Here is a 72,089-nt window from a genome sequence, read left to right as displayed (position 1 = left end):
AAAGATATTTATTATTTAGTTCTTTACAGAAAGAAAATTTGCCAATCTCTGCCATAAGTGTTAATTTTTGGAGTAATGTTTTTTGTTTTTAGTTTTTTTTTTTAAACACAAGTGTAGATATGTAATACAGAGGAATATAGAAGAGATTCCTAAGAGAGATAGACAAAAATAGACATTATCTTCTTTGTATTGATTTTGGCATATCTAGCTATGATCTCTGGAACAGTTACTGCCATCTTGTGATCATGACAGGAGTCAGTTGAAGGATAAAGCCAACACAATGAGAATAGCGGAGCTTAAAGAAGCAAAAACCTGGGTGTGATGTTAATTCTATGTGTCCACTTGACTGGGGTAGGGTGGCTAGATAGCTGGTAAACATTATTTCTGAATGTGTCTGGGAAGGTGTTTCCAGAAGAGATTAGCACTTGAATCTGTAGATTAAGTAAAGATCACCCTCACCAATGAGGGTGGGCATAATCCAATCTTCTGAGATTCTGAATAGAACAAAAAGTTAGAGGAAGGGCAAATTTGCTGTCTTGCTTGAGCTGGGATATGGATCTTCTCCTGCTCTTGGCCACTGGTGCTGTTGGTTCTTGGGCCTTGAGTCTGAGTTCGGAACTTACATCTCTGGCTGTCCTGGATCCCAAACCTTTGGGTTTAGAGTAGAACTACATCACCAGCTCCCATGGGCGTCCAGCGTGTGGATGGCAGATTGTGAGACTTCTTAGCTTCCATAATTACATGAACCAATCTCTTATAATAATTCCTTTCTATATATCTCTGTGAATCTTAGTGGTTCTTTTCCTCTGGAGCATCCTGATTAGTACACTGGGTCTGTGATGAAGTCATCAAGCCGCTGAATTAACGCATACTGGAACTAGCTTACCTCAACTCTGTCTTGTACCCAACAGATTTTCTTACTGTTTTAGTTCTCTGAGTTGGGGTTTTGGTTACTTGCAGCTAAAATCATCTTAATTATGTGACCGCATATTTGTACAAAGTGGCTCTGCAAGCGAAAGGAGCCTAAACCCTCTCAAAAGCATATTAATTTCTCAAGGCAACTGGGGAATGTGTCAGGGGAGCTTGGCTCCTTGTAACAAAACTCCAACTGCTCCCACCTCAAATCACTTCCCACTTTCCATCATTTCCTCCTCCCCTCCAAATCTGCACCAGTCTCAGGGAAGGGAGCCAGGACACATTGGACTGCCCTGGATTCCTGGTGCCTTGAAGGCCACTCACAATAAGTTAAAGATCTGACCCAAAGAAGAATGGGCCCAAAGAACACACTGATTGCCTGTGGCAAGTCCATTGCTTTCATGATGGCCTCATCGCCTGCCCCCAGTCTGACCAGTGAGTGGTCCAGGGAGTGCAGAGTGGGCCTGGTCTGGTGGGATCAAAACTGTGCTGTGGGGACTCACTCCCACCGTTAGCCTGGCATTGACCAAGTGGGGGTGGGCTTTGTATTATGTACTTCCTCTTCTCATTTCTGGGTTCGTTTTTGACACAAAGCAGCTCCTTGATTTCTTCTTTTGCATAGGGCATCTCTTGCTTGCTTTCTTGGTAACTGACTCTGAGTTCTGTGGGTCAGATGAGAAAATCAAGGTAATGAGGCTATTTCTGTATGTTCTTCTTAAGAACTTTTGCCAAATTCCTTTGTATTAAGAACTTATTACTGTGGGGCAAGTTACTTCAAAAGGGCCATTCTATCCTCATCCTTCATGGCTTTGCAGCCCAACGGGCCTACTGTGCTGAGCTCCCTTCAGCACAAACTCCAGCCATGATGCTGTGTATTTACATGTTTTTCTTTCTGACACATGTTTTTTTTTTGCAAATCAGTCTTGTGCAAGGGCTTGTGTCCCCCAAGGACCTGCTACTCAAAGGGTGGTCCTTAGACCAGCAGCATCAGCACTGTGCCAGATGATCCTTTAAAAACAGTACACTATTTTCCCTTGAGGTTCTTTCTGTTCTCCTTCCAGAAACATTCTCCAGGTCTCCTCCTAGCAAAGAGCGATGGTTTATGTTTAAACTCTCATTGTCCCAGCAGAACATACCCCTTTCCACAGTTAAATGTGTTCCCTTCTTCCCTTCCCATTGTGTGTGGTCTGCGTTGGGACTCCCACGGCGGTCATTTTATTTCCAACTGCACAGCGGTCTGAACAATAATCAACTCCTCCACGTGGAGGCGAGCTTTGCTGTTTTCCACTCTGTGCTGACCTGCCTTACCCACATACCGTGAATTTGAGAACCTTCTTTGCTCAAAGGGAAAGCTTGTCTGGATTAGAAAAGTCCTGCGTAGAAACTTGACACTGTCCTGAGCCGGGAGTATTTGGAATCACACACAGGAAAGGGCTGCGTATTTGTTGACCTGCCTAAATGGCAGAATGTGTGTGTGGCCATCTCTAATTACAGCACTCCAGGAAGCATCACCCCGAAAGTACGACTGCTATGAACCACACCATGTCCTCCAGCTAATCCTCATTAACCGAGGTGGAGATTCTCTTTCTGCATGCGGCTTCTCAACCGGTGCTTCCTACAGTCTTCTCATGCCTTGGCGACTCATTGATCAATCTCGTGGTGGCACACCGGCATGTCTCTGCCTCTGACTCAATACACTTAATAGTTATTTGTGAATAACCAGCTCTCCCCAGCCAAACTCTGGGTCCCATGAAGGACCACCCACAGGGGTCTGGAGATTGGACTTCTCACGCTGAGAAGTGCGTGATTCTTGAAGAGAAGGGAAGGAACTCTCATTGGCTTCCTCTTATTGTCTCAGGGGCCGTTTGATTTTTACACAGGTATCTGGTCCTGGCCTCGTGGTGGGACCAAGTTACGGATTAGCCTCTGGGCCAGTCCAGATCTTTTGCTTTCTGTCTCTAGGACTCCAACACGGGAAGTAGAGTTTGTCCTGGGGAATTCTGTGCTTCAAGAAGGCCTTTCTCGCTGATGGTTCTCGGTCTTCCTGGAGGTGTTCATGCCTTCTCTTTCACACACCTGCTGGCCATCGTACGTCTTTGGAAACACGTCTACCTCTTCAGACTGTGCTTCACAAAGTGACAATTAATTGTATCAAATAATGCTCTTCCTTTGTTGAAAATAAAACAATATTTTTCCATATAACTTAAAAAAACCTTCATATACTTATGTATAAATGAATAAATATGATCAAAACTTGCCTCCGTATTTAAGTAAATTTCTTTTTTGGCTTGGCTTTTTCTCTCCCCATCCTTAGATTCCCCACATTCCCCACTGCTCCTGCTACCAACTCATGTTAATAAAAGTGTTCTTTCAAATTTTTCTCCATGCCCACATAATCATATTCAAACACAGCTATGTATAAGCCTACTTAGGAGTATGTATGTTTTACACAAAGAAATTGTATTATACATGCTTTTCTGCATCTTGTTTTTCTAACTCAACAACCTCTGGAATAATCCCTCCAAGCCAGCATCAGTGGCTCTAATTCATCCTTTTTTTTAAAAAAAAAAATTTATTTCTGAGTGAGAGAGTATGGGAGCAGGGGAGGGGTGGACAGAGAACCCCAAATACGCTCCCTGCTGTCAGCGCAGAGCCCTACTCGGGGCTTGACATCACAACCTCCAGATCATGACCTGAGCCAATATCAACAGTAGGCCTCTTAACCAACTAAGCCACGTAGGCATTGCTCTAGCTCATTCTTTTGAATGGTTGTATAACAATCCCTTGTATGACAGTACTGTGATTGAATTAGCTTTCTCTTGCTCATGAGCCCTCACTTTGTTTCCATTTTTGCCATTATGTACCATGCTCCAACAAATAATCTTTTTTTTTTTTAATGTTTATTTATTTCTGAGACAGAGAGACAGAGCTTGAGTGGGGGAGGGGCAGAGAGCGAGGGAGACACAGAATCTGAATGAAACAGGCTCCAGGCTCTGAGCTGTCAGCACAGAGCCCGACACAGGGCTCGAACACACAAACTGTGAGATCATGACCTGAGCCGAAGTCGGCCGCTTAACCGACAGAGCCACCCAGGCGCCCCCCAACAAATAATCTTGTACGTATACTCTCTGTAGTGTTGCTTTCATTTTTTGTAAGGTAGACTTCCAGGGGCGGGACTTCCGGGTGAAAGGGTATACAGAATTTTTAATTTCAGTTGATGTTGTCAGGTTGCTCTCCAAGAAGACATTAATCCAGCAATGCACAGCTGTGTGTTTTTCCTGCACTCCTGCCAATAAGCCATGCTATCTGTTTTTAAGAGGTTTTCAGGACAATGACATATAAAGTGACACGATGTTGTGTATTTGATTTAAATTTCGTTGATTCAATAAATTTGAGCGCACTTTTACTTTTCTTCAAAACTTCTACAACTTGTACTCATTCAGCTTTTTTTCCTTTACTATCTTAAATTATATCCTGGGCCCAGACATTTTACTTTAAACGCAAAATTTATCTTTTTCCTTCATAAAAAACCTCACATCCATTATATGAACATACATTCCTATTTCTCTGCCATTATGTACTTTAATCACCCATGATTAATTAGTTCCAGATCTTAACTAAAGCCATTAACTTTGAAGTACGTTTTCTACTTTTTCCCTTTCTGAAAGTGGGTCTAGTCCTCTAATTTGCTTATCTCTCCCCCTCCCGTGTTCCATTTTCTTTCTCTGTGCCTTTTTTTCTACTTGCCGGTGGGCCCTTAATTTTCTTTTCCACCCTTTCTATCGAGTTTTTCATTTCGACTTTCATGTGCTTAATTTTTTGGTAGGTGAACTATAGATCCCCCATGGGGCTTGAACTCACAACCCCAGACCAAGAGTCACATGCTCTATGCACTGAGCTAGCCAAGCATCTCTCATGTTCTTACTTTCAAAGAACTTCTTTTCCTTCTCTTAATGCTTCTTTAAAAATTTTTTTTTAACATTTATTTATTTTTGAGAGAGAAAGAGACAGAACATGAGCAGAGGTAGAGGCAGAGAGACAGTAGCCGAAGCAGGATCCAGGCTCTGAGCTGTCAGCATGGAGCCCGATGCGGGGCTCAAACTCAAGAACCGTGAGATCGTGACATGAGCTGAAGTCCGGCGCTTAACTGACTCAGCCACCCAGGCGCCCCTCTTATGCTTCTTTTATTTATTTATTTTTTAATTTTTTTTTAACGTTTTTATTTATTTTTGAGACAGAGCATGAAGAGGGGAGATGCAGAGAGAGAAGGAGACACAGAATCGGAAGCAGGCTCCAGGCCCTGAGCCATCAGCCCAGAGCCCGACGCGGGGCACGAACCTGCGGACCGCGAGATCGTGACCTGAGCTGAAGTCGGACGCTCAACCGACTGCGCCACCCAGGCGCCCCTTAATGCTTCTTTTAAAAATGCTCTCCAGGGCGCCTGGGTGGCTCAGTCGGTTAAGCGGTTAAGCGTCTGACCTCAGCTCAGGCCGTGATCTCACGCTCTGTGAGTTCAAGCCCCACGTTGGGCTCTGTGCTGACAGCTCAGGGCCTGGAGTCTGCTTCAGATTCTGTGCCTGCCCCTCCCCTGCTCATGCTCTGTCTCTCTCTGTCTCAAAAAAAAAAAAAAAAAAATGCTATTCTACTTTTGTTTCATGCATGTTTCCTCTTTTAAATCTGAATATAAATAAATATATATATATTCTGAATATGTATATCAAATTTGAACATATATTTATTGATGTATAGTTAACATATTGTGTTATATTAGTTATATTAGGTGCACAATATAATGATTCAACAGTTCTATACATTACTCAGTGCTCATCATAATAAGTGTATTCTTAATTCCCTTTATCTATTCCACCCATCCCCCTGCCCTAGCTACATATATTTTAAGAAGTATGTTTTTCCTTTCTCAGCAGTCTCTGTACCTTCCAAATTGCTTTTTTTTCCTCCTCTTTATTTTCCATGTTAGAGATGTTCTTGAGGTGTCTGCTGGTCTCTGGTGTCTGAAACCAATATTGCACTGTATGCTAACTAACTAAAATTTAAGGAGCACCTGGATGGCTCAGTTGGTTGAGCGACTGACTTTGGCTGGGCTCACGATCTTGCGGTTTCGGGGGTTCGAGCCCCGCCTCCAGCTCTGTGCCCACAGCTCAGAGCCTAGAGCCTGCTTTGGATTCTGTGTCTCCCTCTCTCCCTGCCCCTCCCCTGCTCGTGCTCTGTCTGTCTCTCTTTCCCAAAAATAAATAAACATTGCAAAAAATGTAAACAAGCAAAACATGAAAGAGAAAACAAAACGAAACGAAATAAAAATAAGGAGCTAAACGCTGGCCGGAAGCTGTGAAGGCACAGGGGGACCTGTGTACCCTAGGGTGATCTGGCTTTTGTGTTTGTTGGCAACTCTTCCTCCTCCTGGTATTAGTATCTTTTAGACCTGTCTTCTTGGGCCTGTCACATCTTCCTGAGAAGAATCTTCCAGTCTCCTGCCTGCCTGTACTGTGGAGGGGAGGACAGGAAGACCCATACTTTCACTTAACTCACACCCCCCCAAACCCTGCCCTGCCCCTTTGCTGGTGACCCTGCTCATCCTCTCCTCTCCCTTCTCCGGAGAATAAAACAACTGTCCTCTACTGGCAGCATGGGGTAGAACAGGAAATGTCAGGATCTGACTGCCTCAAACAGATTTCAACCCATCCACCTTATTTTATTCATTTATTTATTTTAAATATTTTCAATGTTTATTTATTTTTAAGGGGCGGGGAAACAGCAGAGAGAGGGAGACACAGAATCTGTCACTCTGACGTCTGGATATTTCCAGACCCAAACTTCGGGTTGCCTCCTCTCCTTCTCTGTCTCCTTAAGGCTCCGCATTTTTTCATTACAAAATCTTTTGCTGTAGTTTTGGAAAGATGGAAATTAAATGCAGTCCGCTGTCCTTATGAAGGCAAATCTTTCTTTATCACTTGTTTTACGTGTCTTCCTTGTAATTATTTCCATACAGTTAGGATTTCTTTGTTAACCCAGTTGGACATTCTCTGCTTTGTAGGTTAAGGATTGATAGGTATTAGATTTTATTCCTTACCTCTGATTTTATATTTGTTACATTTGTTAGATGCTTATTTTCTTCTTTTCTCTTCTTTGGTAGGTCTGATCAAATCGTAATTCATTCTTTTTACTCTAAAAATTACTGTTTTTCCATTCTATTTTCCATTTTTGTTTCTTATAATTGTTTTTTATTTTTCTACCATTGTTAAAAACAAGACACCAATAATTTCCCTTATCAAGACACTCTTTATACTTCACTATATGTCCCTCCCATCTTGATTAGCTGACTCCAGAATATTAAAAAAATTTTTTTTAAAGTTTATTTTTCACAGAGAGAGAGAGAGACAGAGCATGAGCGGGGGAGGGGCAGAGAGAGAGGGAGACACAGAATCCAAAGCAGGCTCCAGGCTCTGAGCTGTCAGCACAGAGCCTGACGTGGGGCTCGAACTCATGTGCTGTGAGATCATGGCCTGAGCCGAAATCAGACGCTCAACTGACTGAGCTACCCAGGGGCCCCTAGAATATTTTTTACTCTTCCTTCTGCCTTTTCTTCTGACAAAGGAGACCTTTGGAACTTTAACATTTTCTTACCCCCCCCCCCCCACCCTAGATATAACTCTCAATGACAATATTTCTTTAATGAAACACTTAACTTTTGATTCTATGGTTTTGTTAGAATTTCTCCTTGCAGTATGTTTCTTCTTCAAAAGTCCCTATTTGAGAACAATTCAGGGTTATTATGTTTAAAAACTTAGAATCTGGGAGCCAGACTGCTGTTTTGTTTTGTTTTTTAATGTTTATTTATTTTTGAGAGAGACATAGAGAGTGAGCAGGGGGTGGGGCAGAGAGAAAGAGAGAGAGAGGAAGACACAGAATCTGAAACAGGCTCCAGACTCTGAGCCGTCAGCCCAGAGCCCGATGCGGGGCTCAAACTCACAAACAGGGAGATCATGACCTGAGCTGAAGTTGGACACTTAACCGCCTGAGCCACCCAGGGGCCTCCAGACTGTCTGGGTTTAATCCTGGTTTTGCCCCTTCCTTGTTTTATGTCTATAGGGTCAGTTACTTAATCACTTTGTGCCTCCTTGGTGAAATGGGGTTAATACCAGTACCATTCTTATGAGGACTCTGTGAGGGTTATGCTAGTTACTGCATGACAAGTGCTTGAAACACTGCCTCTTTCATACTTTAATAAACGTTAACTTCTTAATACATTCATGCACATTCTTAAATATTATATCATTAATTTACATGTATATCATCAAGCCATACATGAATGTATCTATATACATGTGTGTATGTTTGAGTGTATCTATCTGTTTGAATGCGTGTCTATATTCAAGGTTTATTTCTTATTCCCTCCTCTCTTTTCCCTCTGTGCCTTGAAACCTCATTATAATTTGTACTCACAGGGGTTTGGACATAAGATTCTTGGATTCTAACCATTTTCTTTCAAAATTCTGTATTTTCCTTTCGTGATTCTATTTATAGTTTTGCCTTGTGCCTTAAGATATTCATTTCCTTAGATATTTTACACCACTCTTTTGAATATCAACATGGCCTTCCTTTCCTCCAGCTCATCTCATGAAATGTTAGTTGGAAAATTATAATTTTTAGCTTCAACCTGTTTTTGTTTTTTCTTTTCTTTTAGAGAGGGAGAGAGAGCTCAAGCGGGACAGAGGGGCAGAGGCAGAGAGAGACAGAGAGAGAGAGAGAATCTTAAGCAGGCTCCCTGCTCAGCACAGAGCCCAATGCTGGGCTCAGTCCCACGACCCTGGGATCATGACTTGAGCTGAAATCAAGAGTTGGACGCTCAACTGATTGAGCCACCCAGGCACCCCACCAACCTGTTTTTGGACCTGAATTGGGATTTCTTTTTTTTCTCTTGGTATTCTCCTCCACCTCTATTTCTCTTGGCATGTGCTAAATTGGAACGATCTGATTGCTCTTTCCCTCTGAACCTCTTTATATGTGTGTCTGTATTTCTTTGCCCACTCACTGTGGGGTAGTTCTGCCCACTGGGGCCTCCAAATGGTGGCAGCCAAATGTCCTGGGAAGGTAGAATAGACACAGGCAGGTTGCTAACTCATTGCTGAGACACCTGGAGGGAAAGTCTCTCTTCCTTTTCTCTTAGGCGTACCCACCTTCCAGGTTGGGGAGGGCTTACCTCACTGTTTCGAGGGATAAGGAGACCATTCCTTGTGGTTCCATAGATCCCTGCAGTGCTGATTCCCAGGTCCTCTCCCAACCCATGGGAGAGAAAGCCTGTATCAGTTTCTCTCCTCTGCAACTTGCACGGAGCCCAAAGACTTCCTTGTATCCAGTTGTTGATTATGTGGCATTTGTGCCATGATGGGAGACAAATGGGTTGGAGTTGGTCGTGGAGGAGAAGGGAGTATTGGTTACAGACTCCCTGAAAAGAGCCTTCAAATATAAAAATGTTGATAAACAAAGTAGAGTCTGTAGCCTCTTGGCAGTGAGAGGGTAGAGGTGGAATATTTATAGCTTCTGGTTTAAAGTGAGTCTTTCAACATGGCGGGGATTGATGGGATTGGGCAAAGTTTGTTATAGAATAGTTCAGAACTGGTGGACAAACTGAAAATGAAAGTTGTAATAAAGCATAAAGAATCATTTGGTGAGTCTGGATGAGGGCTGTACTGTTCTGAGAGGTAGTTATTTACTCTAATGAGGACCAGTGAATCGTCTAGGTGTTTGGATAAATGAATTTTAGGGAAGTTCCTGAGACACTCAACTTCTTTACACTTCATCTTTCAAGTTTCCTGGAATAGTAATGTGACATTGATGTAGACAATGACCTGTGTGGATGCGGATGGTTTTTGTGTTCAGGGGTCTGGGTCAGGCACCATCTTTCCAAGCTCCCCTGCTGCCAACTATGGCCTTCACAGGTGCATCCTCAACTTTGCTCTTTTAGGGTCAGTGCTTCTGGCTTTTGGTTGCACATGGAACAATGATGTCACTGAAAGGAATTCCAGGAGGGAGGAACAGGTTATCTGATAACAGCCAAATGCAGATTGTATTTGGGGACAGGGAAGCCTCTTTGGGAATCTTGATCTGGCCCTTGGTAGTTCTGAGAAGGGAGACAGAGGTTGGGCGACCTCCTAAGAAGACTGTTGTAGGCCAATTGACTAAATATTACAAGGTGTAGAGACCCTGTTGACCAATCAGAAAATCACAATAGTCAAAGAACTATGGGACCCTGTTGCCCTTACATAATCCAATCATCAAACATGCAGTTTTATCAGAGAACTTGAACATGCTTTAAAACCATTCATATCATGGTTCTGGTCGGCACTGGGCAAGGGCATTTAGCAATAAGAAGTGTGCAGAGTTTCAAACAGCAGTTTCCAGGGTTCTCACAATTTCTGTTCAAATCTGGGTGGCCTTTTTTGTTGACCTATATTTCAAAGTTAGTTTTGCAAATAATAAAACAAGAGTTTTATTCTGATTAAAAAAAATCAAACATAGAATGCAGACAGAAAACTAAATAGCAAATAATCATCATAATAAAAACAATAAGAACTCTCAGAGTTTAGGTGGTATGGACCAGGCCCTAGATTAATGGGGAATGTCTGCAGTCCATACCCTTGAGCTCACAGATTTTAGTCAAAGTGAAACACCCACAGTTACCTTAGATAGAAGACGGGGATAGGAGGGGGTTGGCAGGAAACTCAGCCAAAGGAGGCCAGATGCTTCTCCCCACAGGACACTCGACCTTTGACTCAGAGTCCTCAGGAAATCATGACCCTTTTCTTGAGTATTTGATCCTCAGCTGATGCAAACCTTTTATTTATGTTTGCCCATTGGACAACGGGGCAGTTGGTCTGTCTTCACGTCTATAAAAGGCAGCACAGAGTGCTTCCTTTGATGTGTTCCGCCTCTGTTGTGGCATCGCCATTGCTGGCTAACTTGGTCTTTCCCATGTAGGGCTCTGGATCCCACTCCTAAAAGCTCTAATTTGGGGATCAGAGCCCGAAATAGCCCCAAAGGTATCCTGTTTAGCTTGTCATTTAAATAGCTAAGCCCCTGCCATGACCATTTCAAACCCTCTCGCCTTTCATTTAGCTAAGCAGTTCTTTTTTCAAATTCAGCTTGTTTGTGAATGCAACATCTCTTTTTCTTTTTCCATTGCAATTCTGCATCTATAAAAAGCCTTGATTGAGGGAGGGAAGAGTGAAATCAACATTCCTCTTAGTAAAGGACCTAAGTTAGAATTGTAGAACTAGCTAGGAACTGAGCACAATGGCTTCCAGTGTCTCCCCGGTGAGTTCAGAGGTGTGCAGCGTGTGAATCCCAGCTCCAGTGAGGACTAGCTGTTTCACCTTGGGCAAGTTACTTAACACCTCTTTGCCTCAGTTCCCGCATCTGTAAAATGGGAGTGGTAACCTCATCGACATGACCGGTTACATAATTTGCAGAGTCCCTTGTTCAAATTTCAGTGAAATGACAATGCTGGGCCTCTAGTTCCAATTTCAAGATAGCGACAGCAGAGCATTAAACCAAGCATGGGGTCCTTCTGAGCACGGAACCCTGTGTCACTGCAGGAAGCTGGCCCTGATCTAAGATTGTTGTGAAGATAAAATGAATTATTGTTCTTAAAACTCTTAAAGTAGCATTTGGCATATATACCATCTATGTAAATATTAGATGTGAAAAATGACAGCTGGGTGATCTGGGAACTGAAGAGGTTGTCACCACTTCAGGGAAACAGTGGGTTGGTGGTAAATCGAGGCTCAGGCTCTGTCTGCCCAATTGCTTCCTTCATAGTTTATTTACATAATATGCTCGATGCTTTTTTTCAGCGAAAGTCATTCATTCAATCAGCATTTTCGAATGCTTTAATGTTCCATGCACAGTGGGAGATTGTAGCAGTACGTCATTCATGAGTTTTGTTTTTTACTTACAGTGCATAGCACTCTAGACTAGACCTCAATTATACTAACTGTCATTGGTTGGGCCTTGGGATTCTTACCTTATTAAGCTTTATCAATTTAGAAGAGTCAGCTAAACGACACTGGGATCTTGTCCTCAAAAGATAAACAGAACTTAGAAGTGTAAATTATTTAAGAAATATAAATGTAAATATAAATGGTGGGTCAGTCTCTTCATGGGTTCAACCAGGGGATGATTTAGATGATTTAAAAGAAATCTAGTTCCAGCATTAGTGATGTCATCACATGTGCTCCAGATTTGTTAATGCTCATGTAGACACAACTGCAAAGACCTAGTTAAAATTACTCTGTTTTGCTCTTAATGTGTCCTTAAAGAAAATTATTAAAAACATCTCAGATCAATGGCAGATAACATTTTCTTAAAATCTTGTCTAAAGACCCTAAGTAGAATACAAAATACTGTTCATTCTATATTCTCATGAATCTTCATTTACTCCTTTTCTTGGTAAAGGGAATATAATTCAGATTCATGTGAGTTTCAGAATCTAAATTTGGAAATGGAATCCTAAAAGCATGTTAATAAGGCTTTGCAAAGAGTTCTTTAAAAATTGACTACACCCATCTAGGGAGCACTGAGTAATGTATAGAATCGTTGAATCACTACGTTGTACGCTTGAAACTAATAATTGATATTGTATGTCAACTAGACATCAATAATAAATTAAAAAGTTTGAATATATATATATATATGTAATTTTAACATGCAAAGTATGAAGTAGCTACAGTTAGTTCAGAAGACTTTTTAAAGCAATAAACTTTTTTGGGAGGTGTCTGTGTGGCTCAGAAGGTTAAGCATCCAACTCTTGATTTTGGCTCAGGTCATGTTATCATTATTCGTGAGCTCAAGCCCCATGCCGGGCTCTGCACTGGCAGCAGGGAGCCTGCTTGGGATTCTTTTTCTCTCTCTTTCTCTGCCCCTCCCCTGCTTGCATGCTCTCTCTGTCTCTGTCTCTCTCTCTCAAAATAAATAAACAAACATTAAAAAAATAAAAAAAAGAGCAAGAAGCTTTTTTAACGTTCAGGAATGTTTTCCTGATAAATAACTTCCATTTTCATGGAACTCAGGCCATAAAAGGCTCTGTACTACCGACTTGTCTAATTTGAATTATTTGGACTAATTTGGCAACCTGTGAAATATCACTTTGGTTCTTGTCTTGGTCATGCTCACTTTGAATAAGGCTTTTTGTTCATGATGCAAACTCTTATCACCAAAACAAATGCATTTGTGAACTCTGTCGTAACTACTGGTAGGTTTCTTATATTTAATATATAATCAAATCTCAAAAGGAGATCATCTCCTGTTTTTCATTAGGATTTTTCAGTTCCAGGAACATGTCGGTTTCTATTTGTAGACTCTTCTAGGAAATTTTCTTCATTCTCATGTAGCTGGAACAATGATGAGAAGCTGTCGCTTCTCTGATGGACTTAACAATGCTATTTCTGCATCTCATTGGAGAGGCTAGGCCGCCATTCGTTTGTGGCTAATACTGTAATTCTTAAGACGTATTTTTAAGAAGTGGATGGAGATATCTGAAACTCCATTTTCGTTTGAATGCTATCACTGCTTAAGCACACACAGAAGTGTCAGCAAAGTGCTGTTTGTGTTGGGCGACTTCTATGAATTGAAAGTAGCTAAGCTAAAAAAAGGGAAATTGACAGGTGTCTCATTAGGCTGTAGCTATTAGTCATTTTTGTATCTGCACAAGTAGGTGACACTCCACTTCTAAACAAGGATTGTGCATTTGCATGTTTTCAGGAAGAAGTCCTGCTGGGTGATTCTAGTCCACTATTTTGGGATGTGATGGCTTAATTTGAAAAATGTTTTGATGAACAAAACATGATCTCTTCCTTGTCACTTTCCTCCGGTTTCACAGTATAATCAGGGACTGAATGGATTTTGCTGGGGTATGAAATATCTGATGACTAAATGGGTTTGGCAGTAAAATTGGGGGTGGTGTTGGTAACTGGCTTCAACAGGAAAAAGAAGAGGGATTATCTTCATTCTGTTCTTTTCTTGACAGTTGCTGTAAAATGTATTTTTGGTTTATTACAAACCAGTTGACCCTTTACTACTCAAAACTGGGGAAGGAATCCTGAGGATAATTATTTGTTTCATTTTTGGGGGCTGCTCTCTCTCCTAAAATGAACGGTTTGGAGTTATAAGAACTTTAGAGAGCCTAAAATTTAAATCTCTCCTTTCCGGATGAGGAAAACTGTAGCCCAGGGATGTGCAGTAACCATCTCGATGTGGCTAAGTGAGTGGGAGGCAGAACCAAGATGAAAAGGTTACTGAAACACTCTGTGGACTCCTTTTTCCTTTATTCTTGCCTTGGTGACTTTTTCCACAAAAAGGCAAATTGCTGAGCCGTATCCCACTCTCATCCTTACCTTAATTCCAAGTCATTTTACTTTCCTCCCACCTCTGAAAACATGAATCTACATGAGCCGATAATCAAATGGAAAAGTTTGAGTTGGCAATTTGATTAATTAAATACCACCACCACCATTAACAACATTTTTCCATACCAGCAGCTTCCCCTTTAGATGAATCCTACAGCTTTCCGTTTCATTGGCCTTTGTGATACCACTCAGGAATAGTGTCATCCTCCAAAGCGACCGTACCCATTGGGTAATCTCTGTTGTCTCCTCACAAGCACCTTTCAGTTCGGACTCACTACTTTTTTATTTTATTTTATTTATTTATTTATTTATTTATTTATTTATTTATTCTTTAAATGTTTATTTATTTTTGAGAGAGAGAGAGAGGAAGAGAGAGAGAGAGGAGAGAGAGAGAGAAAGAATCCAAAGCAGGCTCTGTGCTGACAGCAGAGAGCCCGAAGTGGGAACTCATGAAACTGTGAGATCATGACCTGAGCCAAAGTCGGACACCTAACTGACTGAGTCGACCAAGTGCCCCTCACTACTTTTTGACATCCTCAAAATACACACGTCCAGAAATACTGGTTGACAGTAGTGGTGGTATTTAATTAATCAAGAAGTGGATTTTCCTGAATGTTTCCTAGGGAAATAGAATGATTTCATCACATACTGCCCCCCAAAACGTACACTGTCCCTTGGGAATCTCATGTTTCTCTTCTTGGCATCCTGTTTTCGGTCCCTTTCTTCACTTCCTCTTTCTCACACAGCTTTTTCAATTCCCTTTGTTTTCTGGAGCCCCTCAGCTCTGGCCTAAAGAGTGAATGGTAATCCACCTAATCCTTGGAGGGTGCGTTCCAAGACCCTCGGTGGAGGCCTGAAGCCACGGATGGTACCGAATCCTATGTATGCTATGCTTTTTTCCTATACCTATGATAAAGCTAAATTTATAATTTGGCACAGTAAGAGATGAACGACAATAACTAGTAATAAAATAGAACAATTATAATAACATGCTATAATAAAAGTTATGTGAATGCTGTCTCTCTCTCTCACGAAATCTCATCGTACTGCACTTACCCATCTTGTGATGATGACAAAATGCCCATGTGATGAGACGAGGTGAAGTGAATGACACAGGCATTGGGGCGTAGCGTTAGGCTACCATTGACCCGCTGATGATATATGTCAAAAGGAAGATCATCTGCTTCTGGACCATGGTTGCCTGGGGGGTTAACAGAAACCAAAGAAAGCAAAAGTGGTGATAAGTTGGGGAACTACTCTATGCTGCTCAGCAAAACAAAGTCCCCTGGTAAACAATGATCTGGTATGTTCTTTATGCACGACTTTAAGGGCAGGGGTGCCTCAATTCATTTGGTCATAGCTGTGGGTTTTTGGTTACTGATTCTTCACAGCAACAGATCTAAAGTTAAGAGGTTATCTTGGATTCAGGTCTAGCAGTAGACAAAACTGGAGATGCTGGCAGAGTCAACTGATATCTCTTAATTTTTCTCCTAATACCCCTGGCTTCTCTGGGTGCTGTCCCCACTAGACACTTGTAGCCCGGATTCGATTTAGTTCCAGAAATATTTATTGAGCTCCTGCTATGAACCAGGCACCGTGCATGTGCCTTTGCACTAGTGGTTTAATGCGGGAAGGGAACAAAGGTGTAAAGAGAACAAAACCACAAGGTGCTGCTGAGTGCTTTAGCTTAGTCCCTTTAGCTTTAGCAAAGGGACAAATGGCTCTGGGAATAGTGAGCTTGAATGGCTGCACAGAGGAGGTGACAGCAGAAATGGCCTTGATCTGCAAAGGCACAACGTTGGTACCAAGGCTATGCTTTTTTTCCCTTGTTCTCTTAATGTTTATTTATTTTTAACAGAGAGAGAGAGATAGAGAGAGAGAGAGAGAGAGAGAGCGTGAGCAGGGGGAGGGGCAGAGAAAGAGGAAGACACAGAATCCGAAGCAGGTTCCAGGCTCCGAGCTGTCAGCACAGAGCCTGACGCAGGGCTGGAACTCATGAGCTGTGAGATCAAGACCTGAGCCGAAGTCAACCGCCCAAGGGACTGAGCCACCCAGGTGCCCCTGTGGCTATGTTTCAGGACACTAATGTCTCAGTGTGGCCCCCTTGTGGTGGTGGGGAGAGGTACATGAGATGAACACAGGCAAAGAGGCCAAATTGGGAAGGTCTTTGAATGCTGAATGTTATCTTCTAGGCAAGGCTCAGTCCACAAATGGAAACTTAGACATTTTTATCAAAGTTTGACATGCTTGTACACTGAAAAGTCAAGTAGTTCTCCAAGGCTTGTTGCAAACCCCTCCAGCAGCCCTCCTTCCCTTCCTCTCCATTCAGAGGTATCCACTGTCTAGAATGATGTTGGTCTTTACCTCCCCATTCCTATCGTGTTTGCATTACAGTTTCTTGCATTTTTTGGTCTCTGCCATAATCTGCTGGCTTCCCACCATGGAGGATGAGGATTTGGCTCTTTTCTCTCTGCACCCTGATGCCATCATGTGCACAAGCACCCTTCCTATACCGCCTCTTTCCAACAGCAGGATTTTGGTTAAATAAATATTCATTATTTACATTATTAAGGTCATGTAAATGCTAGTCAGAGAAGAGGCAAATAGTCAACTACAGTTACTTTTACTTTGCTACAGACTGCCTCTTGAGCTCATTTTCTTGTTAGTTTGCTTTTTCTTTTCATGTATTGTCACTAACTCAACCCTAAATGTCTTTGCCCTTCCGCCAATGGTATAAATCTCTTCTCATATAGTCCCAATAAAGTCTAACCATTTCCTATTCCTAAGGAGCTATTCCTGTGGGCTTTGGACCTGCCACTGTGGGGACTGGAGACAGCCCTCTGCTTCTTGCACGTAGAAGATCATTTAAATCTTTACTGTCATCCTGAAAGTATTTTACTCTCTCTTGTGTCTCCGGTATCCAAGGCTTCCTCTTTTCTGGTTTACCCCAGTAGCTTTCTGGGAAAAGCGCACGGGATATAAATTATTTTTTTATGATCTTGATCCTCAGTCTTGATTGATGGTTTGGTCAGATATGAAATTCTAGGTTAGAAAGAATTCTTTCTTTAGAATATTTAAGACTAGCTCCATTTCCTTGTGGTTTTCAGTGTTGTTACTGAGAGCTCCAGAAACACTTCTGACCACTGATTCTTTTATTTTTTTTTTCCTCCGCTTACAAGGATTATAATCTATTTCGATTCTCAACTTTCCCTGCTAAAGTTTGATTCAGGCCTCCCCAGGCCTCTTCCACCTACTTTCCAGCCTTGCATAATTTTGTTCCTCTTGTGTCTTTTCCTATTTTCCCCATCCTTGTGGATTTATACCTAAAAGCAAAAACAAAACCAATAAAAAGAAAAACCAATGACAACAACAAAACTTTATATCATTTTCGTAGGGCTTTAGAAATAGAAAATGTTTAAGCTGCCATCTTTACCTAAAGTCCCTTTGGAGGTAGGGGTGTGGATCTTGGTTAGTAGGGCTTGAAGTTCATGGGTGTTGTTGGAGAGATAGTCTAGAAAATCATGCGTGCCCTCGGGGGGCACACTAAAACCATGAGATGACCAGTAGCTCTGTACCATGATGCTGTCGCACTGTGAGTTGGTGGTGGGTAATAATGGAAGACATTCCTACACTGGCTCAGCCAGAAACATCCTCTGTACTGAGACAGGGAATCACATACATATATGGATAATAAATGTATCTCTAACTCAACTTCCCTTTAGCCACATTCCCACCGTAGCTCATTTCCACTCAACCCTAGAGGAAGTGTGACAGAGGGGAAGTCGGATTGGTAAGACGTGGAAATCTCAACCAGCGCAGTTAAACGATCTCACTTCAAAGACGTTATGACTATGTGAACCCATTGTAAGGGCCCCTTCCAGGTTCTTGGAAGGAGTTTATGGGAGTGAGGGTTCCCAAAAGCTGCCTCTGTTCAACGGATGTTTTTCACCAGAGTATGATAGTGATTTACACTTTTCTTTTTCTTTTTTTTAAATTACTTTTTTAATGTTTATTTACTTTTCAGAGAGAGAGACAGAGTGTGAGCGGGGGAGGGGCAGAGAGAGAGGGAGACACAGAATCTGAAGCAGGCTCCAGCTACAGCTGACAGCACAGAGCCTGACACGGTACTCGAACTCATGAACTACGAGATTATGACCTGAGATGAAGCCAGACGCTTAATGGACTGAGCCACCCAGGAGCCTGCCCCCCTCCTCTTTAAAAAAAAATTTTTTTTAATGTTTCTTTATTGTTGACAGACAGAGGGACAGAGCATGAGCGGGGGAGGGGCAGAGAGAGAGGGAGACACAGAATCCAAAGCAGGCTCCAGGCTCTGAGCTGTCAGCACAGAGCCCGACTCAGGGCTGGAACTCACAGACCGCGAGATCATGACCTGAGCCTAAGTTGGATGCTCAACCAACTGAGCCACCCAGGAGCCTCAGGCCCCCCTCCTCTTTTTAAAGGAAGGTGAAAAAAGGTGACTGTATGCAGATGAGCTAGAGGAGAGTCAAGGTAGGAGTTTCAGTGACTGAGTCACCACCTGGATGTTGTGAAACATAGCTGGGAAGAAATCACCCAATTTGGTGATCAGTTCTGCATGCAGAAGTGAGGGAAAGGAAGTCCTGTGTGAGAAGGATCAGTGAGATTAGAAATTTCTCCTGCCTCACCTCTTTCTTTCAAAATTTAAATGTTCTAAATCCCTACCTTATAAGAGTCCTATTCTGCTTTCAAAAGTACTATTTGGTTGGTATATCTGTACTCCCATATGAATTAGAGCTCATAAAGAGGATGATGCTCCTGGAACAGGTGTGAACTTTTAGTGCTTATCTCCTTACTTTTTGTTCTCCCGTTCAAAGGCATACCCTTTTTTTCCTGGGCCTCAGTTTCCCCAGGAAGGAGATAAAGATCCTAGTCTAGTCTAATATTCTGTGTTTCTCTGAATGCTAATGATGGAGGTTTCTTAATGATTCCTTGCAGAAGAAATAACTCATTTAATTCATTGGATGAGGTGAACAGATTTGTATCTGTTGGTACTGTTAATGAGCTAATACTTTGTATATTCCAAGACTTTGCATTTCTCCTTCATAAAGGATTGGCTTTTTGAGACTTCCAGTCTGGTAATGGGAAAAGGCATCTCCTACAAAGGCAAATTTAGCCATATACTTTGAACAGGATTTTGGTTTGTAGATGAAGCGATTTATTTTGGCAAAAAAAAAAAAAAAAAAAAAAAAAAAAAATCTAGTACTTTATTAGCTCCAGAACTTTGAGCAAATTACTAAAACTTTTTGAGTCCCAATTTATTCCTCTGTAGAACAGAAATGACAGTAGGTATCTTAAACAAGTGTTTTGAGCATTAAATGATGTCATGTGTATGAAAAGAAGCTAGCTGAGTGTCTGGAATATAGTTATTGCCCCATCAAGGTCATTTTCACCAACATCTTGAAATCCGAGTGCCTTTTGGGACACTAACACATCCTACTTCCATAAGTATTAGCATAGGATTTTTAAGCAGCCTTTGCTTTCCTTTCCTTTTTTCCCTTCCTCCCTCTTTCTTTCTTTCCTTCCTTTATTTTGCGGTATATCCAACATCAATTTATCAGTTTGGGTAATAATTTCTTCTCTACCCAACTTTCTGGGTGGGCCTGTGATGCAGGCCTCACCTGTCCAAATACTCTACTCCTTGTTGGTCTACAGTGATGGATATAGCCAATGACTTGGCCAATGACTATTGTGCCCAAGTATTCTGAGGAAAAGATACTCTCTTTTGATTGAGTTTTTAAAGCTGATAGGATGTGAGTTTAGAAAGCTGATGCCCCCTCAGGGGCAGACTCCATCTGAAAATGGAATTAACACAAAAGAAAGATGGCCCAGGAGGTGAAGAGAGACAGATTCTTGATGTCTCTGTGCCTTTGGATAAATCCACTTCTTAAATGAGAAGGTCCCTGGTTTTCCTAGTTAGATGAGCCAATAAATACCTTTTGTTATTTGAGCCAATATTAAATTGGATTTTGACTCTTATATCCGAAAGAATCCTGCCTAATTTAAAGTTAAAACTTCTTTTTTCTTTCCCCTTAATAACACAGGAGGTTGGACTGGCATTTGGTCCACTCTCCCAGTTGGAGGCTTTCAAAGTAAAGACATACACCAAGAAGACAGACAACCACAATCATTAATGGACCATACAGCTCAGTGTCAGGGATTTTTAGTAATAGTTCAGTGAGTCTGTTTAATTAGTAATTGTTAATAAATTCAGTAAAGACCTTAAAACAAGCTCGTTTGAGAAATGTCAGAAAGGCATTCAGGATATATTGGTTTAGCCCTTCTAATTTTAACAGGCTGTGTTCACGGGCTAATATGGTACAAAAGAAACAGTAAGTTGTGGTTAGAAACAAAAGGAGACCAATGTTTGCAGACACCAGATGCTCAGCACATTCTTCATCATGTGTACTTATTGCGTGAAGGGCAAGGATGTCATGGGCAACAATCAGGCATGAGTGGTCACAGAGGACCAAAGTCATGGGAAACAATCAGGCAGGTCACACAGGAAGAGTCCATAAGCAACCAGTCATTTGGAGCATTGTGGATGGGAGGAACCCTGATGAATCATACCCCACAGAATGAGTACTATATTCAAGCTGTGTGTACTCTCTTATTTCCAGGAAAGCATTCTGTCACATTAAATTGATGTGGTTAAACTCTATTCTAACTTTGCTTTATTTGTATTTAATTTGTAAACTTGTTTTTATAAGTGCTTCATCAATTTGGTTTTAATAAGAGTTTCATAAGAAGCTTACCCATAGTTTTATGCTTGTACTTACTTAAGTAACATTTTATCAAAATGATCTAAGTCACTATTGGAGAATATTTTTTTCTTTTAAAATAATGGTATTCACATTGAGTTCTGTACTGACTCTGCAGAGCCTGCTTGGGATTCTCTCTCTCTCTCTCTCTCTCTCTCTCTCTCCCTGCACCTCCTCTGTTTGCACTCTCTCTGTCTCTCTAAAAATAAATAAATAAATACTAAAAAAATTAATAAAAAAAGAATAGTATTGACTACCTATGAAGTCCTTCCTCCCCTCTCCCCCACCAAAAAAAAAAAAAGGTAATAATCAATCAATCAATCAATCAATCAAACCTGAATCTGATCAAGTTTCTGGATCCAACTGTCAATTTACAGGGAGTCTAGAGCAAAGGGAATCATGTTTAACAATTGTGGGAGCTCAATGGTTTTCTAAAATAAATAAATTACCAAAAAATGAATTGGAGGTGATATCTATAGATTTAAAAAATGTAAGGAAAAAATAGCATCCACTCATATATTTGGACATTGTTTAGGTCTTGATTAAAAATAAAAAAAATGAGGGGCGCCTGGGTGGTTTAGTTGGTTGAGCCTCTGACTCTTAAAATTGGCTAAGGTTATGATCCCAGGATTGTGGGGTCAAGCCCTGCATCGGGGTTCTCTCTCTCTCTCCCTCTGCCTCTCTCTACTGCTCACGCTTTCTCTCTCTCTCAAAAAATTAAAAAAATATATATTAAAAAATGGACTGAAAAAATAGTTTAAGACACTTGTGAGGAAATTGGGGATTTGAATGCTATCTGGATGTTTAATGATGTCAGGCAATTGTGGGGGCTGTTGTTTGGTATGATAGCACTATTCTATGTGTTAGAGAAGGGAGTATTCTTGTCCTTTGGGGTAGATACTGGGATGTTTATAGCTGACAAGAAGTTCATGTTTTCCTTAGACTACTATTAAAGTGTTGAAATACATCTAACTGTACTGTAGTAACAAGTTTTAAAACTTGGTTTTATTAGCTCTAGATTATTCTTGGGAAAGATGGAAATATTGAAATAGAAGATAAATATAATTTCCCATAGTCAAGAATATTAAAGAAAAGTTCATTCTTCTCCCAGAGACTGATGTCTAAGTTATTACAGAAATGGGGACACATATGTCAAATCTAGTCAACTATAAACATATAGTACAAAACCATTAAAATTCTATATAAGTGAAGTTATAAAGGATACACACACGCGCGCGCGCGCGCGCACACACACACACACACACACACACACATTTTTCCAGTTTGGGAAACTCTGAGTTATCCCATGCTTGACGTTGATTAATTCTGTACACGAAGGGTCTTAAAACTATAAACATCAGGAAAAACTGGCCCCTTATCTGTTTTGGTGTAGCTTATAAGCTAAGAATGGATTTTATATTTTTAAATAGTTGACAAATATCAAAAGGGGACAAACTTCCAGTTTTAAAATAAATAAGTCCTGGGAATGTAATTTACAATATGGTGACTATAGTTAATAATACTGTATTGTATATTTGAAAGTTGCTAAGAGAGTAGATCTTAAAAGCTTTCATCACGAGAGAAAGAATCGGTAACTATGTATGGTGAAGATGTTAACCAGATTTATTATAGTGATCACTTCACAATATGTACAAATAGCAAATCATTTTGATGCACACCTGAAACTAATATGGTGTTAGAGGTCAATTGTATCTCAAAGAACCTTAAGAAATACCAAAAGGAAAATATTATTTGGTGATACATATTGTCACCAAATTGTATGATACACTAATGTCAGCACCTATAAATACAGTTTTACTGGGATACAGCTGTGCTTATTTATTTACAGTTTTGTAAATAAAGTTTTATTGGAGTCCATCCATCAGTTTGCATATTGTCTATTGTCACTTTCGACAACAGAGATGGCAGAGGTGAGTCATTGTTACAGACATGAATGTCCTGCCATGCCTAAAATATTTACTCTCTGGCTCTTTACAGAAAAAGTTTGTCAACCCCTGCTCTGATGACAAAACTGAGGCTGGGGATGTGAAGTGTCTAGTGTAAACTTGCATGGAATCACAATTCAAATCTAGGTCTTCTAACTCTAGATACTCTTTGGGTATGGTTTCCCCTATGTTTTTGCCCCCTCGAAATAATAATTTCTGCTTACACCGTGCTTATTATCTTCCTGGCATTGTTGTAAGTACTTATATTAAGTCTTTAAATAATCAAAACATTCTATGACATATGTACCATATTTGGGGAAACTGAGGCACAGATTAGTTAAGTAACTTTACTGGAGTCCCATATCAGAATGGGACAGAGCCAGGCTAGGGATCCAGGAAGTCTGGCTCTTAAATTCTGTGCACTATTCTGTCTCTCCCAGTGGGGGAACCAAAAGGCCCAGGAAGGACCCATTGAATGGTTTTGTGATTCTAATCTACTCATCCCTCTCTTGAGCTTAGTGATATAAAGTTGATCATTCTGCTATCTTAAGCCTGAATTCTCCTCCCAACCCACAATACAGTTGACCTTGAACAACACAAGTTTGAACTGTGCAAATCCACTTCTGTGCAGATTTTTTTCAATACGGTACTGTAAATGTATTTCTTCTTCCTTATGATTTTGAGAGTTTCTTTTCACTAGCTTACTTTATTGAAAGGATAGAGTATATAATACATACAGCATATGAAGTGTGTGTTACTCAACTGTTTATGTTAACAGTAAGGCTTCACTCAAGAGTAGGCTATTAGTAGTTAAGAATTTTTGGAAATCAAGTTACATGTGTATGGTTGACTGTCAGTGAGGGTGTTGGTGCCCTTAACCCCCACATTGTTCAAGAGTCAACTATTTCATGACAGTGAAATAATCAGTCTTCCCTTACAACAATTCTCTAAACACTGCGCATAGGCATTAGTATTTCTTATTTAAATCTACAAAACCCTGGGCCCATCTCAGCCCTACTGAGTCACTGCCATGACAGAGCCTGGGAGTAGATATTTTTAAAAGGCATAAACCCAGTAATGAGGAAAATTTGGGAAATGCTAGCCTAGAACATATTAAATCTTCCTCAAATGAGGGATGCCTGGCTGGCTCAATTGGAAGACCATGGAATTCAATCTTGGGGTCATGAGTTTGAGCCCCACATTGGGTGTAACGATTACTATCAATCAATCAATCAATCAATCTTCCTCAAATGCTTATTGAATTTTATCAAGAAATTCAGACCACAGTAATTGTGACAAGGTCTACACCATGAGCCTCTGTGCATATTATACACCATAATTCAGAAATAAGTCTAGGTTTCATTATTTGAAAAGCTCCTTGAATGCTGTTAAAAATAACTTCTCATGGGACACCTGGGTGGCTCAGTCAGTTAATCATGGGACTCTTGATTTTTGTTCAGGTCACGATCTCAGGGTTCAGTTAGTGAAATTAAGCCCCCCGTCAGGCTTATGCTGACAGCGCGGAGCCTGCTTGGCTTTCTCTGCCCCTTCCTCTGCTGTTGCGTGTACACTGTCTCAAAAGAAATACACTTAAAGAAATAAATTTTCACATAACAACAAAATACATTTATTGCTGAGAAGAAGAAAATAAAGATTATACATATTGCTTCTATCCAGAGACATAATGTTAATCTGCTAATATTTTGATGTGTACTCACAATCCTTTTTTGATTGAATTAGTACAATTTTATTGAACTCTTAAAATACCATGTAGTTATTTTGGGTTACAGTTGTGGGAAGGGATTTCACTTGGGTTTCAGATTTGTTCTCTCTTGGAAGTGTTTACATAAAGAGCCAAGAAATACACTGTCGCTCCTATGGGAACAGAAGAGCTAGTGAATATTAATTGCTGTTTAAAACCTTGAATTTATATGATGAAACTTGGACAGAGCACATTTAGATTATTTGGATTTATTCTTTCTGTTGCTTTCTTGTTGCTGTGAAATTATCTTTTAATAAAATCCTTTTCTTTACAGCTTTTTGCCAACTGGGTGTCCACCAGACCACTGCTGATACCATCTACGATGTTATGAGGACGGAGCCATCGACACTGAAGCCCACACACTGGGAAGTCCCCAAGATTGCTTTAACTGATGCTGGAGAATTCTCTGCACAAAGGCCTATGCTGCATCCGTCAGGTGCTTCTGAAAATATCATCAAAGATGATAGTTCCAGGACTAAAAAAAAAGATGATGGTTTCATTGTATTTAATGTGTAACTGTCCCTTTCTGTCTCTGGGTGGTTCCAGAGTTTTGATGGCCGAGGCAGAGGAGGCAGGTGCCACCTCATTTGGGGTCTTCCCATTCTGAAGGATCAATTTCACTGGAACCCAGATGATTCCTGTCGCTGATTCCCTTGGAAATGTTGATGTCACCACCAGGTTTTCTCTAGGGACACTTAGCGGTTGATTTGGGATCCAGTGATGATGTGGTACCCCCTTCCCTATCATCACAGATAGAATGAACAACTTGGATTTCCTTGGGGTGTGGTGATAAATATGGCTGGTGTCAGATGAATCTGGATGCCAGACCATTGAAGAAAGTTTCACTTCTGTCTTCTCCAAGCCAGAAGTTGAGAGTCAGACATTGTTAATGAACTAATTCAGTTTGGATATTTCATACGGAGTGCATCTGGTGTAGTGGAAATAGCATGAACCTCCAATTAGAAAACCCAGATCGTATCTGGGTTCTTTATTCCATATATATCATTTATCCCTTAAGCCTGTTACTTAGATTGTCTGAGTCTCAGTTTGCTCACCTATAGGGATGACAATATTGACCATGATTGTGTTACAGGATTACAGGGAAGATAAAGATAAGGTAGTGGATAAGATCTCTTGATAAATTAGAATGCATTATGGAAAGTGATATTACCCATAAAATAACAGCAAAACAGTAATAATTCCTGAAAAGGTTTACAGTTGCGAAATGCAAATAGGTTTACAGGTGAATGCTCTAATCATCTGAATCTGTGCCATTTATTGCTATGAATATCCTAACAAATTAGCCTTTTATTCATGAGATCAAGGGAAACTGCTAAGTCTTAGTTATTTAACCTTCTTTGAGCAGCTTCAGGTTTACAGGAAAGAAAAATTTCAAAGCAGAATTCCCATATGCCCTCCCAATGTTTCTTCCCTGTTTATTTCCCCGAGTATCAGCATCTTGCCTTAGTGTGGTACATTTGTCACAATCAATGAGCCAATATATATATTATTAACTAAAGTCCATAGTTTAGGTTAGGGTTCACTCTGGGTGTTGTACATTTTGTGGATTCTGACAAATGTATACTGACCTGTATTCACCATGATAGTATCATTCAGAACAGTTTCGCTGCCTTAAACATCCCACCTGTTTGACCCTCTCTGCCTCTCTCCTGAATCTCGGGCATCTACAGACCTTTTTTACTGTCTTCCTAATTTTGCCTTTTCCAGAATGTCTCATTGTTGGAATCAGGCAGTCTGTAGCCTTTTCAAATTGGCTTATTTCACTTAATAATATATGCTTAAGAGGCACCTGAGTGGTTTAGTAGTTTGAACATCTGTCTCTTGATTTCAGCTCAGGTCACAATCTCACACTTCGTGAGTTCCAGCCCCGGGTCAGGCTCTGTGCTAACAGCGCAGAGCCTGCTTGGGATTCTCTGTCTCCCTCTCTCTCTGCCCTTTCCTGCTCATGCTTTCTATTTCTTTCAAAAATAAATAAATAGGGGCGCCTGGGTGGCTCAGTCTGTTGAGCGTCCGACTTCGGCTCAGGTCATGATCTCACGGTCCGTGAGTTCGAGCCCTGCATCGGGCTCTGTGCTGACGGCTCAGAGCCTGAAGTCTGCTTCGGATTCTGTGTTTCCCCCTCTCTCTGCCCCTCCCCCGTTCATGCTCTGTCTCTGTCTGTCTCAAAAATAAATAAACATTTAAAAAATAAATAAATAAATAAATAAACATTAAAAAATGTAATGTACACATAAGGTTTTTTTTCCATGTCTTTTTGTTTTAAGTGCTCATTTCTTTTTATCACTGAATAACATTCTACTGTCTGGATGTACCACAGTTTGTACTTTCCAAAGGACGTGTTGTTTCCTCCAAGTTCTGGCAATTATGAATAAAGCTGCCGTAGACACGCGGGTGTTAAGTTTTTGTGTGGATGGAAGTTTTCAGCGACTTTAGGTAAATACCAAGGAGTGTGATTACTGGATCATATGGTAAGAGTTCATTTAGTTTTGTAAGAAACTGCCAAATTGTCTTCCAAAGTGGCTGAGCCATTTTGCATCCTTGTCAGTACTGGGTGTTGTCAGTGTTTTGGTTTTGACCATTCTAATATGTGTGCGGTGGTAACTCATAGTTGTTTTACTTTGTAATTCTCTAATAATATATGGTGTTCAGCAGCTTCTCATATGCTTATTTGCCATCTTTGGTGAGGTGTCTGCTCAGATCTTTTGCCCATTTTTTACATTGGGTTTATTTTCCTATTGTTTAAAGAGGTCTTCTTATATTTTGGATACTAGTTCTTTTTCTGGTACTTATTTTGCAAAGGCTGTTCTTCCCATCTGTGGCTTGTCTTTGCATCCTCTTAATACTTATTTTTCTTTAATTGTTTAACCTCAACATCACCACCCAACTCTCTCAAAGTACCACTGACCTTCAGGTTTATAGCTATTAGAAAGGTTGAACAGTTCTAATGCTCCATTCCTTCTCCCCATTGACTGGTTTGGCGGTCAAGTGCACTTGTAGATGGGATCAAGTCATCAAGCCCATCAGTGGCTCCATCTCAAACCTCACGTTCTTAACCGGGATCGTTGCTGCTATCATCTGAGAGTTAGCTTGCGGTCTGTCCAAGTTGGCTGGGTCTTGCTGAGCTGATTGGAGCTGCCGACATTTTTGCTGACTGGAGTCATGCTATCTTTGCCAGTTTGCTGGAATAGACACAGACACCGATTGGGTCACGCTGAAGACATTCCTGTCTTGTGAAGCAAGTCTGTTTGTATTTTAGGTTTGCCAGGACTAATGAATTAAAACATTTGGACTCTCCACAACTTGCTGTTTATCAATGCCTCTGACAGGAGGAGGGTTTTCTTTTGCACTTGCTTTTTCTAGAAGCATGACAACATCCTGGCTGTTGGAGAGGCAAGGAAAGGAGAGAGGGGTTGTGGAGGGAAGCGGAACAGGAGGCCCGTGGGACGCGGGGGTCTGGGGGAGAGCAGGTAGCAGTGAGCTGCCCTGACAGCTGTCACTGCTCCTCAGATTGTCAGTGGTTGCTATGCAGCAGGTGCAGCCTGCCCTCTTACTAGGTCTTCACTCCACAAAGGCAACGACTGGCCAAGGCAGCGGCTGGCCCTGGATTACACAAGTGCAGACACTCAACTAAGTGAGGTAAGGCAACAGGTGTGAAAAGCGAACTAAATGCTCGGGGCACCGGCCACTGAACCAAAGCTCTGTTACAGCCGAGAGGAGGAATCAGTGGTCCATTTCCCCAGGCGGTGTGATGAAAAGGCAAGTTGCTTTAGGGGCTCTCCTGGCCGACACCGTGGGGAACTCAAAATCTACCCCACTTGGCTGTTGTCATCCTTCCTGAGGCAGACAGATGTTCTTGCTTGTGTGGAGGGGAGGGGCTCTAATGAGCTGTGTTTATCAATTTCATTGCCCGGCGCGAGAAACCTGGAGGCAAATTTTCACCTTTTGTGCTCGGTTTCTTGGTGCAGGAAAGCGTTGGGAAATGTAGCCAAAAGAGGAGGGCTTCTCATCCCTAGATGTTAGGATAAGATGGGTTGGTGATGGTATAGTGCATAACAATAAGGCTTTTTCTTTTAGCTGCAACTTTAAGGGGCTTTTTATTGTTTGTTTTGTCAAATTTGAGACAGTCTGTTCTATTCCCTAGGAACAGGTGGCTAACAAGATGGTTGATTCTAAGCAGAGGAGACTACACAGAAATGTATGTCAGAGCTAAGATAAAACAAATCCTGAGTCAAGTAACAGCAATTTCATATTACCCTTTTCTTACGTTGAATGTTTCACGTTATTACTCTTTTCTAACTTAAGACGACATGACTCGGAGTGCTTTATGGTTCACTGCTATTTGTAGTTTTAAATGAATGGGCCAGATATCATTCTAACTGGGTGATAAACAGCTGTGGGTTTTTCTCCAAAGCTGTACTAGGTGTTTAATATAAGCTTGTTCTCTTTCCATATACGGGGTAGGATGATTCCATATGTATGTATGTCTAAATATACGTGTGTGCGTATATAAATATACATATGCATTCGTGTCTGCTCTATAAATAAGCGTAAAAACAAAATTCACTGTCCTAGACACTATTTTTAGATATAGAAAAGTTATGGGAAAGAGTCAGAAACCTTGCTATGAGAAAATGTCCTGGTAAACATTTCCCAGAAGCTCGCTCAGGATGGCAGAAGAGATGATTTATATTTTGCCATTTTTAGAGACGTTTTCCTTAAAATATCACTCAGTTTTTTCCTTAAAATATCACTCAGTACTCATGTACTGCTTACATGACAAGGAAAGCAGAGAGTTTAGGGAAGCATGATTAAAAATAGAAAAGTTGCACATATGTATTCAAATAATGAAGATATATGTATAACAATATCTTTTCCTTAGTCCCATTGAACAAAAATTATCAAATATCTTGGTTAAAATGTATTTGTGCTAAGTTCTATTATTATAACAAGGAAATATTCATGTATTTTTGCCCATCCTAACTCATCTGTAGGATGTTTTCCCATTCATTCTATCTTTATCAATTAAATGATAATTTAACACGTACATCAATAGAATGTTTTTAAGTTCTGTCTTTTGCTTGTATCATACGTTGTTAAGATGTACAATCTGAGAAGTGTTTCATGTGTTTACATGTAGTTAATTAGATATTCAAAGCCCGTAATGTTCATAATATAACTGTAAGATATTTAAAAATAGTCTTGGTGTTCTTGAAATGGTTCCGTGATACTCATTCTTTACCACTCAATAATTCAGGTCCAATTTAGGCATTTGAGTATGAAAAGCTAATCTAATATGAGGCTGTCTGATGCCCTCTTAGGACTTCTTCATCCCCCTCAATCAAAATAAAACATTATATCAGACCTTGAAGGGCTAGGGTTGGACCGGTCAGTGTGAAGGGGTACTAAAACAGTGAGGTGGGTGGAGATTTTGCTCTATCTTGTACATTTTATTCTAGGTGTGTATTTCCAAAACAATTCTTCTATAAGCCAGAAAAAGAATTTTACATGGGACAGGTGAATACTTTCCATGCAGGGGAGGAAAGCTAGGGACTAGGAGTATCTTCAAAATAAGACAGTAATGCTTACTAACTTTCCAAGGTCCTCTGAATATTTGAAGGACGACTTGGGTAAATGACAATGGCTCTCTTTTGTCCTTACAGCTGGAAGACCCAGGGGAAGGCCAAGGCTCAGGTGCCCACATGATCAGCACAGCCAGGGTACCTGCAGATAAGCCAGTACGCATCGCCTTCAGCCTTGATAATGCCTCAGGTACGCTCTGCCCCCAGGGAAAGGGTCACCTCTTAACCATCATCTTTTCCTGTTCCACAAAGGGTGTTTAAACATGCATGCCTGGCATGACCTAACGATGGGGCGTGTGATTTTTCATCATGTCTTGTTCGAGTGTGGCCTCCAGAAATGCCTCTGGTGATGCTTCCCCCATTTCCAATCCTCTGGTTGTTTTAGCACATTCCTTCTTCCTTTTTGCTTTCCCCACTTTCTTTTATTATCAAATACATGGAGCTATAACCACTTCTAACGATTCCAACGTATGTCATTGTTGAAACTGTGTGAGGAAACATTTATAGAAGTGCTGGCAGTTGGTTAGGTAATACAAAAATATCACTGTCCTGGTTCCAGCAGCATTTCCTGGAGCCCAAGTTCCAAATGCTGGTTTCCCACTGGTGCTCCCACACTTCCGGCTGAATCAACAGATTTCAGCCAGAGGGATGAATGGGACAGGTGAGACAGACCCTCTCGGAACAGTAAGGTCTGAGGTGAGGCTGCCATACGTAGAGCCCTTTGTCATGGCTCCCCTCAGTGGCCTCTTAACACACATACTGAATTACACCACCTATGATGGAGACCTCAGGTGGTGTGAGGTCACAGACGTGAGGAAGGGAATGCTTGGATCTCTTTCACTGGCGTAAGCCTTCTCTCTCAGTCTGTCATCTGTTAAAATCACGTAATCATGTGCTCAAACAACATTAGCATTTATACCTTGAGTCTTTTGAGGGCTGATTCTGTTAATCAGTCAATCAATCAATCATCTATTCTTCTTCCTACAGTGCCACTGTAGGAATAATATTTTAAAACGTAATAATTGGAAAGGACCAAGTTTATCCCTAAAATAATGCAAAGTAAGGATCTGGGCTCTCTGAAGTCTGACATTACACAGCCAGTTACTATATCAAGTAATTACAGTGGTAGGACATGTGGCTCCATTTTCCTGGACTGTGCAGCCCCCCGTGGAGGATATGTTCCAGAGTAAGGAGAAGTGAAGCCTTGACTCTTCATCATCTGTTCTTTCGACCCTCTTCCCACGGTCTGCTGTTGTCCTGTATCTCCACTCAGGGGTTGCCTTCAAGCGCAGGGGTAAAGGGAAATTCTTCCAATAGGCAAACCACTCTATCCCAACAAAGAAATGATAGTTAACATTAATTGCATTCCTCTTTTGTATTAGGCATTCACATGTATTATTTCGAATCTTTAAAATAACCATGCAACAGGGGCGCTTGGGTGGCTCAGTCGGTTGAGCGTCCGACTTCGGCTCGGGTCATGATCTCACAGTTTGTGAGTTTGAGCCCTGCATCGGGCTCTGTGCTGGCAGCTTAGAGCCTGGGGCCTGCTTTGAATTCTGTGTCTCCCTCTCTCTGCTCCTCCCCTGCTGATGCTCTGTCTCTCTCTCCTTCAAAAATAAATAAAAACATTTAAAAAATTATAAAATAACCATGCAACATAGGGGTGGCTGGCTGGCTGAATCAGTAGAGCACAAGACTCTCGATCTGGGGGTTATGAGTTCGAGCCCCACTTTTGGTATAGAGATTTATTTATTTATTCCTCAAATAAATAAATAAATAAATCTTAAAAAAAGTAACCATGCAATGTAGGCCTTAGTATTGCCAATTTACAGAAAGAGAACTTGAGGTCCAGAGACCACACTGTTAGTAGGTAACAGAGTTCTGATTTAAACTCAGGTCTCTAGATTTATGAATCTGAACTCTATTTTATATCACTTCTCTGAAAAGAAAAAGAAAAGTCCCTTCTGCTTTTATGCATTTCATAAGTGCAAGATTTTGAGGAATAGTTCATGCTTGAGTGGCTAGCTCTCAAGACAGGTACGTGTAAGCCCCCAAATGCAGGGAGAAAGAAGTATAATTTTCTTCCCTGTGACTGTGTCCCAGAACAAGTCTTATTATAGTCAACAGCCTTACAAAGACAGTTTTAGCGTATAAACTTGTTTATTCCAAGCAATATTATTGTATCATAATTTTGGACGAGACAAATAAATGTACCATTTCCTCGTCTTTATTTTAACAGAATTTAGTTTATGTACAGAAAAGAGCCATGCAGAGGTGGATCTTGATATTTGGGCCGCGTGAATAGACTCTTCCTTGAAGTACCAGACATACAGCTTGTAATTAATTTGCCACCATCCTTTATTGGCCCCTGACTGGGAGCTCTTGCATGTTTTGTATCAGTCAATTTAGATTGATCTGTTCCAGTCTTTCAAATGTCCCAGGAATGCCCACTTTTGAAATTCATGGTTTTTTTTGAGATGGTAGCTTCAAAAAGGGGTTGTCATTTGTTTCCAGTAGTGCCACAAAAAGATGCTTAGGAAGATTTATAAAGAAATTGCTAAAATTAAAATTTTTTTTCCCTTATGATCTATGTGTCCTTGTGTCCCTAAAAAGGCATCCAACTAGAGAATCCAGGGCAGGAATGGGTTTCTGTGTTTCTCAGCTTTTCTCAAAATAATCATCTGAGAGCCCTCATCAAAAATACATGTTCCCAGGCCCTAGTCCTGTATATTCGCATTTATGCAGTGGGTACAGATGGAGGCCCAGGAATCTGTATTTTTGCATGCACATGAACTTGTGAGTGTACAGAAAGATGCTTTGCAGATATTTGGAGACACTCCCTCTGAATTCTTGAAGAAGGAGCATGTGGAGTGTCACAGTGAGTAACACTTGCCGTCACACACACTGTGCATGCCTTTTGAATTCCAGTGCATTCTAGACCACACATTTAGGGGGAAATAAAGGAAAACATCCTAGACTTCCCTTGTAAATGGGGGAGCTAAGGTGGAATTTTGGGAAGCATCTCCATATTCATGGATTTATTGCTGAGGGGTATGCAGAGTCCATGAGAAAAGAGACATCTTTGCCTGTTAATATTAATTTGTTCATTCTTGGGTGCCTAATACAGTTATATTAAGTTATATTAAACTTCTTGCACGTTTTTGTATATTGTGCACATTTTTCTGAGATGTCTTGGTGTAGAGGTTAAGGGCATAGGCTTTGGAGTCAGGAAGATGTGGTTTCTAGACCCGTCTCCATCACTATTTCTTTGATCTTGGTGAAGTCACTCAATTTTGCTGAACTTCAGTTTCCCACAAGGGGTATATAGTGATAATTCACACATTTATTGTAAGAATTAAATAACACTATATAGGTAAAACATTTAGCATAGTGCTTGATGCAAATTATGTACTCAACTGGTCCTTGTATCTATGATAATTGATTCTGGAGTATTAAGGAAAATATAAACCACTTAAGCAATTTTATGTCCCACCGATACCTCCCACATCTACTTAATATCAAGGTAGGGTTTATAGCATAAATGACCTGAGATTATTTAGGGACTAGTTATCCAATTGGTGGATTGTGGGTATCCCTGCCTCTCCTTTTATCAATGAGCTGAACTTAGTTTCTGTGCTTCCAGCAACCTTCCAAAGGTGGGTGAGATGTGCAAAAGAGGAGTGTTGCATGATCCTTCCTGTGGGTTTCATAAGGCAAAGAGATTTGGGGAAAAATCTGTGTCACCAAGAGCAGATGAGAACAGCTTCTTGGGAGATGTGATAGTCTGCCAGGTCTTGAAGATGGGTAGGGTATTGAAAAGCAGTGTAGCATTTCTGGGTACCAGGTATAAAAAAATGGGGGCGACACAACTTTTAACAATTCTTCTTTTTCCTGCCAAACAGAAAAGCTGAGCAAAACCTAAGAGTCAGGAAGAGCATGATATATTCAAGGAATAGTAAAATTCTCATCAACTGGAGCAGAAGTCTGAATGGAGGGAGAGTAGCATACCATTTAAATGAACCCTGCTTTGAGCCTTACATTGAATATCTATTTACATAGCCATAGATTAAAGTTAACAATATAATCCTGAAAGTGCAACAACACAGTTTGCATTTGATCAGAAACAATCAAGTGTCAAAAGTTCTTGAGCAAGGGAGTGATAGGATAAAAATGGTAAATGTTCCATTGGTGGCATAGTCTGGAATATGTAGAGATGAAAAAATGGATGAAGCTTTTTATAATGGTACAGAGACTGGGTACCTGGATCAGATAACAGAATGAGATGAGTGAATTCAGAGAACACTATGAAGAAAGAGTTGAAAGGACTTGGTGAGAGAGGGAGGCAAACCATAAAAGACTCTTAGATACAGAGAACAACCTGAGGGCTGCTGGAGGGGTGTTGGGTGGGGAATGGGCTAAATGGGTGATGGACATTAAAGAAGGCACTTGCTGGGATGAGCACTGGGTGTTATATGTAAGTGATGAATCACTAAATTCTACTCCTGAAATCATTATTACACTTTATGTTAATTAACCTGGATTTAAATAAAATTAGAAAATTAAAAAAAAAAAAAAAAAAGAAAATGGTGGAGCCGGGACTCAAACCAAGGTCTCTTTGACACTGATATCCTTTAAACAATACCCCATTGCCCTTGGTGGGCTAGAAGCAATTTATTAATCCATCTCCTTTTGGATAAGTTGCATCCAGTACTTGATTGGAAAGAAAGAAAGGGTTATAAATGTAAATTTTTCTATCTCTAACAAAGTGTGCATGATCTTGCTTAAACCAGTCTTATGCTATGTAGCAAGAAATTGCTAAAGGATGGGATACTGGTAAAGCTTAATTCCAAGAAATTCTACAATTGCTTTAAAAAAAAAAAGGACTTGGTGACAGACTGGCCCTGGTAGATGGGGAGTTTATCATTGTTTATTGATAGCAGAATGAAGCACAACAATCCAAATAGACCCTGGACCTCCAGGAACTTAAATAAAGGAAGCAAGTTTTTAGGGGTACAAAAGCCCTTTAAAATACAATCACCTCTTCTAGCTTATCATCAGAACCCTTTGTTGATTAACACTTAGCTAAACATAATCTTGGAGGCATCAGTGAGTGTCTTTAATAAACTAATGATCTGATTGACATTACTTCCAAACTGGGAATTCCAAAGAGTTAACTTTCTAAATTGGGACATTCATGGAGTTAGTTTTCCCAATAGAAAATATGCAGAAGAGAAACATGAATCCCATCTCTTGGGTTATTAGAGAGTCACTGGCCCTTCTCCAAATGGAGAGAATTTAGAGTTGGACTGACATGAGGATTTCATGCTCATTACTTGAGAGTTTTCTTTATTTCAGTCAAGCTATAAAATCTGGTACACTCAAGCATGGATTTAGACCTTGACTTTGAGGTTCTTTTTTGTTGTTGTTGTTGTTGTTGTTGTTATTTTTTATTTAGAAAGCGTCAAGGAGACTAGTATCAGCCCAAGATGGTAGCTTTCAACATTTTGTTTTTAAAAAATTCTTTCAAGCGAGGCACCTGGGTGGCTCAGTTGGTTAAAGCATCCGACTTTGGCTGAGGTCATGGGTTCCAGCGGTCTGTGAGTTTGAGCCGCACGTCAGGCTCTGTGCTGACAACAACAGAGCCTGGAACCTGCTTCAGATTCTGTGACTCCCTCTCTCTCTCTCCTTCTCCCGCTCATAGTCTGTCTCCTTGTCTCTCTCCCTCTCTCAAAAAAAAAAAAAACATTAAAAAAAATAAAAACTAAATAATTCTTTCAAGGTATCAGAATTTTTCCTATCTGGATATAAATTAATCAGATGACATTTAGTTGAAAAAGCACAAGGCCCATCCTGTTGGTGTCTCTTTTAAGTAACACTATTCTCGCATATCAGGGTGTTTGTACGGAGTTGCTGAAATAGCTCCCATGCATCTAATTTAACCGTGTGACTGTCTAGTGTGCACGTGCACAATTGGTTCTCAGCGAAATTGTGAGGCAGGGAAGTGTCTGTTGTCATTGTTGCTTTCCTTCAACTTTTTCTATCTGTGATACCTTTGGGTAGTATTTCCCTCTCCCTCCTCCGGGCCCTAATGTTTCCCGTATTCTCTTTGCTCCCTGCTCTCAGTCCTTGTTCAATGCAAAGACTCGGGAAAACCTCATTCACACTAAGCATTAAATGAATATTGAGGTTAACTTTTTAAAAACAATCTCTCTCACGGTGTTGCTGTTGTTCTTGTTGTCGTTGTTGTCGTTGTTTTGGCATCTCCACAGGGGAGTCGGTAGGAAGTCAAGGATTTGCCTCCAGTTATGCCCAGCATGGACAGCACAGTGGGAGGGGGAGGTAATTGATTCCAAAGTCCAGTCAAGATGCTGCCTGGAACAGTGGTTCTCAAATGCCGCTTTGCAGACCTGGTCTGGCTTTGATGAAGTTTTCACTTGTCTGATGTGAAACAAAAGAAATAAGGGCATGGAATCCCCCTGGAGTTTTGCCAGCCAATGAGGTGAGGACGGCCTTTGGGGAAATGGTGGCTGGGAGAGACTTTTTGAGCTCTTTCAAGTCACCGTTCCCAACTCTGACCCGACCTCCAAAGCTGCCTCCACATGCCGCGACAACGAGCAGTTGAAAATCCCTCATAGGTTGGTGGCGGTGGGGGTCTCCTGTATTTACATCTTTTACAAAGCACAGAGCTGAGAACCACGGGAGAAACTTAATCATCAAATACTATAAAGTCAACAATACGGTATCTGTAATCACTTTGAGTTTGTTATTCTGATATCCGATGAAGGTTCTTTGAGATACAGTTGGATTTACTGGTTGGTATCTGTCCCTTGCGGCCACAAAGGCCAGAAGGGAAGTCAGTGTTTTTTGAGTACGTAGATGCTTCTGCTTGTATCATCTCATCAATTTAGACTGGCAACAACTCTGTGGGGAGATGCTATTCGACCCATTTTACAGATGTGGACCATTGATTGGCAAAGGGAGGCTAAGTAACTTGCCTCAAATCAAGCAGTTAATAAACGGTAGGAAGGGATTCAAAGACAGGCCCTTGGGGCTGTTTTTCCTTTATTACCCATTTGGAGGCAGGGTCCATGTAATGAGAGACAAGCATGATTGTTTCTGAAAGCAAAGAACTTCCTCAGTAGTCATAGGCAATGATGGAGAAAGGTTAGTTCTGATTTGCTTTCATAGAGTGGGAAAGAAGAAAAGTTGAGTTAAGTTTTATTTGGTGGTGTGAATATACTTCCAACATATTCTTTTTGAAGCAAATGTTTCTTATAAGCTAAATAAGTAAAAATATTCTTATAAAAGAATAAATTGATAAGAGCTACAATAATAGTGACTAGATGAATGTTTCTAAGAAACATAAAACCTGTCTTTAAGCTGAATCAGATCTCTCTGTGTGGGGAAATATCATTCAGGCTATTTGATGTGTGATCTTGTTTGCTTCATTATTACAGGTACTGGTTGAGGCGATATGGCGATTACTATTAATTATAAAGCATTGGCAATCTGCTAGATATCATACCAAATCACTGCCTGCATCCATATCCATATCTGTACTTTTAATTTTATGGGTCCTGAAAAATCTAATGTGTATTAAATTTTCACATATCTAATGTTTTTTTTTTTTAATGTGTATTCATTTTTGAGACAGAGAGAGACAGAGCATGAATAGGGGAAGTTTCAAAGAGAGAGGGAGACACAGAATCTGAAACAGGCTCCAGGCTCTGAGCTGTCAGCACAGAGCCCAATGTGGGGCTCGAACTCACGGACCGTGAGATCATGACCTGAGCCGAAGTCGGACGCTTAACCGACTGAGCCACCCAGGCTCCCCTCACATCTCTAATGTTTAACAAGCAGGAAGCAGAGTTTCTAAAAAGCTTTTGAGATGTCTCAAAATAATGTGGTTCTCTAACAAGAACCAAGGTATACAGGCTTTTTTAAAAAAAAGTTTTTTGATACATTAGTAATGCGAGTTGGCAGCCTTATATCACTTATTTCTAAAAATAAAATATGAATCTCGATTTAGATTTAAAATGAAAGTACTTAAAGAACTTTCATGCCTAATTTTTTTTTACTGATATTTCATATAGAAAGTGTTTGCTTTGATGGGGAAGTAAAAGAGAAACATTTCTTAAATTCTGAGTTAAATGAAGAAGGAAAACCCATGAGACATGAGGTTGTGGCTGCACCAGGGAAATCTCTCTTAACTGGCGTGGGGATAACTAAGTAATCAGAAGCAATGATTCTCACTCTGCCTACTGTCTGTATTATTCAGATGAGGAACAATACCTTCAATGCCCACCATCATACACATATGCACATATTCACATACAGGTGCCTTGTCCCCCATTACCCCTTTGGTTGGGTTTATGGTGAAAGGAATGGAGAAAGTGAACCCAGTTTTATTAAGCATTTATTATCTTTACTGGTTATTTCCTAGGTGTCAGGCTTCAGGCTAAATGAATTGACATGTGCATTCCTTTACTAATAACAAGTTTTTGAGGCAGGGAATATCATGCCCATTTTGCAGAGAAGAAACTACGTCTCAAACAGATTATGTGGATTGTTCATATCAAAAGGTGGCTGACTTGAGCCCTACAGAGGCTTGTATTGACCCTCTTTGCCTTTAGTGGTTAGGAGCCTTCCCAGGCAAATGGTTCCAGGAAAATTTTTGCATGAGCCTTGGCCCATGTACCCATTGCCCAAACTCATTTGCCTCTTAAGTGTGCATTTGTTCCTGAAGGATGATCTCTAGGACACTCACGGGCAGGATAGCTACACAATTTGCAGAGACATAGTGCAAAAAGTGTAGGGCTACTTATTAAAAAATGATTAAGAATTTCAAGTATTATGGATAGAACATTAAACCAGGAGCAGGGTCCACCAGAGGGAAGGGCTCTGTGTGTCTGCACAGACACATGCCCACGGAGCCAGCTCTGACTGCAGAGAATGCAGTCAGATGGAATGGATTCTGGACAAGGCTGACTTTTGGGTTTCTGGTTGGGGAGCAGAGTGGGGCTTGGAAGTGTCCTCTGAGGGTGGCTTATCTCTGTCCTGAGAGCTCCTCTGTGTGGAAATCTAGATTCTTCCTACCAAAGATCTGCCTCCAATTATGCCCAGGATGGAGAGCACAGTCGGGGGTGGGGGGGGGGGGAGGTAACTGATTCCAAAGAGCAGTCAAGATTTTGCCTGGAACAGTGGTTCTCAAATGCTGCTTTGTAAACCTGGTCTGGTTTGACGAAGTTTTCACTTCTCTGATGTAAAACAAAAGAAATAAGGACATGGCATGAAGTGTTTTGGTGTGTGTTTGCTTTTGTCTCTAAAGCTAAATTTATCCAATATAATGGACACTCTTCTACGATCATTTTTGTCTTCAGATTTGGGGACTAACATGTTCTCTCTGTCATAAAGAGAAGCTAATGATAGGTAGTTATTTTGACTCATCTTCACTTGCTGAATAAAAATGTGGACACTCTAAGGCGCGATTCCAAATGTTTTGAGGAACATTTCACTGTTGCATGAAGTACAAAAGTCTGGGAGCCCATGGACCAGAAAGTGAAGAAAAGCAGAGTAGTATAGAGAAGAGCCCCAGGCTGTGAGTCACCCCTTAATCTTAGGAGACTCCTTTCTTTTGTTGGGGCCCTTATCCTTTGCTCTACACCGAGTCCTGGAGCACATGATAGCTTAGCCCCATTCTCCAAAAACTCTGACCCCATGGCCTCTCATTGCTAAATAACAGTGAGGATTTGGACTTACAGTCCCACTTGGTCCCATGTATCTTATTCATGGAGAAACACAGAGCGGACAACTTAAGGAAATCTGAAACAGAATAACCTCAAAGGCAACTCAACAGCTGTTCGATAGATGCTGAGGCGAGCCCATAATAAAATGTACTATGGCATGTCATAATGGTTGGAATACCAGTAAGAAAGTTCTATCTTAAGTTCCATTGACTTAGTCTCATTGTGTTTGCAAAACAGGCAGTGAACATCTGCTTATCAAAAAAAAAATCCCTTTAGATTCCTTCCCTTATATTTTATTCTTTCAAAATTCCTTAGGATACATTTTACTTCGTCCATTAAGCCCACTGTGGCATTTTGAAAATGAGTTATTTTTTTAAATAATAACACGTTAAAGATTATGATAAAATGATTTGCCAATTTAGCATACAGCCTTAGTTGCTGCCCCACCCATAACAAGCATTCAATCACTATTTGGTAAACAAATATATTTTAATGAAAGTATACTTGCATTTTGATTTTGTCACATTATAAGCATGGCTAGTAAACTGCTTTCCTTTAAAAAAAAAAAAAAACAAAAACACAAGCCAAACTTGCCAGAGAGAGGGTCTCTTGCATACCTACTTCACCGTCTACTTTGTTCTTCTGGAATCGTCAAAACAAACTTAACTGCTCTCAGGAACTCCGATCCAATATCACTGTCAAAATGTTTTACAACGATTTGGCCAAATGTTTGTGGAACAGCTGTGCTACTAGTCTGCCTGAGTCATTTTCCTTCTTTCCTTTTGGCCCAATCCTGTGATTCATCATTCTGCTTTTAGAATATTTGCCTATTTTTAAAACCAGTCAAAGAAGGCAGCCACTGTTTGAAAGTAAACACACCACACATCAACTCAGGGCAGCTATGCAAGCAGCTTCACAAGCCCTGAAATTTCTGGCTGCAAGGGTGCTAGCTAAACCAGATGGCATCAGGCAGTGGAATACAGGACCGACTTTCAGACTTGGTTGTCTCCTTACATCTGTCTTTGGTTTTCTTATTTCCGTTGCCATTTCCTGCTTGAATTAATCCAACTTGAACCCGTTGTTTAACAAAAGTGTTATTTTTATTCTGCTCGTCGTTACGACGTCCATTACATGTTTCTATGTCAATTAATTAGACTTTGTTTTCAAACTCAAGAAATCCAGTCTGAAACGTTATCTGCAAAATTATCAGCATGGTTACATAGAAGCGCCATGGTTTAACTATAGATAATGACATAGATTTCTATAATACACTTTATAAATTCTGGGTCAGACCAGTATTTGCTATTTACTTGACCATAGTAAAGCAATTGAATAGCTTTCTTCTTTTTTATGATTGAGCAGGAAGGAGTGTGACTTCACATGGAGGAAGGTGGATTAAATCCCAAGAAGCCTTGAGCTCCATTCCTGGCTGTCTTTTGGAATTCTAGAAGGCACTGTCTATTCTGGCACTTTATAGAAGTGGTTTCTCCTTCCAATGAGTGCCTGTTCATCTATGATTATTCGATGCCAAAGTATAATATGTTCCCATTGACCTGTGCCAAATTGCTCTGGCCTTGAACTCAATGCACTGACATAATCAAGATGTCTGGGTCTGGGTTATCGATATTTTATTGAAGTAAATTTAAGTGAACCTTAGACCAAAATCAGTTTTAGAAACTATAGGTTTTATAATGAAGGCTACCTGTAAAGGATCCATAGCAACAAGTGAATATTTCTGTCTTTTGTCCAATGCTTTTCAGATGAAGGGGTGTATTTAAAAAGCCACAGTATTTGTCAGAAGTCATTCTGAGTAGGAAGAGAGTACTCAAAACGGCCTGAGGATTGGGTGTCCTCTTGATTCAATCCTCTAGGCTGCAGCAAGGGTCTTGGGAGCATTTCTCCATTTCTACTTCCTCTGGGAAGCTGAATAGTGTTAAATGGGAGTATTATTATACTACGCTTGACTAAAATATACCAGAGGCTGTTAACTGCTGTGACCCTTGAGGTGTTTGGCAGAGGCAAATACTATCCTTGTTTGAATTATCTTTCTGGTAATTCTCTTTGATGCCTTCAAAGAACTGTAATGCCTGGAAGCCAGGAGCTTCATTTTGCTCTGGACTATGTTATCAGAGAGTAGGGAGAGAAGACTTGTTTCTGCATTGGGTATGGCCCATATCACTTGCTCTTGTTCAAACAGAACATCACATTTTGGGACGTCTGGGTGGCTCAGTCGGTTAAGCGTCTGACTCTTGATATCAGCTCAGGTCATGATCTCACAGTTCATGAGTTCAAGCCCTGCGTCGGGCTCTGTGCTGATAGCTCAGAGCCTTCTTGGGATTCTCTCTCTCCCTCCCTCTCTGCCCTTCCCCCCCCCCAAAAGAAACATTGGAAAAAAAAAACCAAAATAACAAATAGAACGTCACATTTTTATAAACAAATTTGGTTATGGTAGTGAGATTATAAAAGCCATGATATTTCCTTTCTTTGTTATAATTTAAAACGGATTTGGCTTTTAAACTATTCTTTTTAATGTTTATTTTTGAGAGAGAGAGAGGCAGAGCACAAGAGGGGGAGGGGCAGAGAGAGAGAGAGAGAGAGAGAGAGAGACAGAATCCGAAGCAGGCTCCAGGCTCTGAGCTGTCAGCACAGAGCCCGATGCGGGGCTCCAACTCACAAACTGTGAAATCATGATCTGAGCTGAAGTCGGACACTTAACTGACTGAGCCACCCAGGTGCCCTGGTTTTTAAACTATTCTTAGTCTATGTTTCATTTTATTCTCATAGTCAGCTGCCCTGGGATAGGTGTTGTCAACATGGAGGGGATGGGAAATGAATGGCCCCACAGAGCCAGAGTCTGCCTGGAGACATGAGGTCCTGCTGACAAGGGACTGTCCTCAGGTGGCACGGCAGGGTCAGCAGATTTGGGGCTGATTTGATTATTTTAGGCCAAACTCCTCTCAGGTTTCCTCTGATGCTTCTGAGACCATCTTTTGATCCGGCAACATCTGCCTATTGTCAGACAGTCAGTTTAAGGCAGCTGAAGACAGAGCGGCCATGGCTCTCTTCGCTCACGCTCTCCCACATCCAGGCAGTGATCTGGGCCTCAGATGGGGACCACCACCTGGTGTGTTGAGAAGAAACGTTCTGACTGGGTTGCCGCCTGTTATCAACTGTAACCCAGAACGAGGCTCTGGTTAACTGCCTGGTGGTGATGGCTTGTGGTAAAGGCATCAAAGCTTGCCACCTCACAGAAGAACTTCTATTTTTCACTAACACGTTCTTCTGTCCCATTGAGGTTGTCTTGGTCGCCTCATTAGCACCTTGTTAAAGCACTTTCCGGCATACCATGTAATCTGGCTTTGGCCAACATGAGAATACTGAAGGACAAACAATACTTCTTAATTGTAGAGCTACCAGACTGAACATTTGAGGATTCTGATATTTGTTTGCAAAATGTTGGTCAGGCCAACTATGCTCTCTGTGCTTCTGTTTGTACCAAAGGTGAGCAAAATTGTCTTCTGTCCTCTATCTGTCCTCATCGGAAGTGATGAAAATATACATCACACGAGTCTAAAGACGGTAAGAGCAGAACATCGCCCGTGAGAGAAAGAGCTCTGTAGTGAAGAATCATTTTATTTTCATGTTTTAGATGATACACCTCCTGAAGACTCCATTCCTCTGGTCTTTCCAGAATTAGACCAGCAGCTACAGGTAAGGATATTTCCAGAGTCTTTCTTTTTTCCTCCTTAGTTTCACAAATTATAGTGAATGGACAAATCGCGTAATTGAGAAAAGACTGACTTGGAGACAGAGCAGGGAGCTTTCAAGTCACGAAGGCTTGCATTTCTAGAGCTCCAAAGTCTAAGTGAAATATCAGTGAAAGCAAGCTTCTAAAGAGCTTAAGGAGTTCTGGAGCCTGGGAACAGGGCTTGTACCTACTCTCCTTTGCTCAGGATGTCCCTGTGCCGTTGCAGTGATGACCCATTTCGAATTGGTGATTTAGTGGTAAACTGTGCAGATGTTGCTTGTTATGGGGCAGGGGAGTGGGGAAGACTTCAGAATAATCTTCCTTTGTCTCCTCCACCCCAACCCTTCTCCACTCTTCTGACAACCTTTTTTAAAAATTTTTTCTTTAACATTTATTCATTCTTGTGACACAGAGAGAGACAGAGTGCAAGCAGGGGAGGGACAGAGAGAGAGGGAGACACAGAACCTGAAGCAGGCTCCAGGTTCTGAGCTGTCAGCACAGAGTCTGATGCAGGGCTCGAACTCAGGAACTGTGAGATCATGACCTGAGCCGAAGTCAGACGCTTAACAGACTGAGCCACCCAGGTGCCCCTGACAACTTTTAATAAAATATAATTGTTTTAAGTTAAACATTCTGAAAACCGTCTGGTTTGATCCATGGGAAAAATATTTCGTGTGCATAGTTTATGGATGATCTATCAAAGGGATCCCATTTTAATACACCAGAATTATTTGAAGGGAGTTAATTTGTAACACTTCAATTTTCTTTAGATGACATATGGTGATACCAAGCAAAGATGGCTGTCTGCCTGAAATATTTGGATACTGGCCTTGGGTCAAATGTTCTCTTGAGTGCCTCACTTTGCAGTTACATCTAGACAAACCTAATAGGGGTCTTGAATCCTGCACGTAGACATTTGCTTCATCTCTTACTTGTTTTTCTCTACGTATTGATTTTGAACGCCTTTAGGAGGGGTCTGCCACCCCCATTTCCCCCCAGGTGTGATGTTCCCCCTTCTCTTAACACCCAGCAGCTTTTCCCATTCGCGGGTGTGACTGGCATCCTGAAGTCATTTGCGTTTGGGAGCCCTGGTCCTGCACAGCCCTCGACAGAGGTGGGAAGAGCCCTCATGCAAACCCAACCGAAAGTCTTTTCCGTTGGCTCTGGTTCTTATCTCAGTCCCAGGGCCCTGAGTTAAAAACCCGGAAGTAGCCACGTCAGAAAGGAAGAGCTGGTCCTCCAGTACTGGAGTGTTCTCTGAAAAAGCAAGCCAGCACGACTCAGGTGTGACTAGGTGTGAGGAGTCCTCATTCTTACCTCTGCCACAGTCCTGGGCATTGCCACGGTGCTCTGGCAGAGAGCCCACTCCACAGAACACTATCAGTTATACAGAGATTCCTGAAGATTGTCTCTACTGTCTCTAAAATTTCCTGGCAGGTATCAGCCATCTTGTCTCCTCCTTCTGCGCCCCCCCCCCCCCTCCCAATGCAGGGTCTTTAACCCAGCTCTCCTGGTTCCTGATATCTAACCATATCCCCCAACATCACTTCTTTTCACCAGGGCGAACAACCCAGCTCTCTGTTTCTGTCTGGCATTTTCCACCACACACACCCCTTGCTTCCATTCTGTCCTCACAGGAGGGCTGTGTTTGTGCTGCTGGTGGGATGGTTGGGATTGTAAGATAATAACTAGATTTTTTCCCCCCAAGTCCTAGTTGTTTTTTTTTTCTACTTTATTTTACTGTCACCTCACAGCTATTTTATTATCATGGGAGTTAGATAAAAATGAATAAACATGTTTTGGAAATAAAATGGTAAAAGCATATTCAGGTTCTGGTTCCTCCATCAAACTACGGATCATTAATTCTCTTTTTTTGTATTGACAAAAATTTTTTTTTTCTCCCTTTGGGAACATTAATGATCTTGCCTTGGCTCACGGATCATTCTTCACAGGATTCATAGCACCCTTGGCAATTCTCCAGACAGTTTTTCTGTTAAAGCCTTGCAACATCCATTTGGATTTTATGGTTTTAATTCCATTTGACATGTATTAGAAATTAAGTCTATTTAATTATCTTAGTCCAATGAGACTATTTCATGTTCATTGATGAAGTTAATCAGGTGAGAGGCTGCTTTCTGGCTCCTGGGTTTTGATTCCCGCCCCCCCCCCCCATCCCAACCCTTAAAATAAGGTATTATTTAAGCCTTCATGAATGGAGGGAACATTCTTAGCTTTATACCTAAAATCATTTAAGTAAGTGCTTGTTTGTTGGGTAAAGGGTATGACTGAGTTTGTTACAAACATTTGCTAGTTTTCAAGCCATTTGGTTAGGGTCACCTCTGTCTGGGGCTGTTGCCTGCTACCATTATTCTGTCTCCAGTGCATGAATGACGAAAATACAAGACAGTGAGACTGGAGAGGGGAAAGCTCACACAGGAAATCACTCTTAAAGCAGATTCTTCTCTCCATGCTTAGCCTAGGCATATAAATTTAAGCCATTCCGCAGCAGGAAGTCTCTGTGTTGAAAGCAATGAAAATGCTTTATGTACAAAAGGCACAATCCATTCTGCAGAGCAGGCCGACTTCACAGTCAGTGTCATGTGCTTTCATCACATGGTAATGGCTCTTGGAATTTTACCGACCATCATAGTCCTCTACGGTAGAATAAAAGTTAGGTTACAAAGGCATATGAAGTGCCTTGTGGTTGTCACTATTTGCTTGAGGATAAACTGACTCTTGATTATCTCTCCAGGAGCCTTCAAAACTTGCCAAATGAAAACTAAATGATGCCAGGTGATTATTGCCGGCCCTGCTCTCTGCAGAGCCTCAGATTTAAATCCCGCCATGCATGTCGAGCATCGCTAGGCCAGTGATGCTTCCCCGCAAATAATCTCATCTGAGCCTTGCCAGGATTGTGTGAGCTATTATGTCTCCACTTTAGAGATGAGAAACCTGAGGTCAAATTTTGGTCTAAATGAATTTTCTATTTCTGACTAGATCTCGGATTCTGAGTCTAGGTAGCCTTCTTTCCCTTGCACCTTTTGTGAAACCTACGGACTGTTTAAATTACTTTGATAGGTAGAGGTTTTTTGTTCTGGTTTGCAAGGTTGCCATAGTGTGGTTATAGAACCTTGCAAAACCTGTTCGGACTTTCTGATATCCATTACACATTCTTGTGTTGTTTATAAAATGGAGCTATAAAGTATCTATTTGGTAGATACTCTATCACCAGTTTGACCCCCTAGATTTTTCTGTTGCTTTGCCAAGAATGTGGACATGTTTGAGCATGTAATTCGTGTGGCTTCTATTTTCACAGAAGCCAAAAAAAGCCCTGTGCAAGAATAGCAGTGACAAACATTTCTCTTGATGTCTCTATTAATGCAAAATGTTGGGCAAGAGACTTTGGGGTAAGGTAGGTGTTAAAATGAACATCTCTTTATAATGTTCATTTGTGGGCCTTCAGCCTCAGCCCGGGGGCAATGGGTAGGTTGATTCTATTTTATGCGGATTCCTTTCCTGGAACTTGGTTTCTAAATTCTCTATGCCTAGTAGAGGCAGTATTTGGGCACAGCTGATGTAGCACAGCCAGTCCAAAGAAAAGAGGCTCAATTCTATGTCCACTTCTAAGAATGAATGAAAAATCACTACTTTTCTTTAGGCCTCGGTTTCCTTCTATTTGGAAAGGAGATAATGCCTGACCTCCTTCTTTATCCTGAAGGATGGTGTGAGTCAGCACCATATTTGTCTTAAAATTTAACCACGTTCTTATGCTTCGGAGATCGTCGTTTGACCTATAGATGATCCAAAGCTAAGCTGCAATATGGTCTTAAGTGCACTGGAATGACAATATGCTTTTATAATCAGGCAGGGAACATGTTAACCAGTACGTTGTAACAACTTCCTAATGGGACTCACGATGGCTGGAGCACGGGTATTGGCATTGGGTTGGCCTGAATTTGGATCTCAGCTCTACACCTACCAGTTTCGTGATTGATATTATTTACTCTCTCGAAACCTCACTTTTCTGAACTGCAAGGTGGAGACAGTGGTATCGATCTTACATTGTTATTGTGGGAATTAAATGTGAGAATGAGTAGATATAACACAGTGCTTGGCAAAATGATTGCTCACTTAGTGTTAATCTTCTTCTCTGGTGAAATTGTTTTTTGAATGATGTATTTAAGAATTAGCAATTTATCTTTATATGTATAACATGATAAGAGAAGCATCTCTTTGGATTTTTGAGTTAGGGATAGAGGTTCTGATGCTCTCTCTTTTCCATTAAGCTAAGGTACTTGGAAAACAATATGACTTTTTTTTTTTAAGTCAAATTGAGCAATAGCTTCAATCCTCCTAAAGTCCTCCCATCTAATCTGAGAAGACAGTGACAGGTGTCTCTGTGGTACACACTGAACTTGCTTTTTCTCAGACAGAGTCTGGTAAGTCCAGAAACTGATGTCACCTCCACAAATAAACAATTTCCTAGCTTCAGTTGTGTGCCGTAATATCTTGTTATCCGAGTAGTCTCTTCAGAAATTTCCTTTGGGTCTTGCATCAGTATATTGCTTGATATCTTGGGAAAGACAGTGAGAGAAAATGGAGAAGTCTTAGCATTCCAGGATTCTGCTACACCAGTCTTGAACATCCATCTGGAAATGCAATTAAGAAATAATCCCATAGAAAACACTGAAAATGTCTGCATTTTCTCATACACATGTTGGAAAGTATGGTATGGTTGTCTGTTGGCTGCTGTGACCACACAGAAAATATACACACATACCTTGGAGCTTTACAATGGTAGGTGTACTTTTTTTTTCTTTTTTGTGAAGCCCAGTAGTCGTCTAACAAGATGCCTTGTTGGAAAAGTCTGAGACACTCTTGAGTTACCTCTCTCTTGAATATTGCTTACATTAATAAACATGACTTAAATAGCCTTCAATAGCTATTCAATAGCATTCAATAGCATTCAATATTTCAATGTTATATAAGATATGCAGCAAAATTACTAGTGTTGACTCTGACTATAATGTAGATATTATAGAAATGTCAATCCTTAAAATATTTTAGGGGTGCTTGGGTGGCTCAGTCGGTTAAGTGTCCGACTTTGGCTCAGTCTGTGAGTTCTAGCCCGTGTCAGGCTCTGTGCTGACGGCTCAGAGCCTGGAGCCTGCTTGGGATTCTGTGTCTCCCTCTCTCTCTGCTCCTTTCCTCCTTGCACACACTCGCTCTGTCCCTCAAAAATAAATTAAGAAAAAAATTTTAAAAATATTTTAAATTCTAATATAACAGAGTTTTCCAATATTGCAATTAGTCCTATGTTTTTCCATTTGGTTTTAACAAATTATATGTTAATTTTGGGACATTAAAATGCAACGTCAATTTGAACCAGATACCTCCCCCCTGCCCCTCCCCCAATAAAGATAACACTGAGATTCAAGGAATAAATAAAAAATCTGCTCAGCAACTGTAGAATATTTAGCTTCCTAAATATATCCTCTGTGTGGGAAGCTGGGAGAGGAAAATTAAATTCTTACATCTCTTGAAGTGGATGGGGCCAGTAGTATTTGAAGAAGCCAAGTAGAAAACGGAAGCACTTAAGTTGGCTTTGCCCCCTTGCGGAGAGATGCTTGGCTGGGTCCTGTCCCACGGGGTGCTTTCCAGAAGACGGAGTCCATTTCAGGAGGAGATCTAAACCCGGGCAGAGAGCAGAGATGGGATGGTGTGGCTCAAGCCGGCATTCTTGGAACAGGAGCCTGTGGTTTCTCTCTTACTTCATCTTGTTAAATCTGTCCTGATGATTGGGGTGGAGACCAGGGAGAGTAGTGGCTCAGTCACACTGCCGTGTAATTTAAAGCCCTTACAAGCTTCATCCTCAGGCAGCAGATGGGGCTGAGCTGGAGGAAAGGAGGTGAGAAGGAAGTCCCGCTCCCGGGCTCTGACCTCATCCAAACCTCCATCTGGGTCTTGGAAAAATGTGTTTCAAAGTTGGCTTGAGTCGCTGTTGGGACTATCTTAATTTAACCTTCTTAGAACTGGCTGCATTGTGAGAAAACTAGTACCACGGCATTGAGTGAGTCTGAAGAGTTGTTTCTGTGATCCCACAGAATTTGTTCTCTGGTCCAGGAAGAATACCTTGACCTTTTCACTTTCAAATCAAGTATCTTTGGACTCCTTGTCTTTGGAATGCAATATTTCATTCTTCAGGCAAGAGGGTAGGACAAATGTATCCAGAATGTAGCATAATTATGGAGAAAATAAGGAAAATTTTTTCTCTGGATGTGAAAAGAAATTCACTGTCAACACGAAGCGTTTATTTATTGCTTGCCTATTCCCAGCACAGAGCGAGGACTACAAAAACCTCTTGGAGGAGAACAGTCAAAATTAAGCGATGAAAATATGTGTTAATTTTTATTCCAAGAAGCAGATAGATTTTTTCTCACCTGGTTACCACCAGTATTCTTTTACAATATTGTTTGGTTTTCAATGTGAACATGTGTTAAACCCTATCTTAAACCCAGGTATGGCTGATTAAGTCATGAATGTCAATGTTTTAAATGTCACATGATAAAAGCCTTAGGATAGCTCCATTTTTACACTGGAAACCAGATTATTGTGCTTGAATTTTAGAAATGTTTCCTCAGACAAACACTTTCATTTTCTTCAATGGATACTGTTGGTCATAGATTATCTCTTATTTTGAGGGGTTATAAGAAGGTAAGAGAGAGTCACTCTCAGTGAAGACCTTATCATGCTACACACACACACACACACACACACAGAGAGAGAGAGAGAGAGAGAGAGAGAGAGAGACGTTATATCATAAGGCAATGACAGTGTTCTGTGTTGTACAGAACAACATCTCATTACCTATAGTTTTACTTTTTTTGGGGGGGGTATAAACCTAAATATCTTAAAATTCTTCATTCACCAGAATTCCTGCTGGAATGAGAACCATACGTATTTCAAAATTCTTTGCTTAGTTTCTTTGCCTGGGATAACTGTCAAATGCCTTTTAAAGACAATAGGTCCTGCTGCCTGGTTTTTTTGGGGGTGGGGGGAGGCGTTGATTTGTCTAGTGATGTTTAGGGTTTGTGGTGAATGGTTCTGGATGTAAAGGGGTGAGAAATTTTAAGTTCACTGGAGAGAAATTTGGGAAAGAAAGAGTGTTTGGGTGCAAATGAAGTGAACTTCAGATAGTGAGTCTTCATAGGAGTTCTTAGAAGATGAGGGAGGAACAGTGGAAAGATCTAATGACAATTTTTTTTTTTGCACTAAGTTTTTAAAAAATTTTGGTAAAAACACACAACATAAATTTTTCCATCTTGATAATTTGGAAGTGTACTGTTCAATAACATTAAGTATATTCGCATTGTTGTGCAACTGATCTCCAGAACTTTTTCCTCTTGCAAAACTGAAACTCTATACCCATTAAACAATGCCTCATTTCCCCCTTCCCCCAGCCCCTGGCGACTAATGGAATGATTTTACGATGTTGTAGTGGGTTATGCAATATAACTTCCCTCCTTGCTTTAAACAAACAAAACTATATTGCTCCTTAATGCGTTCATGCAGATTGTGAGGGCTTGAAGTGGAGCCCAGTTATATGCCGGTTGGATGAAGACAGAGCTCGCAGGAGCTAGAGGCTGGAGTAGCACCTGGCATCCTTTTACACCCTGAGATGCTGAACACTAAGTATTTTTGGCTTGTCCTTTTTTAATTGTGAGAAACCTTGAAAATAGCGTTATGTGTAAGTAGGCTGATCACCCTGCTAAGAGCACGTGAGGGTACTGAATATATCCGGAAATACTCCCTATCCTCATATACCCTTAGCAGCATGATCTTGCTACCTCTACATAATATTTTCAAATTTCCCACAATTAAGAAGTGCCAGTAAAAAAAAGAGCAGAGGAAGAAACTTCCCACTTAATAAAAAAGCATTGCAGGGGAGCAAGCTAAGGGGGAAAGAGACCCCTCTGTTCTTAAGAAAATTGTGAATGTAACTTTCAGTTTCGCTTTTTGATGACGGCATCAGGGGATATTTCTCCCTCTACATGGCTACTCTCATTTATTTCCTCTTAAGACATAAAGTCTTTGCACAGAGTCCTAGAATCTTTTGGCTGTCACATAGGTTAACTATGCTGAATTTGTGGCTCAGGGACCTCGAAGTGGTGGCAAGTTTTGGCATGGACTGAATATAGCTTACGTGATGTTCGTAAGGACAGGAAATGGGATGCGTAGAGTCTTAGGGCCTTTCAGGAAGGACACAGGGCACAGATGATTTAATAGCGACTTGGCTAAGGTGTCCGGAGTAAATTGTTTTCATTCTCCTTACTGTTATACTTGGTAATTTGCCAGGGTAACAGGTGAAAATTGATGAGGGGGTGGTGATGTCTAGGACATAGGCCCAGAGGAGCCAGGAGTTCTGAATTCCTTTGGCAAGAGCTTTGCCTCACGGGGTGCATTATACGGTAATACTACAGGGCATTACTTTTCAATTTATTATCATAAATAAAGAGGTAATGGTTCCAACAGACTGAGTTTATGCTACGAATGTGTTTATGGGGCAGTAGGGAGAAATGCTATATAATGTAGTTATTATTACATTTTCCATGAATTTGGACATAGGAGATGATCCACGTGAAGGTAAATTTCATGCAAATCTATTTTGAATTTTATTTCCTTTAGAAAATCTCTACTCAGAGGCCTCAGAATAAATAGGGATCATCTTATTTATCTGTCAAACTTTATAGGATTTTATAGAACTTTATAGAATTTTTATTACATCCTGGATGGGGTTGCTAAATAGAACACCCAAAGAAATCTTTGTCTTTAGTATAACGAGAGGAGCAAGAAGGAAGAAATGCATTACTTCCCAATTTCCTAGTGTAAAATTAGTGAAAATATGACCTAGTCAGGCACATACTTACATATATACACTGTTGTGAGAAAGGGATTAGACTGAAGAGCCCATTTAACAGTAAAGTTGTATTTCTCAGATTTTATATGCCATTTTCTATAAATAATTGAAAAGGGTGATTAAAAAACTCTTTAAAAGTCTATTAGCTACTGTTCCTTAAAGTAATGTTTTTAATAATGTATTGCTAACTAGAAATTAGAATTATAAACCCAGGGAAAGTCAGTTCTTTAAAAAATAATTTCTAGAAAGAAGTAGGATTTTCAACACGTGATGGGTCTACAGGCTTGCCCTGTTCGTCTTTGTTTTCCTTGTAGATGGGAGAAAAACAAAGACATAAATCCCTGCTGTCTTTGACCTCACATGTTATAAGCATTATTTTACTTGGAGTTTGGTCTTTCATGGGATTTGTTAATCCTTGTAAGCTTTATTTCCAGCCCAGCATCATTTCTTCAGTTTGGATGCATCTCTCAAAAGAGAGCCTTTCTTGTAGGGTTACTCCACACTACAGGATGAGATTATGCCTCTGGGCTGCAGGAACAGAAAGTAAGGGGTAATTAAAGCAGACAACTGAACTATTTCCCCACCACTGCCCTTCTCGAAAGCAGAGTTTGAGATTTCCGGGGAGAAGTGCAGAATTATTAGAAGATCTAATTTTACTCCAATGCATGGCAAATAATAGATATGTCATGAGCCTTCCGGTTCTGGCTCAGGCCTGAGAATGCCCCACAATGACACTGGAAGATGAATGTGGAGAATATCAGCCCACCTCCCTATTTTCAGTCAAGCAGAATCAGCCAGACCCTGTCCAATGTTGACTGCCAATACTATTGTCCTGTAAAAAATCTCTCTCTAAAGAACATCAGTAGAGCAAAATCATTTATAATGTATTCCGATACAAAGAAATGGACTGATTTCTTCTTGTTGTTGTTTGTGAAGCCTCTGCCGCCTTGTCATGACTCCGTGGAATCCATGCAGGTGTTCAAACAGCACTGTCAAATAGCAGAAGAATACAATGAGGTCAAAAAGGAAATCGCTCTGCTTGAGGAAAGGAAGTAAGTACTGTTCCCCTGAACCCTCTTACCTCTGAGTGATGTCTCCTGGTCATGGACTGGGGGAGGTGGGCATGGAATGGGCTGAACTTGAGGGTGAGAGGGAGGGGTGTGGGCAAGTGACATTCTGTGGTTCAGAGGTTACTGGGCAACTTCCATGTTTTTATCATGTTTGACTATAGAAAGAATGCAAATGAAACTGCTGAGGATTAAAAGCTTTACTCTATGGAGTACTGAGACGAATAACAGGAGTACTTCCTACCCAAACCCAATTTTTTGATAATCATTTTTAGATCAGGAAGGTAAAAATGCCCAAACAGCACCCAGATGCACACTATGTGCCCTGTGGATGTGCCCAAAGCCCCCAGAGCACTTTGGCTTCGAGTGAGTTTTAATGAATGGTTACATGGTGGCGTTTCCACGTCAAGTAAAGAAGCCACTGTGACAGATCTTTGGAATAATGTAAATGTATTAACATTTTACAGTCCAATAGCCCGAGGAAGTTTTTTTTATTTTGATAGCTCCATTACCATTCCAGTTCTACTGTAGGGAACTTTGGGTATCTATTAATTAAATTAATTAAAGCATTCTAATTTTAGTCACACTAAGCCTTTCCTTTCAGAATTATCATCCTTTTTAATTGCACTCGATTCTGCCAGTGTCTACCCCAGTGACCCCCATTCCTTCATACTTTCAAAGCACCAGACACTTTTCCTTCCTAGCACTGGGTAGTTTGCACTTACACATTTATTAGTGGGATCTTTTGGTTAATAGTTGTGTCTCCTACTAAGTGGTAAACTACTAAGTGCTTTGAACCCCTGAAAGCAGGGCAAGTCAGGTGTTACTCACCACCATATTTCTAAAGCTGGACACAGTACATGGGATGTAAATGCTGAATCCATTTTTGTTGAGTGAGTGACACATAATCAGAACATATTTTGATTCTTTAACTTCCTACTTTTCCCCCTCTTCCTCTTACTGATACGTGATATATATTTATTACTTAGTTTTTAAATCAAAGTGAGTGAAATATGTTTTGAGAAATTTATAAAATTCTTGGGACTCTTTGAAGACCCCCCTCCACCCCCTAGATCGTGGTTGGACAGTACAACATGGTGGGGAGGAGTATGGGTTATGGGGTCAGACTTTGCACTTACTGTAAGACCTCGGATAACAAACCTTTCCTTACTGCCTTGCTGTGTTGTGCCTCAAATGTAAAATCATACCTGGACTTATGGCCAAAGGGGGTTAAAATATGTTTAAAAAAATTTTTTTAATGTCTATTTATTCTTTTTTTAAATTTTTTAAATGTTTTTATTTATTTTTGAAGGAGAGAGAGAGACAGCATGAGAGGGGGAGGAACAGAGAGAGAGGGAGACACAGAATTCGAGGCAGGCTCCAGGCTCTAAGCTGTCAGCACAGAGCCCGATGCGGGGCTCAAACTCACGAACTGTGAGATCATGACCTGAGCTGAAGTCAGATGCTTAACCGACTGAGCCACCCAGGCGCCCCTAATGTCTATTTATTCTTGAGACAGAGACAGAGCGTGAACAGGGGAGGGACAGAGAGAGAGGGAGACACAGAATCTGAAACAGGCTCCAGGCTCTGAGCTGTCAGCATAGAGCCCGACGTGGGGCTTGAACCCACGAACTGTGAGATCATGACCTGAGCCGAAGTCGGACGCTTAACGACTGAGCCACCCAGGCGCCCCGGGGGTTAAAATATGTTTAAGAGGAGATCAGAAAAACGTAACTTCTTCTCATATATCTGAGACTTTCTTTTTGGTCTGAGAGTTTTCAGAGGAAGGTGGTTGGAAGGCTCAGATTGCACATTTGCATACAGTCTGAGTCCTAAAAAAAGTTTCTTAAAGAAGCTGAAGAAGTTTACTAATAATGTGGCCTATAGTGAAATTAAAGGAGAATTTGTATAATCAATAACCTATAAATGTGTCTGTGTGTGTCTGTGTGTGCGTGTGTGTGTGTGTGCGCACATGAACTATGCTGTTGAGGCAGAAAAAAGCCAGGTAATTCTGTATTTATTTGTAAACTCTTCAGATTGAAGGTAATGGAGGACTTGGCTTATTTTAATTAACCCATGTGTGGTTTTTTTTGGCAATGCAAAACTTACCCACTAAATTATATGTTCTGTGAGTTTATATTTTTTGTATGTTTTGTTAAAAAATATGATAGGATAATGATGTAAGGGTGACTCATCTGGTCTTTTGTTGAAACATATCCCTGCTGTTTCTGCATTAACTCATCTTATTTTTTCCCTAAGCCTATTTGAACTTTGGACTTGTCTTGAAGCTAGGATATTATCTCCCTCCCTCCCCAGCCCCCACTTTCTTCCTAAATAATTGGCTAGATGCATGGTAAAGGACAAATTCTTTTGTTATCTTTTTTCCTTTCTTTTTAAATAAAGTCTCTCAAATTCCTTTTTCTCCATTCCTTCTTGTGCTGTTTGGGGTCAGGACTTGCTGCTTCACATCTTGGTCAATGTAATGTTATACCTGGTTTCCCTGCCTATGATTTCCTGTTGTTGGAAAAGGACACGGAGTTCTTGGCCTGGTTTGCAAGCTCTAGCCCCCTATGGCTTTACACCCCAGCAGAATGTTCTTTCTCATCATGACCTCTTCGCTTCTTCCTGCCTCTGTGACCTTGTTCACAGCAGCCTCTAGGTCTGGAGCACTTACTCCTTCCTCAGATGCTACCCTCGAGGAGAGCTTAGCTAATATCCCTGCCCAAACACTCCATGGGATTCATCTCTTTTCCTGGGTGAAAGAAAATACACTGGAATGACTCTTTTTGCATGTTTGTAGGCTGGGGTTATCAATAGTTATCCTTTTAACTTCATGTCCTTCATGTCCTATCAATAGTTATCCTTTTAACTTCACAGACTTTCTGACTGTGCATAGTTACCTACAAATGTGAATACCTTTGAATATCTCTTTGTGTCCCCATCACCGAACAGGGACTTGCACATAGGGTCAAACATGAGTGAGGGTGATTTTGAGTGATTGATTGTAGGATATAGTAATACCCTTTGTGTATACAAACAGTGTAACAAATGTGTCATTTGTAATTTATATGGTCCATATTTAAAATAAAGAGTCAATATCAGCATTAAGGAATTGCTAAGATAAACTAAAATAGGAAGTATGGTTATATCTTATATTTATAAATAAATGATCCTGGTCCTCCAAGGGTTATTGGTGATCATTGTTTCCATTAACACTATACTGAAATGGAAATTCATTACACAACAACTATTTTCCAGAACAGTGTTTAAGCAAGATAAATAAAGCCAAATGGATCTGACCCATGTAACTAGCTCTCTGTTTTTTGGTGATTTGGATAAGAATTTCTTTCCCATCATTTCATACAGTGTGGGCGATTATGTTGGTCTCCGGTGATTGGCTAGCGTAAGCTAGACACAGAGAGAGATGTTAACTCAGGTATTTAAAGGAAAGTTTTTCTTTAGTAGAGTCAGACGGGCACAGGTTAAGCTGAACTTCTCTCTCATCTCCAGAGGGGGTCACCCTGGATCAAGCTTGGGAGACCGCAGAGGGGAGCGAAGAGTTGATTATAATTATTATTTTAAATCATGTCTATTAGATAAAGAGAGTCCAACATTTTCTAGGACTATAAACTCAGCACGCAGTGAATTTAATTTAAAGAATCACTTCTGGCTTATGTGATGTATGAAAAGCTTGTTCTTACTTTTATTGGATTTTTTTTTCTCAATTGAAAAAAAAAAGGACAATTTTATTGAAAGCCTTAAAAACTTACCGAGAATTCTGACATCTTTCCAGGACTCCTACTATTATTTCTTGCCTCTTTCTAGGCCTTTGAATGTGAATAATCTTACAGAATTGCATATATAGTAAAATGAAACGTATACATGATTTTCTCAACAAATAGTATAAACTCTTAAAATATAACACATGCAGTTTTTTGTGGACGTAATGGAAAGAAGTGAGAGGTGGACATTGGATGCCTTCTGAAATTTATCATCCATATTTTGACAGCAAGTTAAAGTACATGATTAAGCTACAATTAGATCTAAAAATGAGATTTACAATTAGTAAAGGTTGCTTTACTCCAGATAGGGTATTTTATCTTGTTCAAAGGAGAAACCATTTGTCTTCTCTGTATATGAAACATTGTGCCAGGTGCTGTGGTGTTTAAAAGATTGACTTAGAATGTCAGAAAGAGAGATAGATTCTTAGAAAATTCAGGATGAAAAATGTCACATAATTAAGAAAAAATAACTCCATGGTTTTCAGTACACTCACAGAGTTGTGCAGCCATCATTACAGTTTTAGGACATTTTCATCACCCAGGAAACCTCGTAGCTCCCGCTTCCCTCCCTCCCCCCGCCCCCAACAGCCACTGGCCTCCACTCATCTACTTTCTCTCTATGCATTTGCCAATTCTGGATACGTCATATAAAAGGAACAATATGGTCTGTGGTCTTTTGTGGCTGGCTTCTTTCACCTGACAGGATATTTTCAAGGTTCATCCACATTGTAGCATGTATTCCTTTCTCTTGTTGAATAATATTCCATTGCATGGAGAGTCCATACTTTATCCGTTCACCAGTTGATGGACATTTGGGTTGTTTGCACTTTTGGTTATTATGAACATTTGTGTAAAAGTTTTAGGTGGATGTATGCTTTCGGTTCACTTGGGTACGTGCCTTGGAGTGGAACTGTCAGGTCATGTGGTAAATCAACGTGTAACCTTTGGAGGAATTGCCAGGCTTTTTCTAAAGTGGCTGTACCCCTTCATAGTCCCACCAGAAATGTCCAAAGGTTCTGATTTCTCCTTATCTTTGCCAACACTTCATGCTAGTGAGTGCAAAATGCGGTCTCGTTGTTGTTTTGATTTATAGTCCCCCGACAGCTAGAGATGTTGAGCATCTTTTCATGTGCTTTTTGCAATTTTTATGTCTTCTCGGAGAAATGTACATTCAGATCCTAGCCCATGTTTTAGTTGGATTATTTCTCTTTTTATTATGGAATTGAAAAAATGTTATAGAAGTTCGTGAGTTCAGGTAAAACATTAGAAAGGGATTTTCATATGGGGGTAACACAAAAATAGCAGACCTATATTTTCATATCTTTTGAAAAGACATAAAATGATGATTGAAGAAGCAACATCTCATTGAGGGGATAACATTGGAATTGGGGGAAAGGGAGCATATGTAATTTGTAATAGCATAGTCTAAAAATAGCCCTGTTCTGATTTGTTTTCAGTCGTGGCATTTAATTTGTCCCGAATTTTCCAATAACAATAGCTTTTTATGTTTAACCAGAAACATTTATTTCTTTAGGACATTCCTGATGGCAGAGATTTTTAAGTTGTATTCTGGGGACCCTTTCAAAGATTGGGGATGGAGCCAGTATCAGGCAGGGGACTGTCCAACGGCTAACGAGAGACGGTCCCATTAGCTCTGTTTTATTTTCTTCACTTCAGACTAAGATTTTCCTTGCAAAAGGGCATCACGCTAGAAAACATTGAAAACCTCACTTTTATATTTGTTTTATATGTATTATATATATTTATATGTATTTTATTTTTAGCACTTATTTAAAAAAATTTTTTTAATGTTTATTTTTGAGACAGAGAGAGACAGAGCATGAATGGGGGAGGGGCAGAGAGAGAGGGAGACACAGAATCTGAAGCAGGCTCCGCGCTCTGAGCACAGAGTCCTACGCGGGGCTCGAACTCACAGACCGTGAGATCATGATCTGAGCTGAAGTTGGAAGCTCAACCGACTGAGCCATCCAGGCGCCCCTATTTTTAGCACTTATTTTTATTTAAAAAATGTTCATTTACTTTGGGGGAGAGAGAAATAGAGAGAGGGAGAGCGAGCACAACCAGGGAAAGGGCAGAGAAAGAGAGAGAGAGAGAGAGAGAGAGAGAGAGAGAGAGAGAGAGAGAGAATCCAAGAAAGCAGTGCAGATCCCAATGTGGGACTTGATCGCATGACCGTGAAATCATGACCTAAGCCAGAATCAAGAGTCAAACGCTTAGCTGACTGAGCCACCCAGTCGCCCCTATATTCCAAGCAGTTAAAAAAATTATTAAAAGACATTTATACAGGGGCACCTTGGTGGCTCAGTAGGTTGAGTGTCCGACTTCGCTCAGGGCACGATCTCACAGCTCGTGAGTTTGAGCCCCATGTCAGGCTCTGTGCTGATAGCTCAGAGCCTGGAGCCTGCTCTGGATTCTGTGTCTCCCTCTCTCTGCCCCTTCCCCAGTTTACATTCAGTCTCTCTTTGTCTCTCTCTCTCTCTCTCTCTCTTTCTCTCTCTCAAAAATAAATAAACATTAAAAACCATAAAAAAAGACATTTACACAGCTCCCAGAAATGAGGTTTCTGCTGTCATAAAGAAATAGTAAATGGAGATATTTCTCCATATGTCTGCAATGTTGGCAGTAATGGGGGAGTCCTATCGTCCTCACTAAGACATCCTGATGTGGGTATGATGCCTCTGTATAAAGTATAGGACTTGCGCTCAATTTCTAATAGTGGAGATATGCTTCCTAAGACCAACTTGGTTAGCAAGAATCGAGGTTAGCGCCTGGTTTGCAATAGGATTTCAATAAATACTTGAACGGATGAGTGGAGGAACCAAAGAACTGTCTTGGCTCTTGACTTTTCTCCAGAGGTATAGCCGAGGGAGTTTTTCACTTTAGGATTTAGCTTTGTGTGAAATCCCCATGTTCCAAACTTCATCAGGCTTTGAGATCACACTTTCTGTTAATGCCCCAGTCATAATGATTTGGGTCTTTTATGCCACCTAATTACATGCTGTTCAGTCTTCTAACTGGAATCTCATTCCTCAACATCTCTCCATCTAATCTTTGCCTGGAACCATGTTGAAAGGGACAGAATATTTACCACTCCTCAGTGAGAGTGCCTTTAAGTAGGTCTCCCTGGCTAAGGAAAGAGGGTCCAATCTTTGGGGGAGCAGAGTGAGGAAACATTTTGCCTTTCATCTATTCCTATTCCACGATTAACTCTTGGTGGGATGATTGATAGTGGAAATCTCCATTTCCTTTGGAATAAGTGGTTCTTAACTGGGCCAACTCCTCAGCCCCAAACCCCCAAGATATTGACAATACCTAGAGACATTTTTGGTTATAATGACGGGTTGGGGGAAAATGCTACTGGCATTTAGTGAATAGAGGCCAAGGGTGCTGCTGACCCTTCTACAATGTGAGTGGATATAGGGCAGCCACCAATAGCAAAGAGTTGTCTAGCCCAAAAGATCAATTGTGCCAAGAGAAATTCTAGAGCAAATCTCAATTCTTCCTGCAAGGAAGTGTTGTCCTTTGGCTCCCAAATGATATAATGCATTTATTCCTTATGCATTATTCATTTGTAGGGCTTCAGTGCCACAGTCTAGACTGCACTTTGCAGTTCCATTTCAATACCATTTATTATTACCCCACCCGCATAAAATGAAGGTAGACTTTCACATACTTCTTACCATCTTGAGGCATCTACTTGTTCTCTCCTGTGTGTCATTGTACTAGAACACAGATCTTTTAAGAACCACCAACAGTGCGGTCGAAATCACTATTTAAAATAAATTCTCCCCAGTATTTTATAATATTATTATCCAAAACTCTTTAGCTCTTTATGTCTGAACTGTCTAGGATTTTGTCGTTTCCAAATGAAAGTCTTAGTTAATGCTGAACATCTAAAAAACCATGGTAGTGGTCTTTCCCAAATTAGAGAAATGTTTGTCCTAATGATGAATTCATGTTCTAAACTCCTGCAACATAAAGAATCTACTTAATTTTGGAGTTAGTTTCTACAAAGTTTCAAAGTTCTCTTCACTTGGACTCTCCCTTACCCTATTTGTTGTAGCAAATAAAACCTTTTCCAGGCATATGGCTTATGATGGGAGTGGCAGATAGTCTATGATGGACCCAAGGTTATGGCCTTTTTACTGTTGAAGTACATTATGTTGGAAACAGTATTACAGACTCTTGACTTCAGCAATAGGATTCCTGTAATGATGGTCTTCTACCCCCATATCACATTACACTGAAGGGAATGATAGAAGTGATCAACCCAAAATCAAAGGCAAGACCACATTCTAGCCAATTATAGATATTGATTTGTTCCTCAGATCATCTATTTACAAGATTGTCTCCATAGCTTAATGTACCAGGTTTAATTATGAATTGCTATTGGATGAACATAAACACGTCTATGTAAATAGGTCTTGGACAGGAGACAGCAGACATTTTGATAGTATTCATTGAATATATGTATAGTTGCTTATCAGATACATCAAACTAATTTAAAAACCTATCAGTTGAGTCCTCCTGATTCCACTAAGGAAGAAATTATCATTGACTTTCTCCAATGCAAGAAAAATGGACTAGACAATCATGATCATTCCTTTTAGTTGTAAAGTCTGTGATTTTCTAATTTATCTTTTCTACCAGTCAGAATGAATAACAGAGGTCTTCAGGAGTTTTAAATGAGGTCAGATATGGAACCAGGACGGCAGCCATTGTTATACCTTGTACTGCCAGTTCCCGGACCAGGATTTGAGAGCAAAACTTTACTTCCATTTGAATTACTTGTGTGAGACAGTTCATTTGAAAAGAAAAAAAGAACGAGAATAGACGATCTGATGGGTAGGGGTTTGAGAGATATGCATCCTCTTTACTTCTCTAAGTTTTACTATAAATTTCGTTAGGTCAGTTACCTAAGGAGCTTTACCAATATTTAATTATTGACATGTATTGATTGCTTAAACTATGCTTAGAGGCAAAGGGCCATAAGCATTTAATCATAAGGATAGGTTTGATTCCTGGCTTAGTCTTATTAGTTGTGGGATTTTTTCAATGTAGTTAAGCCCTTTGCATTTCTTTTTCCTCATCTTTAAAATGCATGTGATTTGTCTCTGAGGCATCTTACTCCTCAGTTATTCATTCAGCAAGTATTTATTGGGAGCCTTTATATTCTAAATACCATGGGAGACTCAAAGATCAACAAGAACTCAGAGGACCTTTGTGTATATACATATCAGTGTTCCAGCTTACCTTCCTTTTGTCCCTTCTAGGCCCTTCCTTTCCAATGCCTGGTTTTGCTCAGTGGTCATCAAAGCGGGTGCACGAAGCAGTCCATTGGGGGAAGAAAGAAAATACTAGAACTTCCATTCTGATTTGTGTTTTGTCCTTTTCCTGGAGTAACTGTTTATTTTGACAGTTTCAGACTTACAGAAAAGTTGCAAAAATGGTGCAAAGACCTCCCATATGTCCTTTCTTGGATTCACTGATTATTATTATTCTTGTATTATCATTAAATATTTGTTATTTGCCTTTGAGAGAGCACAAGATGGTGAGGGGCAGAGAGAGGGGGATAGAGGATCCAAATCGGGCCCTGCATTGACAGTCTGACAGCGGTGAGCCAGTGTGGGGCTCAAACTCATAAACCGTGAGGTCATGACCTGAACTTGAACCTGAAGTCAGATGCTCAACCAACTAAGCCACCCAGGCACCCCTGGATTCACTGATGATTAAAAACTTCCCCAGTTGTGCTTTAGTCTCTCTCCCCCAACACTGCACACTAACTGCTAGGGTTCTCTCTCTCTCCCTCTCTCAGTGAGATGAGGTATCTATCTGTCTACCTATTGTCTCTCTACCTCTATCTATCTATCTATCTATCTATCTATCTATCATCTCTCTATCCCCCCCATCTAATCATGCCCCATTATTCTAAATATTTCAGTATTTTCTTTTTAAAAAAAAATTTAAAATATTTATTTATTTATTTTGAGAGAAGAGTGAGCAGGGGAAGGGCAGAGAGAGGGGGACAGAAGATCTAAAGCAGATTCTGCACTGATAGCACCGAGCCCCCTTTGGGCCTCAAACTCCTGATGCATGAAATGATGACCTGAGCTGAAGTCAGACGCTCAACTGACTGAGCCACCCAGGTGCCCCAGTATGTTCTAAGAACGAGGACATTCTCTCACTTAACCACAGTACAGTAATTACAAATTAAGAATTTTACCATTGATACAGGGATATTTCATAATCCACGTTTGAATTGCATCAATTTCCGAATGATGTCCTTCACAGCAATTTTTTTTTTCCGGACCAGAATTGCACATTGCTCTTAGTTGTCATCTCTTTAGTTTCTTTAAATGTGGAACCATTTAGGCTAGCGGTTTGAAGAGTACATGCTAGCAATTTTGTAGAATTGCCTTCAATTTGAGGTTGTCTAGTGTATGCATTTTTGGCAGGAATACCAGAAAAAGGATGTGTCCTTCTCGGTGCATGTGATATCTATTTATCTCCTTACTGGTGATGTCAAGGTTGATCACTTGGTTAAAGGAGTCTTCCAGGTTTCTGTGCACTTTTGCCTACAGAGAAAGAGATGTGACACACGCTTATAGGCAAAGAATTCTGTTAGATCTAGTTTAGGATTAACTGACCCACATAAGGGGGGTGGACCTGTGTTGGGTTGTCATGTTTAGTAAATCCAAACATAGACTGGGAACCTTTAGCTCCTTATTATGTGTATTTATATCAATGAATTATTGATAGGTAATTACTGAGAACTGAATTTGTTTAAGACTTTATCACTCCTTATCCCTCCAATAACCTTAGCCTGCTCTCTGAATTCTAGAGTCAGGCCAGAAGGAAATGTAGATATAATGTTTTGTTAAATAGGGCTGCGGATATCTATACCTATCTATATCAGCAGTCCAGAAAGGCATGGAAAATAATATTTGCAGGCAGAAGTTGGATTCTTTAGTTTAAAGGAGACTGTTAAGGATTTGTTAAGCTCTCAAGTAGAAAACAAAGTTAGATAGTAACTGATTTTGGAGGACAAAGACAAGGTAAAGGACAAACTACAGTTCTATCTGTAAGACAATAGATAACATTTTAACTCATAAACCGACTTTCTGGGTTTTTTTCCCCTTAAATTAATAGTAACTTTTACCATTTTTGTACTCTTTAAACAAATCACCTTGTTTTGACTGTCAAAGGACTTATTGAGCTTTTTGGGTCTATGTTGAGTATTTTGGATGTGTCTGGTAGAGGTGCTAGAACAAAATAAAGTGGCTACAACTTGCAAAGCTGGAAAAGCTAAAAGGAAGTCGCTGGAAGTAACTAGAGGTGGTGAATTTAGAAAAGCAGAATCAAAATTCTGCTTCCATTATGCTGTTACTGCATAATTTAGTTGGTTTGCATTAAATTGTGTGCTTTTTCCCTCACCTGCCCCCTGGGTCTTCAGAAAGGAGCTCATTGCCAAGCTGGATCAGGCAGAAAAGGAGAAGGTGGACGCCGCTCAGCTGGCCCGGGAATTCGAGGTACTGATGGAGGAGAACCGGACATTGAAGTTGGCTCAGTCCCAATGTGTAGAACAGCTGGAAAAACTTAGAATACAGTATCAGAAGAGACAGGGCTCATCCTAACTTGAAACTATTCAATGTGAGCATAAAAGGTTGGTGACTGTTGTGTGCTGGCCAAAAGATTTTCATTTTAAAGGGATAGTGTGTAAAACCTACTGTTTCTTTCTATTACCCACGTGGCAAACATCTGTAATGAATTTAATGCTTGCCAGATCAAGTTTGTGAGAAGGGAGATTATATTTTAAATAAGATAATTAAAGCAAGCCTATTGGCAGTATATGTTTTCTGAGATCATAACTCACTTCCAAAGATACATTTTTTTCTTATTTACAAAGATGTGATCAGAGTGTACATCAGGGTAGAAAAAGATGAAAATAGAATATTAACTGACTCCGCTAACAATTGTGAACAGAATTAAGCCAGGAAAACAAACTAGTAAGATGCTCACTGTAGTTTCATACCTGTGTATTTTTAAATTTCATGTCTCGAATATTTCAACTATGCTCAAACCTGAAGTCAGAAACTTCTGCACACATTTTTATGTTCACCAGAGTTAGGTTTAATCCCTCAATGATTGATTGTACTGAGAATAAATGGTTGCATATCATAAAAGATTTCTCATGAAAATATTAGCAGAAAGCATGTTTGTGCCAAAAGCACACTGCCAGTGCTAACTTGCTGTTGTAATAAAAAGTTGATAAGGCTGCATTTTTTTTCACGCCATGTTACCTGACGGTAAACATCTCTGCCTTTGCTTGTGTGTGTTCTGGGGCATGCGGGAAATGGAAAAGTATTGTTTGGACGTTGCTTTGGTGAGTTCCCATGAAAACATGAGTAAAACTATGACTATGACTTTGTTTTGGATTTGAAGAGAGGTTTTGGATCAGTGATAACTAATAAGAATATATGAGTAATTTCAAGAATAAAATGATTCGCCTCTTGTTCCACCTATCACCATAGTTCCCCAAATGGATCTCTTTGTTTTATGTCCATTTCTGTTCATGTAACTTCTTTTTCATTAAACATGAATCAAACTGTCAGTCTTTATTTTGTCTCTTTCTTAACTTCCCTTATGCTACCGTTAGTTGGGACTGGCTACCCTGAGTCGGAATGTGTTCCTAGTCATATTTGTATGCGCAGAATCAGCAGTGAAGCCCCTTCTCTTGGAAAGACTGCAGATTCTCACGTAGGTCATGCAGAATTCTAATACTCAATATGATGCATTAGTGTCTTAAGGTATTTTCCCAGAAAACGTAAAAGAGGATGGTTGATTAAAACACCAGGATGGCCAAGGATAGACCAGTTTTTATGGACGGGGGGTGACTTACCCCTGGGTGGACAGATGGCAAGGTCTAGAGCCATTTTGTTGTTGTTATTGTCATGACTAGGATGAACAGGTGCTAGAGGCGTCTAGAGAATAGTGGCCAGGGATGCTGCTAGACATCCTGCCATGCACAGGATGACACCCTCAGCTACAAGGAATTGCCTGGCCCAACATGCCAATGGTGACCAGTCTGATACACCCAAGACTAGACTAGTCACTGGGCAGGTGGGCAGACGCCAAGGGGAAGCATGTTGCAGGGTCACAAGTTTCTTGCCAGGTGGTGCAGAGTCCATGAAGTCTCTATACACCCTGAACGTCCGTTTCCTCATTTGTAAAACAAAGCTTTTTGCTAGATCTCAACATTCTAATGTTATATGCACCTATTCATCCTGAAGCTGCTTTAACATTTGACCAAAGATGAAAGTCCCTATTATCCTGGTAGAACCTTCTTCTTTAGTAACCCCAAGGCTTATACATACTAATATAAAGAAGGAATTGTCCACTAAATTTATATAAATCCAGGGTTAATGGACTGGGAGAATGAAGAGTACATTGCCAATGTCTAAACACAGGAATTAGTTTTTGGTCACTGCCCATCTGAAGAGGTTTACATAGATTTACAGAATTCAAGCAGTCATGGCCCCTTATAGATAATTGGGAGCAGGGAAATATAGTTCCAAAATATCTTTGCTCTACCAGAATGAAAATAATTTAACAGGGTCAAAATATTGGAACACCATTGGTAATATATTGAGGAGACACTGAGTAAATACTTGTAATATCTGTGCCTGTCTCAGCCTGAAATTTTACTACATGTTTCCTAAAGGTATCTATTCATGACTCAACAGCAAGAATTTCCCTACGTGTGTGTGTCTGAGGCAGACTTTTATTCGTTGAAAACATGAAAACATCATCTACTTTTGAAGTCGTGCCAGAGAAATCTAAAAGCAAAATTTCTCGCATTGCCAGTCTTAGCTTTCCATGCATGTAACAAATTCCCCCCAGTCTTACTCACCTCTGCGTATTATCTATATAACACAGAACCATTTAAGAATTTCCTATCTTCAAATATATTTACAGTATTCTTGCTATTAGCAATAATGAAAATGATATAGAGCATTAAAAATGAGCACAGAGGTCCGATGAATATTAAGGTGAAGATATTTGCTTTTCGGCCAGAATGAAAGGAAAATGTAACCCATTTTGTATTCTGCGATTGCTCTATTGGAGAATTGCTCTTTGTGGGTCACTTAGTTGATGTAGACACGACAAGAATGTGGTCATCTGTGGGTAGAGGTCAAATGTCTAATCACTGGAAAGGGCAGAGCATGTGCTCTATCTCATTCTGGCATCTGGACTTGGCTGTATCGCGAAGTCAGTATAAATAAGGAAATAAAAGCCGTCTGGAGCTCAAATCCAATTCAACAAAAGTTTATGGTACACTTTCCTAGTGCAGGGCAGAGGAACGACAACAAAGGATGAAGAATGAATTACACCATCCTAGCCTTCGAGATGCTTCCAATTTAGTAACAGAAGTAGCATATTTGTTCTAGTTCCTGAAGACATGAATAAACGTCAGTGCAATAAGATAGATGAAGTTTTCAGTCGGAGTTCAGAGAAGGAAAGGATGGCAATGAGCAGAAGAACAGTGGTTGGGAAGCCCAGATATGGGGGCGGTGACGAGTCTTTACTGTCGAGTATATGCAGGCGGATAGTGAATAATTAGGTTGGGAAGTTCCACCGGGCCCTGGTTGCAGGGGGAGTTTGGACAGAAATGTTTTAAAAACTTTGTTTTTTAATGTTTCTTATTTTTTTTTAACGTTTATTTATTTTTGAGACAGAGAGAGACAGAGTATGAATGGGGGAGGGCCAGAGACAGAGGGAGACACAGAATCCGAAGCAGGCTCCGGGCTCTGTGCTGAGCTGTCAGCACAGAGCCCGACGCGGGGCTTGAACTCACCAACCGCGAGATCATGACCTGAGCTGAAGTCGGACGCTTAACCGACTGAGCCACCCAGGCGCCCCTGTTTATTTTTGAGAGAGAGACAGGATGTGGGCAGGGGGAGGGGCAGAGAGAGAGGGAAACACGGAATCTGAAGTCAGTTCCAGGCTCTGAGCTGTCAGCACAGAACCCAATGGGGGGCCCCTGAGCGCATGAACTGTGAGATCATGACGTGAGCCAAAGTTGGATGCTTAACCGACTGAACCACCCAGGCGCCCCTGGACAGAAATGTTTTGAAATCAGGAGTGAATGATGAGGACAGGACTTGAAGATAAGCAATATGGTTGTAGGGCGTGGGATGGATCACAGGAGACAGAGACCGGAGGCAGAGGAACTGTCAGAAGGGTAATAGGAGTGTGCAAGGAGAGAGGCCGCAATTGAAATGGAGTAACAGACTAGAAGGGATGGGGAGACGTGATAAGTAGAATCCATGTGGCTTGGGATGGATTCCATATGCAACGGAAGCAAAGAAGATGAGAGGTGACATTTCCTGAGCCCCTTCTGTGCCAGACTATGCCAGTGCTTTATATAGACTGTATTGTTAAATTCTTATAATGACCTGAGAAGTAGCTATAATTATCCCCATTCTCCTGAATTAGTAACTAAGTAATTTGTACAAAGTTCCCTAGCACTGGGATTGAAATACTAAGTTTCATTCACTTATGAATTAATTTTTTTAAGTTTATTTATTTTTTAGAGAGAGAGAGTGCAAGCGCGATCAGGGAGGGGCAGAGAGAGAGGGAGACACCGAATCTGAAGCAGGCTCCAGGCTCTGAGCTGTCAGCACAGAGCACGATGCAGGGCTTGAACCCACGAATGGTGAGATCATGACCTGAGTCGAAGTTGGACGCTCAACTGACCAAGCCACCGAGGCGCCCCAAATTCATTAATTTTTAAAACTATTTCCTGAATGCTTGTACTTTGCTAGGCATCCTGGAAGGTGCCAGGGACACAACAGTGAACAATAAAAAAAATGGGTGCCATTCTTAAGGTACCCTTAGTCTAGTAAGGGAGGTAGACATTTACCCAAATACCCACTTGGGGTAGTCTTTTTTTGTTGTTGTTTCTTTTAAGAGAGAGACAGAGAGAGAGAAAAAGAATGAGTGAAGGAGACGGGCAGAGGTAGAGAAAGAGAATCCTAAGTAGGCTCCACGTTCAAGACAGAGCCTGACGCAGGGCTCCATCCCACGACCCCGGGATCATAACTTGAGCCGAAATCAAGAGCTAGACTGTCAACTGACTGAGCCACCCAGGCGCCCTGGGGTCATCTTAAAATATATCCAAAAATCCCCTCCAAAGGTAGAGCATAAGTTCCCTGCCGTGTACTGTGGATTGGACTAAAAGACCTATTTTTAACAAACAGAATAGAGAAGAAGTGGCACTATGTGACTTCTAAGGCGAGGTCATAAAAGACATAGTAGCTCCCTTCTCATCTGTTCTCTGGGATCACTTGCTCTGGGGAGAGCCACCTGCCTTGTTCTGAAGAGACTTAAGCAGGCCTTGGAGAGGCCACATGGTAAGGAACTGAGGCTCTACAAATGAACTTGGAAGCAGACCTTCTAGCACCAGGCAAGACTTCAAATGGCTGCAGCCTGGCTGACATCTTGAGGCCATGTCACGAGACTCTGAGCCACAGCCACACCACCAGTCTGCTCCTGGTTCTTGATTAGCAGGAACCAAGAGATGATAAATGTTTACTGTTTTAAGCTAATAAATTTCGAGGTGATATTTAGCAGTAGATAACAAATACATCATGTAAATAAGGTAAGTGCCAAGCAGAAAAGAAACCTAGTTTATGAAAGCGAATCTAACTGAGATAAGGAGGCTGGGATGGTTTCCGTGAGGTGGTAACTCCTGAGGTAAGATCTGGTAGATGAGTAAGAGCTCAAGAGGCAAAGAAGGTGGGTGGAGGAAGGCATCTAGACAGAATGAAAACATGTACAAAGGCCCTGTGACATGTTCAAAGACTTGAAGGAAGACCAGTGTGGCTGAGCATGAAGATATAGGGAGAATGTGATACAAGATGAAGTTGTAGAATAAGGCAGAAACTTGAAGATCACATTAAGAATTTTGGCCTTAATCCTAAAAGCAATAGGAAGCCACTGAATTTAAACATAGGGCGTACCATGTGAACACATTATCTTCTATAGTGACATGTTTTAAGAGTTTTCTTTTTAAAGTTACTTCACTTTAAATTACTGAGAGTGTTGGGGCGTCTGGGTGGCTCAGTCGGTTAAGCGTCCGACTTTGGCTCAGGTTATGATCTCGTGGTCCATGAGTTCGAGCCCTGCATCGGGCTCTGTGCTGACAGCTCAGAGCCTGGAGCCTGTTTCAGATTCTGTGTCTCCCTCTCTCTATGACCCTCCCCCGTTCATGCTCTGTCTCTCTCTGTCTCAAAAATAAATAAACGTTAAAAAAAATTTTTTTTTAATTGCTGAGAGTGCAATATAGGAATATTTATATTGTATATATTTAGCTAGTGGGCTAGATAGATGATAAGTTAGTTAGACAGGGTTATTATATACATTTGATTTGATAAGTCACTTAATGAATATTTTTCTCCTTAGAGAATAATAAACGCTTGGTCAGACTGAATCTACCTTCACAGTCACCATTAATATATTTAAATAGGTGACGCTTATAATAATCCTTCTTTTTAATGAATATTTCTACTATCCACCTGTTTTTATTTTTAAAATTTTTTTATTTAAAAAATTAAAAAAAAATTTTAATGTTTATTTTTTGAGAGACAGGGAGAGACAGAGTGTGAGTGGGGGAGGGGCAGAGAGAGAGAGAGGGAGTCACAGATTCCAAAGCAGGCCTCAGGCTCTGAGCTGTCAGCACAGATCCTGAGGCTGGGCTCGAACTCTCAGACCACGAGATCATGAGCTGAGCCAAAGTCGGACGCTTCACTGGCTGAGCCACGCAGGCACCCCTAGCAACCTGTTTTTAAATGTTTATTTCATGTTTCAAAATTGCCAAACCTAGAACTGGCAAGAGAATATTCTTAAGCAATTAGAACTTCTAAGACAATATTTTTCAGCCATCTTGTTATTTTTAAAGAATGATAATCAGAGAAGAGAGAGTGAAATCATCTCACACATGAACATAGAAACTTGAAATGCACATAGGTCAAGATTAAATAACCCATGAAGCTGATAGCATGAACCTTTAGATTCTTTGAATACCCTTCCAATTCTAACAGTCTGTGTTTTAAATAACTGGGAATATATGATTTCTCAGGGTTACCAACAAAAGTTCCCTGAAAGAAAAATGTCTTCTACTCAAAAGAGTTTTAAGTTATACTGTTAAAATCATGTCTATTTCATTCTGCTCCCTGAAACCTTGAAAATGTTCCTTCCTATCCAGTCCTTGTGTGTGGGTGGCTTTTAAGAGTGCAGATAATGTGATAATGATAGTGAGGTGATGGCCTGAGTCATACAAGACAGAAAACAGAGTGGGTCCCTGAA

At 40.7% G+C, this 72,089-nt stretch overlaps 1 protein-coding gene across 2 annotated transcripts; it reads left to right on the top strand.

The window, feature by feature from the left end:
• The first annotated feature begins 43,792 nt into the window (after positions 1-43,792).
• Positions 43,793-66,428, top strand: MAP3K7CL (MAP3K7 C-terminal like). Of its 2 annotated transcripts, XM_049627966.1 has the most exons (3): positions 43,793-43,898; positions 53,789-53,904; positions 65,176-66,428. In XM_049627966.1, exons 2-3 carry the CDS (start codon positions 53,822-53,824, stop codon positions 65,354-65,356), a joined length of 264 nt encoding a protein of 87 aa, XP_049483923.1. In that variant the 5' UTR covers positions 43,793-43,898; positions 53,789-53,821; the 3' UTR covers positions 65,357-66,428. The 2 variants fall into 2 exon arrangements, with proteins under 2 accessions (XP_049483923.1, XP_049483921.1); XM_049627964.1 differs by lacking the exon at positions 43,793-43,898 and having other exon boundaries at positions 53,423-53,904.
• The last annotated feature ends 5,661 nt before the right edge of the window (positions 66,429-72,089 follow it).

This window comes from Panthera uncia, chromosome C2, assembly GCF_023721935.1.
Source record: "Panthera uncia isolate 11264 chromosome C2, Puncia_PCG_1.0, whole genome shotgun sequence".
NCBI lineage: Eukaryota > Metazoa > Chordata > Mammalia > Carnivora > Felidae > Panthera > Panthera uncia.
Note: the sequence above shows the minus strand (reverse complement) of the source record. Positions and strands in the feature narration are given on the sequence as shown.

What these genes read in the sequence shown, in the direction of transcription:
- MAP3K7CL (XM_049627964.1), top strand. Translation starts at nt 53,594, where the DNA reads ATGAATGTGGAGAATATCAGCCCACCTCCCTATTTTCAGTCAAGCAGA. An exon ending in GCTCTGCTTGAGGAAAGGAA is followed by an intron (nt 53,905 to 65,175) that starts GTAAGTACTGTT and finishes CTGGGTCTTCAG; the next exon opens with AAAGGAGCTCATTGCCAAGC.